Source organism: Meles meles, chromosome 1, assembly GCF_922984935.1.
Source record: "Meles meles chromosome 1, mMelMel3.1 paternal haplotype, whole genome shotgun sequence".
NCBI lineage: Eukaryota > Metazoa > Chordata > Mammalia > Carnivora > Mustelidae > Meles > Meles meles.
Window position 1 is genome coordinate 180,044,181 of NC_060066.1, and position 53,008 is coordinate 180,097,188.

Consider the following 53,008-nt stretch of genomic DNA (forward strand, 5'->3'; position numbering starts at 1 on the left):
ACAAGCATCTTCTCATTGTCTGTCCTGTGAGGCAGATGTTAATCCCATTTTGCGAGGGGAAAACTAAAAGCCAGAGAACGTAATAGCTTTCATGCTCACAGAGCTAGTACAGGAAGCATGATTTCATCCCACATCTCTTGATTCCAAAAATCTGCTGGTACCTCTACTTAATGCTGTCCACTTATGTACGCATTGCATATTTATTGGGATACCCAGATGAAGATAGATTTTAAAGATTTTTTTTTTATTTGATAGACAGAGATTGCAAGTAGGCAGAGAGGCAGGCAGGGAGAGAGGCGGAAGCAGGCTCCCCGCTGAGCAGAAAGCCCAATGTGGGGCTCGATCCCAGGACCCTGAGACTAAGACCTGAGCCGAAGGCAGAGGCTTAACCCACTGAGCCACCCAGGCGCCCCAAAGATAGATTTTATATTGTGGGTATAAAATGTGGATATAAAAATTATTTCAATAAATGTAGGTATAAAAATTACTTCAACTGACTTTTTCCCAAGTAGTTCAAAGCACTTTGCTTTTTTTTTTTTTAAGATTTTATTTATTTGACAGAGAGAGGCACAGCGAGAGAGGGAACACAAGCAGGGGGAGTGGGAGAGGGAAAGCAGGCTTCCCGCTGAGCAGGGAGCCTGGCGAGGGGCTTAATCCCAGGACTCTGGGATTATGACCTGAGCCGAAGGCAGACTCTTAATACTGAGCCACCCAGGTGCCCCATTTTGCTTTATTTTTTTTTAAAGATTTTTATTTACTTATTTGAGAGAGAGAGAGTGCGTGTACTAGTTTTGGGGGGAGGGGCAAAGGGAGAGGGGGAAGCAGGCTCCCCACTGAGCAGGGAGCCCAACGAGGGACTCAATCCCAGGACCCTGACATCCCGACCTGAGCCAAACTCAGACAGACGTTTAACCTACTGAGCCACCCCAGCACCCCAGGACTTTGCTTTAAATCACCTACATTTGATAGCGCTCAGATGTATACTTCAGGCCCCAGCCTCCACCCAGAACTCCAAATGACACAGGCATATCCCATTTTATTGTGCTTCATTTTATTAATTTCACAGGTAGTGTATTTTTTACAAACTGGGGTTTTGTGGCAACCCCAAGTTAAGCAAGTCTACCAGCGCCATTTTCCCAACAACATGTTCGCTTTGTGTCTCTCCATCACATTTGGTAAGTATCACAGTATTTCAGACTTTGTCATTATTATATTTGTTATGGTGATCGTGATCAGTGATCCCAAACACTGAAAGCTCAGATGAGGGGTAACATTTTTTTAGCAATAACGTATTTTTATTTAAAGTATGTAGACTGTTTTTTAGACATGCTATTGCACACTTAGGAGATGACAGTATAGTGTAAACATAACTTTTATATGCACTGGGAAACCAAAAAATTCATTTAAGTCACTTTATTGAGAAATTCACTTTATTGTGGCGGTCTGGAACCAAGCCCACAATATCTCCAAGGTATGCCTATATACCGCAGCTCATTTGAATGTTGAATTGGCTTCTCAAGTTAACCCCAAACTGCTCTTCACCATCTCAGTAAACAGCAATTTCCTTCTTCCATTTGTTCCACGCTAAGCCTCTGGAGTCATCTAGTATTCCTTTCTAGTATTCCTTTCATCTAGTATTTCCTTTCTAGTATTCCATTCTAGTATTCCTTCCTTTTATGTAATCTCTCAGCAAATATTGTTAGTTCTGTCTTCAAAAAGCCAGAGTGCTCTTTTTCAAAATCTAAGCCAGAGCATGACTCCTCTTAGTTTTTGGAATCAAAAACAACTAGAGACCAGCCTTGAAAATTCCCTGAGCAGACAAAATTAGTTTAATCATACAAACAAAGCTTCATTTAGCTTTAAGTTAGCGAGGTTAACTTGACCTGGGTTATTTCTTGCTTGTGTGTCTGGAAATCATAAGCAAAACTAAAACTAAAAGCCAATTCCCTATCATTTAAGGAAACTCTAATATTATAACCAGTCACAGTGAAGAAGAAACAGTCACTGCCTTCTTACTATATAAGCTGCCTTATGATCACATAACCCTGAGCCTCATTCCAAGTTTTGGTCTGAGTGCTCCCAGTTTGCAAACGGTCTTCTTGGTGTGTGCACCATACATTTTTACTAATCACTGCTTCAGTGATCCATTGGTTTTACTTCTATTATTCCTGAACTTCTGACATTTCAGGTCATCAGAAGTGGGTCCCAAATAAGACCTCCAACACTTTCAAAGCTGGTGAAGCAACAGGTGTTTGTACCCACAGAGTCCCCTGAGCTCAGTGCTTTCTCACCCACCCTGGAGCTTGTCGGGGAGTCTGTCTTGGATCCGAGCTCCACTGTCTGTGTTTTGAGCTCTCCAACTTTATTGTACTGGCATTTTGTTGAAGCTTCTTGGTAAGTCATCCTATTGTGTTCAAAAGTTGGAGGGGGCGGAATACATGATTCCTTGTGTTTTGGAAGAACTGTTGGAAAAAATGGCACCTTGTAGTTAGGACGTCTTAGAGAATCTAAAGCAAAGACGATTTCCACCTTATCTATGGACCATGATCTTGTGCTGTTTCAAAAAAATGGGTGAACTTTTGGAATCATTGTGAAAACTTTCACTTAGGTAAGTCCACCTTTTGGGGGTACCCTTAAAAAAGATGATTCCAAACCTCTCAGTGACAGTAGGCATTCTTTAATTGATAATACAGAAGCTTCTAAAAGGCAAAGACTCCAAAAACAGCTCTTAAAGGATTCTTATAGCATGCAAATAAAAAATCTTAAGTAAAAATTCTTTGGTCATCTGAGCAGATGGCCTTAATTTAGTCTATCTACCAGAAACAGAGTTTGGATCCAACTGTTCTTTTGAGTTTTGTATCTGAAAAATGGCTAAAATATTTAAAACAAAAGTGTTAAGATCTCTGTTTGTGTCTGTCTGTGTATTCATGTATGTCCACACATGTATGTGATATTAATTTGTATAATTTATTTTGTGAAAAAAATTTGTATTGCACAAAATACATTTGTATTATATATAATAAATTTTGTAAAAAAATTTTTATACTAATCTGTAAAAATTAATTTGTAGACAGCTCTATTTAATTGGCTTAAAGAAGATTAAGCATTTAGGGGTGCCTATGTGGTTCAGTCAGTTAAGTGTCTGACCTTTAGCTCTGATCATGATCCCAGGGTCCAGGGATTAAGCCCCACATTGGGCTCTCTGCTCCTCAGGGATCCTGCTTCTCCCTTTCCCTCAGCAGGGAGTTTTCTCCCTCTCCCTCTGTAGCTCCCCCTGCTTGTGCTCTTTTGCTCTCTCTCTCTCTCTCTCCCTGTCAAATAAATAAATAAAACCTTTAAAAAAATAAAATAAAATATAAGACTGAAGGACACATACGGAGCAAGATTTTTTTAAAAAGAAAACTAAGAATTTAGACAAATAAATTTGCTCTCAGAGATATAGAAACAAATCCAAATGTTTTTCAAGTTCATGTGATTTGAGATAATCTTTGATAAATAAAAGCTAGTTTAAATTTGTTGGTTTAATAAAAGTAGGCTTGTCCTCAAAATTTGTCAACAAGAAAAATAAAAGGATGATCAGTTGTTTAATGTCTAATCCAAGCATAACTGTTAAAAGCAAGTAATTCAACTAAATATAACTAAAAGTTTATACAAAATTAAGCTAAATAATGGATATTCAATTGAATATATAAATCATCTCCAAATAAACATTAAATGATATACATAAGTTTATCTACTTCTGACTTTTCAATTTTTCACAGAGAGGTAAAAGGTATTTATTAACCATGTTTTGTGCCACATTTAAAAATTTATCATGAGGAAAAATATACTTCTAGAAATTTATGAAATGTGCTTATAAATTCGCTAGTCCAACAATTGACTTTTTAGTTTTCACTAGGAATTAAGGATTCTAAGGGTTAAGAATTTTAACTAATATATGTAATGAAAACTGCTAGAAATATTAAGGGTTAAAAAACACAACTGGCTATGGAAAGCAGGTAAGGAAAGTGGAAGGTGTTTTTGGGTAGGGGAAGGAAAGAAGAACATGGGGCGTTTTTTGGTTTGGATTTTGGTTGTTTTCTTAAGAGAAAAAAGAAAGTAATTTTGTCCTAAAGTAAAACCATTATCTCTGATTAAGAAAGGAAAAAGTAAGACAAAACCTGAATGGATACAGAAAGCTGTATAAGGTTTTGGAAAAGGAATCTTGAGAATTTCGGTCAAGCTGATTAAGATTGAAGTGGATTTATTTATGTTCCCCAAAAAGGAGAGGCTTAATATCAAAAGTACACTAATACAAAATTAGAATTTAGTTTTCTCTCTGTTTAAAGGACAAAGTTTTGGGGATGCCTCTGTGGCTCAGCCAGTTAAGCATCTGTCTTTGGTTTGGGTCATGATTCCAAGGTCCTGGGATCAAGACCCATGTGGGGCTCCCTGCTAAGCAGAGAGCCTGCTTCTCCCTCTCCCTCTGTCTGCTGTTCTGTCTACTTGTGCTCTTTCTCTAGCTTTCTGTTATATAAATAAATAAAATATTTTAAAAAATAAAATGAATAAAAAGGACAAAGTTTTCTTAAATTATTAATCTGCTCTTAATAAAAAATTATAAACAAGGTTTTTCTTTACCTTTAATATAATCTGCCTAGAAAAGATTCTGTGCTTTGTCTTCACCAACTCTTCGATTATTAAAAAATAAAAAACAGAAAACCCAAGCCTTCTTTATTAAAAGAGCTACAGTTTTGTTTTTTTTTACAACTGTGTAACTTTCTGTATTTGCTTTTTTAATCTTTTAACTGTCACTTTGGTTTAATGGATAACTAAGTATTGTCTCACAGGGATCTATGATTGTATTTTATCAAATGCTTTAAGTCTTTTGACATTTTTAACAAACTTCCCTAAATGAAATTCTTAAGAAGGTAATAAGAGAAAGGTTAATTTGTTTAGGGTCATTTCAGGTGTTAAATTACGTGGGAAGCATTGTCAAATAAGAAGTAATGTTAAACTTTCTTTAGCTTCTACTTATATATGTTAACACAAGTATTCCAGAGATGGTATGAAATCTAGAGTGTTCTGGTATAATGTTATCAGTAATGATTTTAAAGTGTATGTCACAAAAATAACCAAATTTAGTTGTCAATTTCATCACTCTCTTTGTATGTGTATGTGAACTCTCACCAGATCTTCTAAGGTCTTTTGTCACTTACAGATGGCTACTACTTTACTCCGATGATTTTGCAAAAGTATTCCTGCAAAACTGCTTGATCTTCAAAGAGATTTATGGAAAAGACCCTGACAAGTATTCTAAAATTCAGGTTTCTGACATCTTTAAGATCATAACACAATGTAAGGTAAGAATTTCTAAAGCTCCAGTGGAAAACTGATTGGTTCATAAAGAATCAATCTGCTAACTCAAGATGAAGCAAAATAAAGATTATTACACAATACTGAATGAACTGATGAGATGATTATAATTTTTATGATATCATTTAAAACATTGCTAGTTCTATAATGTTTTATTTTCCAGATTAAAGGGTCCCCTTTTCTCCTTCTTTTTATGCTATCACTTACAGCAATTTGGTAAAACGTCTTTGTGACAAAGGTTAAAACATTTTTCTTCCTACCTGATCCCTCCAGGATACAGAAACTCTTATTAGATATTCTTATTTTTATGAAAAATATATATTTGCATAAGTTCAATAAGATTCTATCCTCCTTGTAACAGGACACAACTGGATACTTTCTTGACTTGGCTTCCTAGTTTCCAGAGGCTTTAGAAAGTCCACTCTGATAGTCCTTGTGACAAGTTCTAGCAAAGCAGATTTATTTATTTTATCTTTTTTAAAGATTTTATTTATTTGTTTGACAGAAAGAGGGGGGAAACAAGCAGGGGGAAGGGGAGAGGAAGAAGCGGGCTTCCCACTGCACAGGGAGCCCTAAGAGGGGCTAGATCCCAGGACCCTGGGATCATGACCTGAGCCAGGGGAAGCCACTTAATGACTGGGCCGCCCAGGCACCCCTAGCAAAACAGATTTAAAAGAGCCTATATGGTCAATCACTATTCTTGTTGAACTTGTTTTGTTTTGTTTTTTAAGATGTTATTTATTTATCTGAGAGAGAGAACAGGAGCTGAGGGGAGGGGCAGAAGGAGAGGGAGAGGAAGAAGTAGACTCCCTGCTGAGCAGGGAGGTTGGATGCAGGGCTCCATCAATGGACCCTGAGCTGAAGGCAGACGCCTAAGTTTGGTTATGCATCCAGATGCTGAATTCTTCCGTTTTCCTTCAATATTTGGCCAGAACTCTCCAAACGAACATTTTCAATTTTCTCCTACTCTTTTTGACTCAGAATCACTATGAAACAAAAGCTGTCCTTTTCCCAAAGCCATGCCAACTAAAGCAGGACAACTTGATATAAACTTCAGACAAATCATGCCAACAGCTCATGAGTGGACAAACTTTGTGCCTGTTTCTATGTAGCCACTCAGAAAAATCAGACATTCATACTGCAAACCACGAAAATCTGTCAAATCGCCATGCTTGCCTCATTCCACCTGAAGATATTCCAAACCTGACATCTAGGAAATTTTCTCAACTGGCTGCTCTCCAAACTCAGAAACAGTACTTATAATTTGCTTGAGCTATTAACCTTTGTTTCCATAGAAATCTCTCTCATTAAATTACTCACCTGCAACATCACCTTCTGAAATACAACATCCTCATGTTCAACTTCTTAACTAATCATGAGGGTATGTGTTTACTAATATGTCGCATTGTGCCTATGTAAATAAATAACTCAGAAAAAATTGAAACCCAATTGCATGTTATTCAAAAAAATGTAGATTGGCTTAAGTAAAACATGGATCAGATTATAACCCATTTGAGTTATTTAGTTGGTTAAATCTTCGCTCCTGGGAATCTCTGCTCTGGGAAGTTTCTCCGTCCTTGGTTATTGTTTTCCTTACAGTCATCATACTAACCTCCCTAGTGTGTTGTAAACTCTAGAGGGTTTTAAATGCCTGTCAGCAGCCACTCATATGCCAAATGGTAACCATCAGGATCAGACAAATGGATGAAATCAGCAATAAGCACATAAATGATGAAGATGGGAACTACATGGCCCTCTAGCCTGATGACTCAACTAGTGGAAACATAGTATGTGTGATTCTTCAGCCTGACTATATCAGTGGTGGTAACTGAGAATAATGCTGTACTGGTTGGTCATACTCTCAGGGTGCTGAGACAATGACCAAGGGAGGCAGATTATTCAAATAAAAAAACAAATGGAGACCAGCCTTGAAAATTCCCTGGGCAGACAAAACCAGCCTAATCATTCAAACAAAGCTTAATTTAGCTTTAAGTTAGCAAGGCTAACTTGATCTGGGTGATTTCTTGCTTGTGCCTCTGAAAATCATAAGCAAAACTAAAACTGTTTCCCCAGATTGGTAGAGGTAACCACTGGTCAATTCCCTATCACTTAAGAAAATTCTAATATTTATAATCAATCACTGTGAAGAATAAACAGCCACTATTTTATCACTATATAAGCTTCTCTGTAACGATACACTCCTGAACCTAATTCTAAGTTTTGGTTTGAGTGCTTCTAGTTTGCAAACTAGCTTTTTGGTGTGTGCACAATACACTTTTACTAATTACTACTTCTATGATCCATTGGTTTTACTTCTGTTATTTCTGAAATTTTGACTTAGCTTTAAGCACCAATGGTTTCCCAAAGTATTGGCCTATGATCTATGGTCCATCAAGTCCTACAAGATCTGGCCCTTGATGCTTTTCTCATTTCCTACCTCTCTCCTCTCCGGCCACACCAGATCTTCCAGGTCCCTTCTTCCTCAAGGCCATTGCACAACTGCCTCCCTCCTTTCCTCCTGGTATCTGACCAAATGTCCCCTTATCATGAGCCACTCCCTATCCCCTTATCATATTTCAATTTTCCTCATAACATTCATCACCTCCTGACATTTAATGTATTTGCCTATTGTCGTTCTCCTCCCACTAAAGTATAAGCTGCAGAAATGGGGTTGACAGATAAAATATAGGACACCCAGTAAAATTTGAATTTTAGTTTAAAAAAAGAATTCGCTTTTGGGGGGCCTGGGTGGCTCAGTCGTTAAGCGTCTGCCTGCCTTCAGCTCAGGTCATGATCCCAGGGTCCTGGGATGGAGCCACGCATCAGGCTCCCTGCTCCTTGCAGGAAGCCTGCTTCTCCCTCTCCCAATCCCACTGCTTGTGTTCCCCCTCTCACTGTGTCTCTCTCTGTCAAATAAAAATCTTTTAGAAAAATTTAAAAAATGAAAAAAGAATTAACTTTTCATTATGAAGATGTCCCAGATGTTGCATAGAATATACTTATACTTTGAAAAAAAATTCGTTGTTGATCTGAAATTCATGTTTTCCTGGTGTCCTGTGTGTGTGTGTGTGTGTGTGTGTGTGTGTTTAAACCTGGCAATCCTACACAGGAAGTCATGTGGTTATTTAGTTCATTGCTGTGTCCCCAGTGCCAGAGCTGCCCCTGACAAGTAGTAGCTCTCAATAAATATTTATGGAATGAATGAGTGTGTTCAACTGGGTCATTAATCTATAACACGCCTATTCACAAACAGCAAGTGAGTCAGAAGGGCAGAGCCTCTGGACTGTGTCAGACTAGATCACAACTGGGGTCTGGCGGCTTCTGAACTTTTCCAAGCAGGTCAAGCAGCTGAGTGTTTTGCCAGGAGCAGGACAAATTCCGCCCCCAGACAGGTGAGCGGCAGGGCCCAGGCAGCCTTCCTGGGGGCGGGGCCTCCTCAACCGGTAGGCGGGACCCAGCCCTCGCCAGAGCCACGGCCCCTTTAACGCCCCGCCTCCCACCAACTCGAGCGCCCCCCGGTGTGACGTCACCAGCGGAGAGCCAATGGAAGCGTGGCTTACTGGCAGGCGGTGCCGGCGGCTGCTGCCAAAGGGGAAGTGAGCTAGGGCTGGAGCGATGGCCCGGGTTTGGAGCCCGCGGCCGCCGCCGCCCCTACCACCACCAGCAAGTTGGGAGCAGCTGCGGCTGCAGCCGGAGTGGGGGCCGGAGTCGCGGCTGGAGTGGAGGCGGCGCGTGTGAGTTGCCGAGAGTCGCCAGAACACCTCAAACTCGGCGGGAGCGCTTCAGGTGGGCTGAGCTGCCGTCGCCCCTCCGCACCGCACTACCCTCCCGGCCCAGACAGCAGGGCTGGGGTCTCCCAGGTGCGGGACTGGCAGTTGGCAAGCCGAGCCCTCCGAGCCGTGTTCTAGGCCTTCCCCAGTCTCGGGCCCCTTCAAACTCAAGGTGGAGGCCGGAGAACGGTGATCACCCCAAGACCCGGTCCTTTTCTTTGGCGCCCAAGCTGTGTCAGGTTGTAGCGGCTTCGAGCCCTCTTTTGCTGCCATCTCTTCAGCTAGGGAGCGACTAGCGCGTTCTCACTGTTCAGCTTTGCACCTCCCCTTCTTCTCCCATCAAAAACAAGTTTCTTTTCGCTCTCTGCTGAAACCCCTGCCCCGGAAGGCCAAAACACCCATCTGCGTGTCCTTCCCCAGCTCCCGGAACACACTTAGAAATATAACCTACTTATTGGGAGATAAAGATTGCTTCCCTTGCCACCCGCTTATCTGAGACTCCATGCCCAGAGCCTTACCCATTTTTATCACCAGCTCCTTGGCCATCTCTATGTGACCTCCCCCACCCATCTGAGTACCACTTTCCTCTGGACTCCAGGCTCTAGCCCCCAGCGGATCTGGTCAGTCCCACCCCTGGGTGGGAGTGACCCAGGGCTCTAGCCCAGATTCCCCACCCTGGAAGGCAGCTCCAAGGCAGCGAGAGAATTGGGCGTCGGGTACGAACCTGGCAACTCAGGAGTGGGTGCACCACTCACCCCACACAAAAAGATGAAGAAGCGCAAAGAGCTCAATGCATTGATCGGCCTGGCTGGGGACAGTCGGAGAAAGAAGCCCAAGAAAGGCTCAGGTCACCGCCTCCTTCGCACTGAGCCTCCTGATTCAGACTCTGAATCCAGCTCCGAAGAGGAAGAGGAATTCGGCTTAGTTGGAAATCGCTCTCGCTTTGTGAAGTGAGTGATGCAGTGGTGAGGGGTGGGTGGGAAAAAGGCATTTCCTTATACTACCAATGGGGAAAATTGAAAGGAAGAAGGGTGTTCTTAGAAAAGAAAAAGGGTGTAGACCTTGGACGGCAAACAGGAAGATGTTAAGGTGATGAGCTCAGGTTCTGAATGAAGGGTAAGTTAGAGATCTGTCTCTAAGTGTATGAAGAACTCTGAATCCAGGGTAGCGATATTGACTTGGGGAATGTGCCAAGAGCCCAGAAAGAGCAAGTTGGGAGTGGCAGGAAAGCTGAGAATAGGTACCTGGGAGCAAAGAAGCTTTGGGGACTAGAACTTTTTAAAACGTGTAGTAGAGACAGGAACTTTAAGACTTCAGATTATTCTTTGCGCTCTTGATGAGTCCAGATCTTGAAAGTGAGGTGAAATGGTGAGGAACTTACAAAGTATGAGCCTCGAGAGTATGTGGAAAGTAGGAAACAAAAAGAAGAGGCAAGTTCTTCCCAAACCACTTTTAGATGGTGCAGCCCCCCAGGCAAATCCAGTAGTGAGCTTTGAGGACATTGAGAATTGGGTCCCAGGGTGGGAAAAGGCTGAAGGGAATCTTGACGGTGTCCTTGGACCCTCTCGGGGAAGCACACTGAAAGGAAAGAATATTAGCCTGAGGATGTGAAAGCAAGAGCTAGGCAGAAGATTGGGGTGCTGAAAGAGATTAAATCCTTTGAGGTTTTTTGTTTAGAATGTCTTTGTCCTTTTATTTTGTTAAAGGAAGAGTTTGGTTTCTAATGAGCTTCATCAGATTAAGTAGTTAAGGGTGATCTTAGATTTGGGATATGAAGGTCTGATGAAATGGTACAGTTCCACTGGAATAGTTGCCTTGTTGAGTTTGTTTACTCTTTACTGTTTAGTGCCCTGTTGAGTTTGAGTGCTGTTTGAAGTTTGGTGTGAAATCTAACACCTTTCCATGCTTCCTGCCTTCTAGGCCAATAAGCTAGAGTATACCAGGTGTCCACTTAAACCTGCAGTGCCGATTTCTTTCATGCATTTGCAATAAAACTTGCTCAAAAGTTTATGAAGTTTCAGTAATTTGAAACAGGCTCCCCTGGAGAGGATACATGTTAGAAATCAAGAAATAGATAGGTAAATTACAGTGCTGTGATTTATTTCAGAGACGCTCTGATCTTGACACTTCCCTAACCTGAACTTGTTGGGAAAGTGACACTTCCCTAACCTGAACTTCTTCCTGAACTTGCGGGAAATCTGTGATGACGGTTGTGGGCTGCAGTGCCCACAGGATCTCTTTCTGTGTCATGTGAAGTTTAAACCTTTGTGTACAAAAGATGAACTCTTCATAGGTCATCTTACTTAGTCACTTTCAACCTGCTGTTCAGATTTAAGAATGTGGTACCCAGTGTTCCCTGGTAAATAGCCATATGGTGAAACATGTATGCTATTTCTAATGCAACTGTACTCATAATCACTCTTGTACTCCTGGTTGAATTTGTTCTTATGATCAGGGGAGACTATTTACGATGCTGCAAGATCTGTTATCCCCTCTGTGCTTTTGTCATCCTTGCCGCCTGTGTTGTGGCCTGCGTTGGCTTGGTGTGGATGCAAGTTGCCCTCAAGGAAGATCTGGATGCCCTCAAGGAAAAATTTAGAACAAGTAAGTGGTTGCCCTTTTCAGAATGTTATCTTGCTTCCAGGTTCACACAAAGTGAACCATGCCGAATTAAGAGTTTTGCCCATTCTGATGAAACAATTATATATTCCTTCCAGCCTTCTTATATTCTTTCTTAGCTATCAGCTTGAATGTGGGAACAGTTGTTTGTTTGCTTCTTTTTAAACCCACAAACAAAAATGGTGCTTACGCACCATCAGGACAAATAGTATCTGAAATACTGGCATTGCAGTCAACACCTAAAGTGCAGAAAGGAAGTGCTAAGGTCCAGGAGTCTAGAACCTTAGTCAACCTCCACCTGTTGCCACTTTATACTTCCCCAAGTATACTTCCCCAAGTATGAAGTGGCAATACCAACATCAGGCTATTTCCTTCCTCCTTGTAGGGCCATGTGGGAGTATTTGTCAGACAATTTCCTCCTTAAGAAAAACTGTATGGAACGGACAGTAATAATAGCTAGCATTTATGGAGTGCTTACTGTGTACCAAATCACAAATAAATATTTTTCTCATGAGTTTTAAAGCTTAAGAGACTTTATGTTGAAGAGTTTCATACATTCTAAATTAGAAAGTTGTATTTTGCCACATCTAAGGTACTTTATCCGAAAGGTGTGTTTGCATAGTAGCTTCAACCACATTTGACCTATCTTCCTTTAGCAACACAGATCTTTGGTTTGAGGTTTCAGGGTTTTAGCTTTTCTAAGCTAAAGAACCAGTTTCAAGTCATCACAGATGCCTTAATGTTAGCAGCATTAGCATATGGGGAAACTGACCGCTAGGCTTTCTCAATGTCATAGCAAAATCTGGCCCCAGAACTGGAATCAGAGTTGTGTCCTCATTTCCCATTTTAAGTCTTAGGAGATCACAACTTCCAGGCTGTCCTTCACCCCAGCTTCGCCTTGCTGCCTGCAGTTATTCAAGTTCCAAACCTGACCTAGGGACAGCTCACCTTTAGTTACTGTGTTAATGATGTTCTTACTGATGTTGCTTGAAAAAAATGTTGAAATACTAATTTTGGTTTTCTTCTGATTCAAGAAAAGGAATTAGGTAAACCAGAATTCTCTGCCAGAATCATCTTGACCTATATGTTTAATCAACTGGTAGAATCAGTATAAGAAAGAATGAGATTTTGTATTCTAGTTAATTTCCTTCTTTAATGATTGTCCATACCAGAATTGCAAAATTTTTTTAAAGCCAGTGTTTTCTTTGTAAGTGATAATCGTAACTTGGAAGTGAGATTCTCAGAAAGAGTGTTTAACTATGAAAAATCGCTAAAGACCCTTGTCAATGCCCTCATCTCTCTGTAATTAATTGGGCCTACTAGGTTTGTGCTACAGCTTGTTTTGATCACATATAGCAATCGGTTTTTTATACATTTCAAAACATTGCTCACTTCTACCCTCCAGGGACTCCTTTCCCTGACTGCTCTATGGCTGTGTTTACAGGACACCCGTGTAACTTATACCTTAGCTGAGCTTTTCAGGGAATTTCTTTTTTTAGAAATGTATATTTGAAGTGCACACAGGTCATAGAGCTGGCAGTCAGTCAACAAATATTTGTCGATCATTTGCTAATATCAATCCCTGGAAACACTATATTCAGTAGATGCCAGGACGTGTACCCTGAACTGTGAGACCTGCTTTCTACCACTGAGCAACAGTCCCCTGGGACCCTGACTACATTTGTTAGCCAGCTGAATGAAGCAGATTTGGAATTGTCAGTCCAGCTGCTTTGTTGTCTTTCGTTTGCTGCAGTAGAAATGCCAGCCTTGTAATTTCTGGGGGTGGAGCCTGGGGCATAATCAGTCCATTGTCTAAACCATTGTGGACCACTTGCCCAAGAGTTTTTTGTGAAAACCATCATCTTGAGTAAATGAGGTTAGTCTGGTTAAGTTTAAATAGTCTTTCTTTGAATTATATTTCTACTTTAGATATATTTCAGTAAGTTTATTTTTATTTCTTGTTTTTCAAGAGGACAGTGGAAGTCACAGATTCAAAGAAGACCACCTACTGGTCTGGCTTTCATACCTTTTTGAGAAATTCAGAGCCATTGTTCTTTATTTCAATAAATTTTCAAAGACATTTGTCAGGAAGGGAGGCAGGATTGCTAAAATACCTGAAATAGAAAGCAAAGCAGAGAGAGTTGGTATTTTTCCTTGTGGTCAAGGAGCAACTTGATCCTTAAGCTGAAGGTACTCATTGGTCTTGAAACTTAGTTCATTATTCTTTCCGGAACCAAGAAAACCTCCACAATTATTCTAAGGAAGATTCTGTTCTCAACCATCTCTCCCTGTCACTCAACAATGGAATGCTAGACTGGAGGAAAAGAATTCAGAAGAGAAGGAAAGAATAAATCAGGCCATTTCCTTTTCGGCCACACGGGCAGGGTAGCAGTTTGGTCATTTAGTACAGAACTTAAAAATGGTCTTGTGGTAAGGAGGGCATTAGGGTGTAAGTGTCTGACAGCTGGAGTATACTAGAGAGAGTGCTGGTCCTAAGAACAGAAGGTTTGACTGTCGAATCCTGGGTTGCTCATTACTAGCTATAAAGTGTGGATAAGTCCCTTATTCTTTCTGAGCCTACATTTTCCCATCCATAAAACCCAAAGACATATTTATGCCACCAGAACACTTTGGGCATCTCTCTGTCCATGGTAATCCATCCCACTGTGTAGTTATTCTGTAATGACTCCTTGCCTCACCCTCGCCCCCCAGACTGAGAGCTTCAGGGTCTTTCGCATGCACTAGTGCTGAGTGCAGGGCTGGGCACATGATAGGGAATCAATAACAAGTCGAATGATTGCATAAAAGTTTATTGCAAACTAAAGGCGTTTAAGTATAAAATATTGCTGTTAGCATTATATGTGTTCTGTCTAAAGAGTGTGTGCAAAAATCTCTACTTCCTGATCTTAGAGATCAGGAAAAGAGGTGGTAAGTTCTTTTGAGTATTAATGTACTAGATTTTAAATGAGTTGCTTTCCATGTTGGAAGAACATAAATTATTATCATAAGTTGTTTGTTATACTTCCTCCCATTTATGTAGCCAAAGTGCCTTGACTCGGCTACTGTCTCCTTAAAAGCCCTAAGTCATATAATGAAAATGATCCTCTCTTGGCTCATAGAATTCTAAGTTATCCAGAGAGTTTTCAGGGCTTGTCAGCTTAATATGTTTGTTGGTTAATAACTGTAACCCACGTTATTTATGTTTTGTCTAATTTCCTCTAAGACTTCCACATTCTACTTCTACTTCTACTCCCACCTTCACCCCCGCTCTTGGGACATTTGACCCCCTGAGAAGTATAGTTTTACTTATGGCAGACAAAGTTTTACTTTACAACCTCACTGAAAATGTAGAAGAAAATCGTTGAAATGCTGTGTTAATTTGGACTAACAGAATGTTCTTACTCTGTAAGATGCACGTACGCCTGCAAACTGACGTAAATCAAACGTGACAGTAAAAGCACTGAGGGAAATCTTTTACTTATACAGAAATCCTTTCATGCATGTTTTTGAAAAATAAAAATATCTAATTTTCTTTTTTAATAATTCTGAATTTTGAGAGAGTGGGCTTGTTTCTGGCAGGGATACCTCCACCATCCCGCCCCCGATTTTGTGGGGATTTTTTGTTGAGTTTGGTTGAATTTTCTTTGTTTAACTTAATAGGACAACACTAACTCCATTTCATACCCTACTGTCACTTCCCTGGATAAGCACTAGAGTGCTTTTGTGTACCTGGCACTGTGCTGGGCCCTGGAAATACATCATAAATAAGTCCTGGTCCCTGTCCTTAACCAACTCTCTGTCTCTCTTAGTCTGGTAAAGGAGACACGAGAGTAAATAGTTACAGCACAGTGTGTTAAGTGCTTGATAGAGTTTGCAGCGGTGAAGTGGTGGTGGGCATCCAAGATGGGAGCCCAGCTATTTGTGGTGAATCTTAAAAGGAAATAGGCTAAGGTAATAAAAATGGAGAAGGGCCAAGCCAAGGGCATCTAGGCAGAAAGAATAGTGTGTACAGAGTCACTGAGACTTAAAGAGGTTGGTATGTCTGAAAAATCCACTTCACCAGAAAATAGATTGAAGAGGAAGGTAAAGTGATGCAAAAAGTGGTTGGGAGGTAAGCAAAGGCCAGATTTATGCAGTTAGTGATGCTTAACAAGTGCCTAAAATGTGCCAGGTGTATTCCAAATGCTGTCCCTACAGAGAGGAACAAAAAAAAAAAAAAAAAAAAAAAAAATCCTGGCACTTAAATTTTAGTAAATTGTTTTATATCTTTCCTGTATGCCAGGTTTTTTTGGTTTTAAAGAAAGTATGTAACAACTAATTGGGCAATCTGTGGCTTTAAAAAAAATGATGTGCGTTTTATTCTGAAGGATCAGCCATGATCAGTATTTTATTTTCATGAAAAGGAAAAATATCTTTAAAGACAGAAGAGAAAGCACTCTTTGAGGCCTCTGCCTTTAGGCTGGCAAATCTCTAAACCAATCAGGAGATAGTGTTTCCCAAAGGAAAAGCCAAATATCACCCTACACTACACCTAACATGTTCGTTTATCTTCTGTTTCACTTTGGGCTTTTGGGTTGATTTAAGATTTAAGAAAACATTATTTGCTGTTTATGGAAAAATTTAAAATCATAATCCTCATAACAGCACTTGAAAGGTGGTTAAGAACCCATCTTGCATTTGACCAGTTTGAGAGAGAAAAAAAAGTTAGATTTAAGCATTTAGAGATATAATTTTTGACATCACCTTAAGAATTAATGGAGTAAGGTTTATAAATCTCCACTTATCTAATCACAAAGCTCCTTAATTGCTCTGGTAAATACTTAGAATTTATTTATGACCTGTTGTATGCCTGCTCAGCCCTGTTTAGTACTTCACAACCATTCTTTCACTTAATTCTAAAAATCCTGTAAAGTATATTTTATCTCTGTATTACAGATGAGGAAACTGAGCTCAAAGAATTTGAGTAATTAACTCAGGATCACAGTAAGTTACAGAGTCCAGCTGTTTCTGCTGATACTTTGTTATCATTTTTAGCCATCTGACTTTTAAAAGTTGTACCCCAGTAGTGAAGTAGCCCCAGTTAAAATAGTGCTTTCATATTAAAAATATACGTTTACATAAATTTTAAAAAACAGTGTAGCTGGTAGATAGGAATTCAGTCGTCCTACCAGGATTGACTTCCATTAATCTGTCTTCCTTCCTGTGTAAGATCATCTTTTCATCTTGGAGTAAAGAGAGTACTCTGTGGTTATTTATTATTATTCTTATTTTTGTTTTTAGTGGAATCTAATCAGAAAAGCTCATTCCAAGAAATTCCCAAACTTAATGAAGAACTGCTCAGCGAACAAAAGCAACTCGAAAAGATTGAATCTGGGGAGCTGGGCTTGAACAAAGTCTGGATAAACATCACAGAAATGAATAAGCAGGTAGCAAATGTGTGATTTTATTTCTGTGTAAGCTGTGAATGTTTAGTTTTGTTTAATACGAATTTGTAGGTATAAAGCAGCACTCACTTCTGATTGTTTTACTTTTTGAGATGACGTTTTACATACTGTGATCCCAGCACATTAAGGTCAGGTAAAATGGATAATAGTATGCATTACCAAATATATAAAATGTTAACCCTTTCTGCAAAGGAATGGTTTTATCAAGTAGAGTAGTTTGGAGGGAGTTGGAAATTCTTGAGTCAGTTTTTCCTAAGGAGCAGTGTAGGTATCAAATAGAATATCATTCTGATCTCAAAGAAAAATGGGTAGTCTGTTTATATTAGGTAATAAGAGCTTACTTGGTTTAATAGAGTTCACAAACTCACAGATGCAGCTTGGGCGTGGTGGTGTACACGTAGTAAAACAAGCCTGTAAACCATCTGCAGCTAATGATAGTTATTCTAGACTCACACAGGAGGAGGTAGCAGAGTTGGTTAAATACCTTGGCCAGGCAAGCAAGCCTAGAGCAAAACGTTTTCAGTCCCTAAGTTGACCAGATCTCAGTATGCATTGATTCCAAAAGAGAGATTCTGACAGAGGGAAGGGGCTAATGCAGAGGATATTAATTGAGCATCTCCTGTGTATCAGGTGCTAGAGTTGTCAATAGGTCCTGTAGCCTCTGTCCTCGGTTTTTGCAGTTTAGTTAGAAAAGATGTACACTGGCAAGAAGACTCAAGCACCAGAGGAATGGTACACCTGTGGAGTGCTTAGAAACAGATATACTGCGGCGCTCAGTCAGTTAAGTGTCTGCCTTCGGCTCAGGTTGTGAGCCCAGGGTCCTGGGACTGAGCCCGACAAAGGCACTGGACTCCCTGCTCAGCGCGGGGCCTACTCCTCCCTCTCCTTCTGCTGTTTGTCCTGCTTGTGCTCTCTCACTGTCTTTCTCTGGCAAATCAACCAGTCAGTCTTTAAAAAAATAAATAAATATACCATCTTCGTTGGGGCTAAGCAGATACTCTGTTCTTCAGAAGGGAGTCCCAAAGTTCAGAATCAGCCACTGGCAGGGAGCGCTGTGCTGGAATTAAGGGCTTACACACATTTCCGAAGCTACAGCCAGCTCTCAGCAGCAGAGGGGGAGTGTGGCAGGTCAGCACTTAAGGCCAGGGGTCAGTGGCCTGCAGCAGTGGCTTTCAGAATTCTCCCGGAATTCACAGAAAGAAATGTTTTATGTCATTACACAATAAACACATACCTACATACATATATGTGTAACTAAAATAAAAGTTTCTGAAAACAATAACTTACCCTTAGTATGCCTTGGCGATATTTTATTTCCTATTCAGTTCTGTTTCACTTTTTTAAATTACTGCTGAAATAACTGATGGGTTGTAGCACCCACTATTTGCTTGTTATCATTTATCTTTGGATTCTCAGTAATTAGGGAGAAGCCAGTATTCACTCCCTTTTGTAAAAAGAATAGGATAAATTGTGGCCTTGCTTTTATTGACAGAGCAAATTAGCAGTTTGGTCAGAGATGATATCAAGTGAAAATAGACCACGGTGAAGCACTGAGAGATAGTTCATTAGCATCTCTCACTGGGGCAAACCGTGGATTCCATTGAGAGAGTCCATCACAGAGATCACTCTTCTGAGGCAGGGATGAAATCTTTCAAGATGAAAAGTCTATGTCAACTCTTTCTCATCTCATTCATGTAAATCAGCATTGTAGGAAGAATCGAAAGGGGAAATTGGTACTCAGTGTGAGAGGACATAACAGGTTATCAAACCTTTGCTACATATTTTGGCTTTTTTTTTTCCCCTCCATATTTGGCTTTGAATTCTCTTTAACCAGGAATCTAGCAACAAAAGAATCATTCTGTTCTTGGGTTGGCTCTTAGTTTTAATGCAAGAAGTACCTGGGAATGCAGGTATGCAGGAAAAGTTTACTCCAGTCCCAGGGCTTCATATATAAAACGGGGAAAGACTGAACTGAAGCCCTTTCCATTTTAGTCCCCTAGACCTTCAGAGCTGAGGGGAGTGACTGCTGAGACCAGCCAGAAGCTGGCATGGGCACAGGAGGCTGGTGGTAGTGCAGTGAGCTTCATGTTTGTCCAAGGGGAGCTCATCGCTCTCTGAGTGATTTTCTAAAATTACTGTTACACATATCTGATGGTCTGTTCAAGTAAAAGGCATTTGTCCTAAATCAGAATAGGTATTAAAAATAAAATCCGGATTTAATTTCTGTGTTTCTGTGTCTAAGGGTAACTCTCAGTTAAGATGCTTTTATTGGCAAATTATTTTTTAAAAAGCAATTCAAAGTGGCTTAATAAGAAAATGGAGTACATCAGTTAACAAGAACTGTCCTTAGCCCAGTGTGAGCTGAAGTTAATGCCAACTGAAAAAAAAAAAAAAGCCATTAGTTTGAAATAAGTTAAAATCAAATTTTATATTGAAAACTTTTAAACTAATAGTTAAAAATCTTGCTTACTTTTCTGTTTTATTCATGAAACCTCTGATTTCATACCCATTGCCTTTCTTAGCCGGTACAGGGAGTGTCCTCCTCTTCCTTTGAAGACTGTTAATTCAACCAGTGCTTAATGAGCTGCTTTTTATAGAGTTAGGCCTTGGATTCAAAACCAAAAATGATGATTCCTGTCCCCAAGGCTCTCATAGCCAAATGGAGGAGACAGAAAAGTAAACAATTATAAAACAGCCTTATGGGCAATAAGAAGTAGGTCCAGATGAGTGCTAGAGGGACACTTTTAAGGATGTGTCTAACCAGAATGGCTGGGGCCAGGCAGGGTTCTCTCACATCATGAGCTGAGTCCTGAAGGGCACATAAGAGTTGGCCAGGGGAATTCTGCAGAAAGAGAGAAGGGTGTCATAGGTGAAAATGAGTAGAGTTGATCCTCATTTGAAGATTCCATATTTGTGAATTCGCCTACTTGCTAAAATTTGTAACCCCAAAATCTGTACTTGTGCTGCTTTTGTAATCCTTCACCGACAGGTGTACAGTGGCAGAATATTTGAGTCACCCAGCACAGACATTTCCAGTTGATGTCAAGCAAGGTGACACTCTGCTTTGTTTCAGCTGTCGTACTGTAAACAGATTTCCTTTTCAAACTATATTTACTGCCATGTTTTCACACTTCATGGGGTTTTTTTGGTGACTACACTGCTTGACAGGTCCCCCTAGCATATTGCTCAGGTACTGTCTAGTATGCCTAAGTGCAAGAAGGCTGTGATGTGTCTTTTTTTTTTGCCCCCTTTGGTCAAAGAAAGAGCACAGGGACACATATAGGCAGCGGGAAGCAGGCTCTCTGCTGAGCAAGGAGCCCGATGCAGGGCTCCATCCCAGGACCCCGGGATGAAGACAGAGGCTTAACCAACGAGCCACCCAGGCGTCCAAAGGCTGTGATGTGTCTCACAGAGAAAATACGTGTGTTAGATCAGCTTCAGGCATGTTCAGCAATGTATATTTAATTAAGATGTCTTTAAATAGAAACAGCTATAAAACAAGGTTATATATTATATTGACCAGTTGACAAAAATGTGACCAGACAGCTCTCAAGAACCTAACCCTATACTTCCCTTAGGAGCAGTGGTTCATTATTCACTAATGCGGTGTTTGCTGCAACTTTCTAGAGCATAACTATTGTAAACAGCGAGAATTTACTGCATGTCCAGAAGAAAAGACAAATGAAAAACAGCGTATTCGGGGAATTTTAGTAGTTCATCATAGCTAAGTTTGGTGCAAAGAGGCCAGAAGTAAGGATATGTCAGGAAGAGCCATATCAAGAAGGACCTTGAGTGCCCTTCTGTATGCTCTCTTTCTCTTGGCACTCAGTCCTGATACCTTATATGATAGTTATTTGTGTATGCCTCTAATTATACTAGAACTTGTGAGGTTTAAGCATGATGATGGCAATGATGAGAACAATTAAGATGATAACTGCCATTCATTAAATGTTTTCTTTGTGCAGGCCACAGTTAGATGCACTACATGTGAAATCTCCTTTTTTGCTTCAATAGCCCTATGAAGTAGGAGGTGGTATCTCCATTTTATAGATAAGAAAACTAGGCTCAAAGAAGTTAAATGGTTGGCTCAAGGTTGCACAGCTCTGTAGCAGTACTAATATTAAAATATTTAAGGCCTAGGAGCCTGTTTTCTTTCCAGTTTTTCATTTTGCATTACATCTTTATATTAAGGATGCAGTAGGTGCTCCGTAGATCGAGTTGAAAGGCTGTGATATTAGGTCCCTATTAGGGCTCATAATCATTCATCATTGATGATTATCTGTTTTAGTAACTCTTTTACTTACTATATAAAGAATCCTTAATTTTAATCCCAAAGTAAAAAAAAAGAAGAAGAAGAAGAAGAAGAAGAAGAAGAAGAAGTGTTTCAGACTCTATAGTATAAAATGGTCTAATAAGCAAATGGTCTACAGTAGTTATTTTTAATTCTGCTAATGAAAAGTCATGTAATATGCATAAAAGTCATGATTCATCTTTTGGCAGGAATGTGGGATTTTTTTCTTAATGGTTTCTACTTAATTCAACTTTTTAGACTCTTTGAACTATATTTTGTGACTTTTAGAGATAGAGTCTGTAGTGCTTGAATCTGATCTGACATTCTAGAATATCTATCAGAGACAAGAGCAGTAAAAGGAGAGTGCCCCTTGTCTCTCCATTCTAGTTACACATGTAGCTTTGCTGTACTTTTCCACAGATACTGACTTTTCTTCGCTCTCACGAGAGGAATGCTGAAAGATGGAATCCAGCTTTGCAGTTTGAGAATGTAGCTGAGTCTTAGTGACCAATGTGGGGTTCAGGTCTTGTAAATGAGTAAGAAGTCCTAAGTGATGTTTAGTATTTAGAGAGTTAATGGTCAGCTCTCCAGGGCATACTCTTTCAGGGAAGCATCTGATACCCTAGGCCTGGGGTGTTTGGGGGATGGGGAGAAGTAGAACAATACTTTACCTTATCCTACTTGCATTGACTTGCACCTGCTCCTCTGCTTTTGGGTGAAGTGGTAGCTGCCTCCAGCCACTACTGGCCATTTGGGAGGCCATTACCATTCTTGAGATGCTCTGATTAGCTTCAGGATCTATTCTTCGGAGAATAGTTTCTACCTAGATCACTCCACCCAAAACACAGCTTGTGTCTTTTAGGATCTGGCCAGTTGTCAGTGGAAGCAGTATGTTCCCTTAGGTCTCCAAAAGATAGCCACACAATTGATAGGGCATTTGGAATTACTGTATTCTAGCCCGTCGAGTTGGTATTGAGTCAATTGTATACATACTTTGGGGCACTGAGTAAAACATACTGGGGAAGGCCTCCTTCCTTGCACTTTATGACTAAGCACATTAAGATAGTCTTGGAAGACCTAGTGAAGGGCATGGAAGAAAGGGCCAGCCTAGGAAATCTGTTAAATGCTTCCAGAGTCATGGTGTCTTTTTTCTATGTGTGTATTTCTCTTCCATCTTTTGTCTTTAAAATTTTATGAGTAATATAGCCGTGTATTCTTACATAAGGTTTAAACAATAAAATACATAAGGAACTCCTTAATTTTTCTTTTTTTTCTTAATTTCTAATTAAAAATTTCTAATTTTTCTTAATTTTCCTTAAGAAAATTTCCCTTCAATGCACATCTCTGTGTGTTCCCCCATCACACACATTTCCAGGCCCCATAAGTGTCCACTGCCATTAGTCTGGGCTGCATTCTTCTAGCCTCCTTTCTGTGAAAATCTTAATAGCTTTTAATAAGAATTAGTTTATGCATTAGTGTGTGTGTATGTGTGTGTGAGAGACCAGATGGATGGAGTTATTCCCTGTATATTATTCCACAACTTCCTTTGTTCACTGAATATATCTCCTCATCCTTAGTAGACATTTGGGTGGTTTCTAGGGTTTACTATTACAAATAGGGAAGCAGTAGATTCTATTGTGCATACATCTATGTGTACATGAGCAAGTAATGTGTAGATAGAGTTCTAGAAATGAAATTGCTTAATTAAAGGGTATAAACACTCAAATTTTTACTTACTTATTTTTATTTGCCAGAGAGAGAGAAAGAGAGCAAGTGAGCAGAAGTTGGGGGGCAGAGGAAGCAGCAGACTCTCTGCTGAGCAAGGAACCCAATGGGGGACTCGATCCCAGGACTCTGGGATCATGACCTGAGTCAAAGGCAGACACTTAATCAACTGAGCCACCCAGGCTCCCTAACCACTCAAATTTTGACATGTACTCCTCGATAACCTTCTTACAGGTCTTCTCCAGTTCACGTTCCCATTAACAATACATAAGAATGCCTATTTCCTTTAAGTCCTTTTCAAACCTCAGTATTATTCATATCTTTTTAAAGGTGTGGATTAAAACAATCTCCGTGATGTAATCGCTACCCTTAAGAGGTTTATTGTTTGCTGAGAGGATCTCTCTGTGGGCTGAGGTTTCTCACCCATCTTGTTTTTAAATGGCTAGAGTTGGAATGTTGAAGATTAGTCTGAATATTTTAGCGCATTTATGGAGAATGACATGTTTTAAGTGCTTATTAAATTTCACTGTTAAAGAGCTAACACTAATTTGGTATTTTGTTTGTACTATGTACTGTGCTAAGAGCTTTAGTTATATATTTCATTTCATCCTCATGGCCTGTATTAGTCATCTGTCTCTGTGTTACCTTCATCCCAAAACTTAATGACTTAACAGAAGAAGCATTTATTGCCTCACAGTTTCTGTGGATCAGGAATTTGGGAGCTGCTTAGTTGAGTAGTTCTAAGATCTCTCTAAGATTGCTTTTAAGGTCTAGGCCAAGGCTACATCATCCGAAGGCTTCCCTACAACTGGAGGATCTTCACCCACATGGCTATTGGCCACAGTTCTTAGTTCCTCTCAACGTGGGCTTCTCCACTGGGCTGCTTGTGTGTTCTCACAACACAGCAGCTGGCTTCCATGAGTGAGTGATCCAAAAGGCAGCAAAGAAGCAGCCCTGGTGCTTTTAATGAACTGATTTCCAAAGTCGCCCATTTTCTCTTCCACTTTATTGGCTAAAAGTGAGTCAGTGGGGATGGGCCTCCTTCAAGGGAAGGGGATTACGTTCCACCTGTTGAAGAGAAGACTATCAAAGAATTTATAGATATATTTTAAAACATTCATACATCCCTATGAGATGATTGTTAAACAGTTTTTATTGTTCCAGCTATTTTACTGGTGAGAAGAATGAGTCAACTACTTATTTAGGCTTATCTCCTCCTTCCTGCCTCTATCCTCTACTCTGCTTAGACTAGTCTTCTCACTGTCCTCCTAGACAGAGTGTTCTTTCTCAGCCATACATTCATTCAGTGAATACTTAACTGATGCTTGTCTGTATGCCAGGCATATTTTGGAAAATGCTGAAATAGACATGGTCCGTATGTCATGGATCTTACAGTCTAGTGGAAGACAGAATCTTTAATCAAGTCTTCACACAAATAAATAAGTCATTGTCACTTTGAGAAAGACCGTGAAGAAAAGGTATTCTTGGGCCTATTCATGCTGTTGTTCCCTACCGATATCCTAATGCCACACTCACCTATTTAACCTAGAAAGGGAACCTGCTTTATTTTTATATATAAAAGTCTTACTTCTCCATCAGAGAATAATTTGAATCCCACTTCAGTGAAGCCTGTCCCTTTTGGCCTACACAAATATCTTTTTCTTTGAACTTTATTTGGTATCACATCTAGTACTTAATTATTTCTTTAATGTTACCTAACAGGGCACCTGGGTGGCTCAGTGGGTTAAAGCCTCTGCCTTGGGCTCAGGTCATGATCTCGGGGTCCTGGGATCTAGCCCCACATTGGGATCTCTGCTCAGCAGGGAGCCTGCTTCTCCTCTCTCTCTGCCTACTTGTGACTCCTCTCTCTGTGTGTCAAGTAAATAAAACCTCTAAAATAAAAAATGTTACCTACCTACCTCTACTCTTCTACCTCCCCCTCTTTGTGTCTCCCTTCTCCTCTCCCTTTCTTACTCACATTATGTGTTACTCCCACCAAGCCTTCTTTCTGTTCTTCAAATATGCCAAACTCTTCGCTGCACTGGGGCATTTGCCCTAGCAGTTCCCTCTGCCCTGAAATGCACTCATTCAGTCTTTGACTAAGTCCTTCTTGTTATTAAGATCTCAGTTCAATTTTCATCTCGTCTGACAATCTAATCTAAAGTCACCTTATTTAAATTTTTTCTAATGCACCCCACCATCCTGTGTTTTTCTTATATAAAATTGTCTGTCTCTTTGCACTAAAATGTAAATACTGCAAGATCACTGTATTTTCACCACTGGTATGGAATAGGGCTCATTTGTTGCAGTCATGAATGAATGAAAAATGGCCTGAAGCTCCTGAATATATCCCTCTTAAAAGGCAAGAGGGAAAGAGGCCTGAGATCCTGAACTTCTTACAATGAACTTCCTGGTTCTGAACATTGCTGCTGCTTGCTCCAGGAATCCTGTTGAAATTCCTTGCTCATCTGATACTTTTCCTCTTTATTTTTCTTTTACCTTCTACTAGACTGTAAGCTGCTTGAGAGTAAAACCTCGAGGTCTTGTTTGCCACTGTCTGCACAGTGCCTGCAGCAGTGCCTAACACAGAGACACCCAGCACTGGTTGAAGGAAAGAAGGGATCAGGTTCACTTTGTCTGCTCTCCATCTGCCACTGCCTACCACAGTGTTAGGCACATAACAGGTGCCCAGAAATTTCAGTGGTTACTCTGTGAGGCCATTCAGAATATAATTGCTATCAGTAGATCTGTGTCCTCATCCTAGAATTTGGGGCAGGAAAGCAGTTTGGAACTAAGACTCTTTCAAGAATGTTTTGAGCCACACTACAGGATGTGATCTCTGCTGCCTGAAATTATGTATTATACAGGTTCCCCCAGTCCTCCTTCAAGAGAGAAGTCTAGCCATTTAGAATTCTACCCCTACATAGCAGAAGGGAAGACACATTTTCTTTTTATTCAATTCCTATTTTAATACAAGTACTGCATCAGTCAGCGTGTCAGTGGGTATTTATGGAGCCCCTTTAGGTACAGAGTAGTACTTTGGTTGAGCTATTGAGTTTGAAATATTAATCACATTGTTAAACCAAAACTGAATCTCCAAGTAGTTTAAAGTGTTGCACAAGTTCCTGTAGACTGTATTTTGTGATGATGGGCTTTTACTTTATAATATATGTTCCCACTTGGTCAGGAACAAAAGTTCAGTAAATAACCAAGGTGTTATTTTTTACCAAATGAAATCTTTCAGGGGTTCTTGATCATTACTTTCTCCCTGTCCAATTGTTGAGGGATTGTGTTGTAATCACTGCAACTTTTCGGTAACAAGAGTTGGATCTTGTAGCTGCCAGGAGTAGGGTAAAGAATAATACTTGCCTTTCCCTCTTTGGCACTGGCGTTTAAATTGGGCAGGAAAAGTGTGCCTGGGTAGCACACTGATTAAGCGTCCAACTCTGGGTTTCCGCTCAGGTTGTCATCTCAGGGTCCTAAGATTGAGCCCTCAGTTGGGCTCCACACTCAGCATGGAATCTGGTTGGGTTTTTCTCTCTCCCCATTTCTCTCTCTCCCTCTCTCTCGAATAAATAAATAAATATTTTTTTTAAAAATGGGGGCAGGAATGGAAGAGGTATTACTGCTGCCTTCCAAATCTCAGTTCTATCCAAGGTATTACAGTTCCTCCACTCTTGTGAGGTGACATGGTATAATGTCTGGATCACAGAAATGCTTAAAAGTCAAGGGCGCCTTGGGGCGCCTGGGTGGCTCAGTGGGTTAAAGCCTCTGCCTTCAACTCAGGTCATGATCTCAGGGTCCTGGGATCAAGCCCCGCATCGGGCACTCTGCTCAGTGGAGAGCCTGTTTCCCCCTCTCTCTCTGCCTGCCTCTCTGCCTACCTGTGATCTCTGTCAAATAAACAAATAAAATATTAAAAAAAAAAAAAAAAAAGTCAAGGGCGCCTTGAGTCTGTGCAGCAAGTATTCATTCTCCAAATTCTCTTTTCATTGTTACTCTCTTCCTTTCAGATTTCTCTGTTGACTTCTGCAGTAAACCACCTCAAAGCCAACGTTAAGTCAGCTGCAGACTTAATTAGTCTGCCTACCACTGTAGAGGGACTTCAGAAGGTAAGTGCTACATGTGGGCACTGAGATTAACTTATTGCTACAGCTTCTAACAAATCTTCTTTGAAAGCATGGCATTTGAAATCAGCTATTCCCAGAGTGCAGTAATCGAGTATATCACTGTGTTCTAAACAGTTCAGAACTTCTCTGTTTTGGTTTGGTTAGTTGGGCATTTAATTTGCAACAGGTAAGTTTAGTTGTGTGTTGTTATTTTTTGTTTTTGTTTTTGTTTTTTAATGGATTTACACCTTTTTACTTGGCTCTCTGATACCCGAGATTGCTGTTCTGGGGCTCTTAGAGGTTAACATACATGGGTTTGCTTCTCATCACTTGCATTCTCAATTCATCAACCACAGTGTCTTCATGAAAGCAGACCAACTGTAGAAGAGAGTTGCTCTAGATGGCTATTTTTCTTTGTGGTTCACAAAGAAGTTTTTTTAAAACATAAGAATGATAATTGGGGAAAATGCAGAATTTCAAAGTTTAGGATATAGTAAGTATTGGCAAGGATATGGAGCAAAGGTAACTTTAAAAGAGTCCTGCTGGGAGTATAAATTAGTACAAAGCGTTTTGGAAAACATTAGATACTATTTTATAAAGGTAAAGGTGTACATCCTCTAAGTAATTCACTCTGATGTACCCTAAACTCTAGGGCCTAGGAAAAAATGATTTGGAATATCCATTTACCTGATCTCTAGGATTCAGGCACAGAGCAAGAGGCAGCAACCAACCAGACAAATAGTATACAGCAGTCGGGAGAACTGGATGGGGAGAGTGGGTAGGGGTAGGAAGGAAAGAAGGGTACCTAATTGGGACACAAACAACATCAACCCCTGCAGCAGGGAATGGAAGAAGGGATTCTGGCGTTAAGGGGACCTTAAAAAATGGGTGTCAAGGGCGCTTGTGTGGCTCAGAGGGTTAAGCCTCTGCCTTCAGCTCAGATCGAGCCTGGGATGGAGCCCCGTAACGGGCTCTCTGCTCAGCAGGGACCTGCTTCCCCCCACCACCCCCGCCTCTGTCTGCCTCTCTGCCTACTTGTGATCTCTAAAAAAATAAATCTTTAAAAAGATTTAAATAAAATCTTTAAAAAAATGGGTGTCAAATCTCAGATCTTTGACTTTTCAAAGTTAGCATATAGAAGTTTGATTTGACTATATGCTAGGCTCTATAAATAATAGGTTGTTTCCACATGCAGAAACAGAACTTGCTACTTTGTATTCATTCTACCTGTGTGTGCTCAGTCTTCATAGTTTGCTATTTATCCAAGATGGTCATCTGCTTATAAGTTAAAAATGGGGTGGGGGCGTTGGGGGGGACGATGGGAGCAGGGGAAGGCAGGGAAAGAACTGTGATGAGGCGAGTTCTTGCCATTATTCCCCAGGGTCAAATGGAAAAAAGGTAGGCTTCTGTGGTCTTTATTCAGAAGCAACTATGGCAGTCTTGCATTAGAAAATGATACTGGTTTATTGCATTAATTAATTCAGTAAACATTTGTGGAGCTTCCTCCAGTTTGTGCCAGACACTTTGCTACTGGTGAGAATACTAGTTCCAGGGTTTTGCTCTAGAGTTCACACGGCTCTGTCAACTGCTTCCTTAAAAAATCTTAAAACAAGAGCTTGCTATCCTGCATCCTAATGGGCTCATACATCCAGCAAGGCAGGATTGTCTAACAGTAGATGTCTTTGAATGCCCACAGCTTCTGTAACAACAGAGCTCTCATACATAACACCCCAGCTTAGAGACTTCTACCCAGTGTGTTTTCTCTTTGGGAATCTGTACACTTATAATGTCAGATACTACTTTTAATATTACAAGTGGCTCTATTTTGAAGTGGAAGATCTTCTCAAACACCTGACTTTAATGTAGCTCATGATTTTTTTTTTTAAATTTTGAAAATGTCATCTCTTGGTCTTTTGGGTTCTTGGCTGTCAGTATAATAAAAACAACCTTGGTTAAAAATACTAATGTATTTACCATAAAACTATAAAACTGTCAGTCAGTTAAGCATCTGCTTTTGGCTCAGGTCATGATCCTAGGGTCCTGGATCGAGCCCTACATCAGTCTCCCTCTTCTCCCTCTGCCCCTCACTCTGCTTTTGTGCGCACGCTCTTTCTCTCAAATAAAAAAACAAAAACTTTTAAAATAAAACTATGAAACTGTCAGTATATCTTAATAATAGGCCAACACCCACTAAATAGTAAGTCTTGTGGATATTCTCTTAGGACAGGTCTTTTTAAAATGATGGTTTCTGAATCATATTTTCCAAGTACCAGTCCACTTGGGCTCCTTAAGCCTAATGAAGACTTGCATCTCATTCCACTCAGCAGTTGCTGATGGGATTCTAAAGCAAAAGAGCAACAAATGCTGCCAAATGGAATTTTTCCTTCATCTCTGCAACACTGGGTTTCCCAAAGCCAAATATGGTTCTACCCATTGTCATTCAAAAGTCATCATTTGCTCCTGACACAGTAGCAGTATATAGTTAGCTGTGGCCTTCTGCCACCTACCACACGGCTTGGTAAGGGAGGTTTGTGGGAGACCCTTATCAGTAGGTCCCAGATTTATGAACTAATGTTTGTTTTTTAAGAAAAAGATATGGTTTTTCTCTAGGAAAAGTTCTTTAAATTGGGAAAACTATTTGTTTTATATATATATATAATATAATAAATTAAATATATATATTTATATGTATATATATTTTATATATTACATATATGTGTGTATTACATACATACATACATACATACATACATATGTTTTTTATATATATATATGTAATATATATATATTACATATACAGGTGACCCTGGAACTATGCAGTCCACTTCTGTGGATTTTTTTTTTTTTTTGGTAGATAGAGTACAATACCATAAATGTATTTTCTCTTATGATTTTCTTAACATTTTCTTTAGCTTTATGGTTAGAGTATAATGTATAATATATATAATATATACAGTATGTGTTAGCAATTTATGCTATTGGTAGGCATCCGGTCAAAAAGCTATTAGTAGTTAAGTTTTGGGGGTGTTAGAAGTTACATGTAAAAAAGAAGTTACATGTAGATTCTCAATTGCAAAATTGAACAACTGCATTGTTGAAGGGTCAACTGTATATAAACAAACATGTGTAGTTTCCTGTTAATTGTGTCTGCATAAGCTACATGAAATTCAGTTTGAAGAGACTTGAAATAATTAGAAACACTGAGCTTCATTAGGTCAGTGTTTGATGTAAAATAAAGTAACAGTGATAGACCACTGCATTCCTAAAAGAATGGCTTAAATGAAAAAGACTGAGAGTACCGGTATTGAGGCATATATGAAGAACTGGAATTCTCCTGCACTGCTGGTAGGAATGTAAAATGGTATAACCATTTTAGAGCACATCTTGGCAGCTTTTTAAAAAGTTAAGCATATATCTACCATATGATTGGCCATTCACGTTCTAGGCATTATGATGATGAAAAAGCATACAGCAGAGAGAAATGAAAACACATGCCCCCATAAAGACTTGCACATGAATGTTGATAGCAGCTCTCTATTTGTACTAGTCAAATACTGAAAGCAACTTAAATGTCCATCAACAGGTGAGTAGTTAAACTCTGTTGTATCCATATGATGGAATGCTTTCTCAGCAACAAGCTAAGTGGCTACAACATGGATAAATCTTAAAATGTGAAGTGGAGTGAAAGAAAAAACAAAACCAAAAACCCACATACTAACTCACTGGCCCTATTAAATCAGAATTCTAGAACATGCAAACTGATATGTGGTGGATCAGTGGCTGAGTGGAGGTGGGGGAGGGAAGAATCACAAAGGGATCTAAGGAAACTTGGGTGATGGATGTTCATTATCTTGATCATGCGAATGGTCTCCTAGGTGTATATATCAAAACTTTCCAACCTTTTTGAATATGTGCTGGTCATTGTGTACCAGTTACATCTTAGTAACACTGTTAGAAATTTCAAAAAGAAAAAGACACTGGCCTTACAACATATTTCTGTTCAGAGTGTAGCTACCATTGGCAACACTTTAAACAGCGTCCATCTTGCTGTGGAGGCAATACAGAAGACTGTGGATGAACACAAGAAAACCATGGAGTCACTGCAGAGTGACATGGTAAGGAAATCTACAAATGCTACAGGAAGTCAGCATTCTGCCTGCCCTCTTCTGTGTAATAAGAGTGATGCCATCTTCCCATTCATCTCAACAGCCCTTACTATGCACCTTTTTAAAAGATGTGATCTGTAAATTATGCAGTCAAGGAGGATAAAATTAAAAGTTGAGTCTTTTGTGAACATAGTGGAGAAAGTAACAGCAGTAAGATACAGCTTGAGATGGAATGGGTAGGAAGGAGAATGGAGTAGAAGGAAAGGGAAGTGTCACAGGTATTGATTGCTACATAACAAATCACCCTAAACTTAGTGGCTTAAAAGAACACATTATTTCTCACTGTTTTGTGAGTCGGGAATTTGGACAGAACTCTCAGACTATGAAATGATGAGAGGCCAAGTGAAAAGGACTCTATAAATGAAAGGCTATTTGGGATGTTCTGGCCCTAGCCAGACACTCAGTTGAATGCAGCCATGTGTGTGTGTGTGAGAGAGAGAGAGAGAGAAAGAGAGAGAGAGAGACTTGAGCCTGCACCATGTGAAACAGAAGAATGCCCCCACCCCCTGAGCCCAGTCAACCCACGAATCATGGCAAATAATAAATTGTTTTAAGCCACAAAGTTTGGGGATGATTTGTTACGCAGCAGCAGATAAGTGAGACAGAAGCAAACCCCTGCAGTGCTCAGGAATTGTTTTCAAATGTCTCTTCATGTTGTGTGGGTCTAAGTGGTCTATAGTCATTCAGAGGCCTTATCAATCATGGGGCAGAGTACTCTGCCCCATGAAAGATTTACAAAGGGAGAAAAGGATGGCATAGGCCTCGCCGTGCTGGGGAGATGAGTTATATGTACATGAAATCAGGACTGTTCAAGGCACACAAAATTTCCCCAGCTTTTCCACTAATTTCTAGGTCTAGCCCACATACTGTTTTCCAGCTTTGGAGTTTTGAGTTTAAACTAGGCAATTTGTACCAATGAGATCTGGGCTATATTAGAGCTCCAGAAGGTCTAGAAGGGGTTTTTCATTTCTTCAAAACAGGTACTCCTCACTGACGTTTAATGGGGCTGACCCAGAGGAACAGACATTGAGCTAGTTTCAGACCCTCTGGATTCCAGTTCCACCTCTGCTGCTGAATAACAGTGGGATACATAATAATCTCAATAATTTTTTCATTACTCTTATGTTAATATCTTGAGCATTTTCTCAAAGAAATAAATATTTTCCAAAATACATGTTTCCTAAGTCAAAAATTCATGCTCTAGACCATTGGGTTTTTTTCTCCCACCTCTCCTTTTTCTTTATTGTTGCCTTTTGTTTCTTATAAAAGCAGGGTTGATAAATGTCTAGGATTTCAAATTTCAGGGAAAACCGTTTATTTTCCCTAATTGCATTCTGGTATAATTAAATCTGCCTCTTTTAAACTTCCATGGTTGCCAATGGTAATCCTCGCCACTGGCACATTTTATACTGAGTAAGTCATAGATACGAGCTCTGATAGATTAAGCCATCCAAAGTTTTTCCACTAGAGGGAAAAAGTGTATATCAATGTGTTACACTTCAGTCTCTGCCAAGAGAGACTTTAGCAGTGGGAAGGGGATGGGAAGGGTAACACTCAGACATAAATTTTGGCATGTGCTATAAAAGCTGAAAAATGAATAATGTGCATGATTGGTTGTTGTACTTAGAGCCCAAGGCTAGTGGTTACATGACTGGCTATTCCTTGAGTGCACAAACCTCTTTAGTCCTGGGGAAGTGATGACACTAGCCAGGTTCAGACTGAGTTGGCCCCTGGGAGGTTCTAGTGATTCTGTAGTTTCTCTGGGAGTATAGGTAATAGAGGAGAGAAGGACTGGTTCTGGGGAGTTCATTCCATTCAGAGACAAGAAACAGACTGGGTGGATCTCAGTTCCCTGATGTGTCTGGGTGCTGCTGGTCCAGTCCATGCTTCAGGCTGGCATTCCCAAAAGTATCTGCTGCGCTTGGGGCCTAGCACAAGACTGGTCACACTGTAGACTCCTGGGAAATAATTGTTGATTAATCTGTGAATGCCCCCTCTGGGAAACTAGAACGTCCTAGGACCATCCCAGATGGTAAAGTAGGCCTGGTAATTAGTTGTTGCCTATACTAACCTCCATTTCTGTTAACAGAATCAGCACTTCTTGAAAGAGACCAGTGGAAGCAACCAACTCATTCCATCACCTTCAGCTACATCAGAATTTGACAATAAAACCTACAGTGAGAATTTGAAACAGGTACTTTCTGTTTCTGGCTTAACTCCCTGTGCCCACAGTGGACTCTGGGGGCTGCCTGAATAGTTGGGCTCAGTGTTGTCACACCTCATCCCAGGCATATATTTGCCTGCCTGAGAGCTGAGCAGACAGCAATGTGTTTTGCTATCTTAGGAATCCAGGATGCCATCCTGGCTCTTCTTTGGCACTCTGCTTTTTTCCCCTGCATGTCAATCAGTGGAGTAAATTCCTTTTCACATCTTGGAAGACATAGGATAGCCAAATTATCCTGAAACTGTTTATGAAAAGTAGCAATCTGGGCAAGTTAACATTTCTAAAATGTTGGAAAGCATATCCCTGGAAGTCAAGATTAGAATTCTAAAGACAAGAGGAGGGAAAGGGCTATTGAATTCAGAATCACATTTAAAGAGAATAAAGGAAATCTTCACTAAGAAGAATTCCTGTCCTGAGTTTAATGCCCTCTAAAACCTATAGTCATCATTCCTTTTTAAGTGGCAATCAGTACTAGAGGATGTCAATAAAAATAATTGAATCTTGTACTAAATAATGCACTACTTGTTATGGTTTTGCTACATGAGCCAATTCGGTAATTGGTATTGTTCCTAAGGTAGTTTTGTTCTGACAAATTAGCTTAATAGGCGTTTCAGTTAATAACCCAGCAAGCTTTCCTGCCAGCAGGTGAGGTAAACATTGGGAAATCAATTTCCAAGCTCTCAGCTTTCTGGGACCAGAGAGTGAATCATGTAGGTAGTCTCCTTTCCCCTCTTGTCTAGCTGAGGTCAAACAATTCCAGAGGGAGTAACTCGGAGCAATTTAGAGTGGGGGGACAAAGCCAAGACAGACAATCAATGGTCTAAACCAGGAAAAGGAGTTTACTTCAGTAATGTGACATAGTAATGGTTGTTTAGTGTTGCTGGCCTGCTTGTCGAGTATGTATCTTTAGCTGGATTCCACAATTTGATTTATTTCCACTCCAGGATATCCTGTACCTTCACAACTCTTTAGAGGAGGTAAACAGTGCCCTAGTTGGGTACCAGAGGCAGAATGATCTTAAACTCAAGGGGATGAATGAGACAGTCAGTAACCTTACCCAGAGAATCAACTTGATAGAAACAGATCTTGGTGCTGTGAGCAAGGTAGAAAAGCAAGCGAACCTGTCCCTCAGCATGGTAAGCCTTTTTGGATCCTTTGTGGTATGTTCTGTGTTGCAGTGTGTTTTGTCTGTACATGGATGACACTCCACAGACTTTTCAGATCAGTCCCCTGGCATGTTTGAGAGGCTACGTGTTCGTACCATGCTTCGCACTAGCTTTGTGATAAAGAGTGGCACAGGCAGAGTTAGCCCTGATCTGGAAGTGGAGGTGTGAAGGAGGAGTTGCATGGCTTGCCAGGGCCATACCACAAGTCATTGGCAGAAATGACAAGCCTCCTGTCATGTTTACCAGTGACCCGTCTGGTGGGGAAGCTCTGGCACATACTTCCAAGGGAGGTCTTGCTCTTTTTTAAGTTGGCAAGGGTGGGAGCATTGACAGTGACAATAACTGAAGAATCTTTTGCCGTTGCTTTAAGCCTGAACTTGACTTTCAGATTTATCCTGCTTGGTCTGCATGTTAGGGTAAACCTTTTGCATGTAACACAGGAAAGCCATTTAAAACAGACCAGACCAGACCAGACCAGCTCCTCCACTTGAGAGATCACTGAGTCCATCCTCTCATTTTACACAAGCGTACTAAGTGACCTAAGTCACTGATGCTGGCAGACCATGTGTTTTACTGGTTTTCATTTTATTGTCAATAAAATGTATGCTTTTTAATCCCCTTCATATGGACTTTGTGCTGGGATCCACAGGGATTTTTTTTTTTTTAAAGATTTATTTATTTGACAGAGAGAGATCACGAGTAAGCAGAGAGGCAGGCAGAGAGAGAGGAGGAAGCAGGCTCCCCGCTGAGCAGAGGGCCCGATGTGGGGCTCGATCCCAGGACCCTGAGATCATGACCTGAGCTGAAGGCAGAGGCTTAACCCACTGAGCCACCCAGGTGCCCCGGGGATTATATTTTAAATAGCTGCAAGCCCCACCCTTAAAGATGTCCTGCAGCAAAGACACAAGCATATATAAAGAAATGCAAACCTAAAACAAGAAATTGTACCATAAATGGAAGGAAAGTAGCAGAGCTAGAAGCAAGGCCACGAGGAAAATTGAAGCCCAGCACCCAGACATCAGGTTGTGAGCCGGCTCAGCCACAGTGGAGCCGTGGCAGCTTGCTGGACGTGGCTTGGAGGGTGGAATCAGAGGACCTGTTCCCCCTCCTGCTTTACAAAGGCGTGTCATATACTGCAAAGCTGGGAGGATTAAAGGAGCCTTATTTTATTTTATTTTATTTTATTTTATTTTATTTTATTTTATTTTATTTTATTTTTAAAGATTTTCTTTATTTGACAGAGAGAGACCGCAAGAGAGGGAACACAAGCAGGGGCAGAGGGAGAGGGAGAAGCAGGCTCCCCGCTGAGCAGGGAGCCTGATGCGGGGCTCTATCCCAGGACCCTGGGATCATGACCTGAACAGAAGGCAGGCGCTTAATGACTGAGCCACCCAGGCACCCCAAGGAGCCTTATTTTAAAAACACTTTTGAACTCGGCTAAGTCGGGGCTAGGAATTTGGGGTGATTTTATGAGTTAGTAGGCCTTGAAGGTTTTCAAGGCTCACAGTGAGAACTTTCTGCCCCAAACTGCCTGTCCTGTCCCTCTCTCCACTTTTTTTTCCTCCAGAGAGGAAATTGTTGGTAGTACCATTTGTCCTGCTGTGTCTTCCAGCAGCATCCTACCTAGCATGCTTCTGGGTGTAAATCCTCTCGCTGTTTATGCTTCAGAAGTTTTAAGGTTTGTGAAGCACCAGTTTCAGCTTTGTATCTAAGCAACATTTCTCCCTCCCCTCTCATTCACCTACTGGTATTTCTGTTGAAAGTGCTCTGAGAACCTTTAAAGAAGTTTGACCAGTTTGTTTTAAAGGTGCTAGATGTTGTTTAAGTTTTAATGTTTGCCTTTAATCTTGTTGTTTTTACCCTTTAAGATGGATGAAAGAGCCACCACTCTGAAAAGAGAGTCCTTGCATCAACTTGTGACCAACAAACCAGATACATTAAAAACCCAAAGCATCAAGGTATATAAGGGGGGCTTATTTTGAGGTAAAAATGATGCAGTAGTATCTCCATGCTTTTGAAGGGTGCCTGGCCGGCTCAGTTGGTAGAGCGGGCAGCTCTCAATCTCAGGATTGTGAGTTCAAGTCCCACATGGAGGATGGAGGTCACTTAAAAACAAACCACATCAGCATCTTTGTGCTTTTAAGCTACTGTTTCTTTCTCAAAATGAGCATTTTGGTTTCCCATTGGCTGCAACTTCAAGACAAAGTGATTAGTAAATTAGTGTATTAGTGAAAAAGGGAGTATTTTATCAGGCATCTGCCCTATGCCTGGCCATTGCAAGGAGTTGGGGTGACCACAGTGAGCAGGACAGACATGAGACCTTTATTTTGGTAGAACTTAAAGTCAGAAAATCATTAATACCTAATTGAACAGATAATTAGTTAAGCAAGAATATGATATGTGCTACAAAGGAAAAATACAGGGTATGATGAAGATGTTAGCAAGGACCAGGAAAGCTTCCCTAAGGAAATGAATTTTTTTTTTAAGATTTTTTTATTCATTTATTTGTTTGAGAGAGGGAGTGCACAAGCAGGAGAGGGAGAAGCAGGCTCCTTGCTGAGCTAGGAGCCCGATGTGGTTCTCCATCCCAGGACCCTAGGATCATGACCTGAGCAGAAGGCAGACACTTAACCAACTGAGACACCCAGGCATCCCAGGAAATGACTTTTAAGCTAAGAGAGTAAATTATCTGTACTCATGACAAAGAATAGAGGTGGAAATCATCGAAAACTGGTGTCTAATCAGCATTTATTTTTAGTTTGCCAACTCAGTACATACATAGTCCATTTAAGCCCCAGCCTGTTCCTTTCACCTCATCCCTTCCCCTGTTTTTTTAAGTTCTTCCCTGATATATTGTCAAGATAAGGCAATCTGTGATATGCTTTGATACCCCAGGAAAGAAAGTTTATTTGCAACATTCTCTGTGATTAGAGTATTAATAGTATAATAATATTAATATTATTATAATTATCAATATTATTAATTTATTGTTATTAATTATTATTTATTAATAATAATATTATATGGACTAGGATAAAGTGAAAGCCAGGAAGATTATGGCTGAGTGACTAAAATACCATCTGAGATGCGCATTGTATGTGAGGAGCTCAAGGATATGAGGTTCAGAGGAAATGCACTTGGATAGGAACCATAGTACAGGCAGTTTTGAATGTAATACTTTCCATCTATATTCGCTCTTCCTTAACTGTTTCATATAGTCTAGATATATTAAGATTTTAATGCTTTATGAGCTGGGCTTTGTTGAATTTTCTAACTGCTTCTGCACAAAAATAAGTAAAAATAATCCACCTGGGGAATGACAAGAAAAACCAAAGATCCATATGTAAATGTTGAGCACAAAAGGTAACAGGTGGTTATTGCTGGAGATTCATAATGATATCAGCAACCGTCCAGATTTTAATAGTAAGCCTCAGAATCAGATGCAGCTCTTGCACATTTTTTGCCTAAATTTCCTGGTTTTGTTTTCAGACCCTTTGTGTTTTAAGCTTTCATCCCAGTGTGTTGGTCCCTTTTTCCTAAGCATCCTTCATCTAGGCATCCTAACTGGATGTAATTCCTCTCTAATTTCTTTGTAATTCAAATATTTAGTACCCAGCTTTAGTCACCTGTGTCCATATATTAGCTCCTTAATAAACCAAGAGTGGTCTTCTATATAGTAATTAATGAGAATAGAAATAAAGATCAGAGAGAAATAATTAAATAAAAGAAACATGTAATAAGTCGGTGCTCTAATTGAATATAAGATCAGGACATTTCACACTAGACTGAGCAGTTTAAAAAGCCTAAGCCTCATAAAACCAGACTTCTTTTTAGTTGTTTTTTTTAACAATTAAATGTATTTTTTATATGACACTTGGATCATCCTGGGAATGAGAAAGGGCATAGAGAAGAAACTTTTTAAAAAGATATAAGTAAATCAGTGAGTTAGGAATTTTGCAGTTCCTTTTGCATGTTTTCAGCAGTTCCTGCCACCAGTTGAATCCTCACCATGGGGGAAGAGAAGGAAAAGCCAGGATTGGTTGTTTTTTTTCTTAAGGTGATAAGAGTGTAATGCTGTCCCTAAATTTGTCTAGTCACAAGGTGAAGTAAGATATCAGGAAAATTATTTAGTGTGAAATAGTTCCTAGAAAATAATATCTACTCATTTAGGAAATGGGTGTTGCATGACCACCTGAGCAAGGGCACATTTCCTTTACTGCTGACACATGCATGCCTTCCCCCATCAGCCAAATGTTCACGGTGAATCAGGTCATCTGTCGCATAATGTTCCCCTTAATGGTCTAGCATCAAATCCTGCTAGGCCCTTATCAACTCTGAGAACCAAAGGTAGCTCTAGTATTTGTTGATTCATTCTTTCATTACTTTTAGTAGGGAACATACTGGAAGTCAAGCGCTACATGCTAAATAAGCTCTGGGAATATAATGAAGAATCAGATAAGGTCTTATTTCCACCTTAAGCCTTTTGTGATCTTTGTTTTGGGCAGAAAGAAGATAGTTCAGATTCTCAAGTATCCAAGCTAAGAGAGAAACTGCAGCTGATCAGTGCTCTCACAAACAAACCTGAGAGCAACAGGCCTCCAGACACTGCTGACAAAGGTGAGATACTCAGGGCTGGCTCCTGAATATTTCACGCAGGCTTGGGCAGCTTGCCTCCCACACAGGGAGTAGGGAAAGGTGTTCTAGCAGGACCGATCAAACTGAGGGAATGATGCTTGAGTGCATCGACATGAAGCTGATACACTTTGGTTTCATTTAGAAAAAGCCCATTTTGTACATGATTTGTATTCCAGTCTATTAAGGAAAGAATGGGTAATGTTTAGCTTGAAATAGACTTCTCCATGCTGTCTGCATCCAATTATAGGCAAAAATGTAACTGTCATAGTGTATATTAAACCAGGCCTAAATGTTGTTTACGGAGTCTTTTCATTACTCTAAGTGCATAAAATTTACTTAAAAATGAATATTAGTTCTTCTGAAAAACCATTAACAAATAATGATAGGTAGGATCATAGTTGGAAAGGCCCTTGGCTTTAGGTAGGGACATACCTAATCAATATTAGCCCCAAGGACGTAACTGGTCTGGGTTGGCCTTGACCCCCACTCCCTGCAAATACTTTTTCATTTGAGGGAAAGCATTCAACCTCTCTTACTCTCTTTTGGATGGGGGACACTACAATGGCAGGTCTTGTCCTAACATCACACTGCATAATCGTATGAAAGCCCTCTTTCCACACCAGCTGATCTGGTGGCACCATACCCCAGATCAGGCTTATGGTATGGCTCCTGGGATATTAAATATCCAGTGCTGTTCTCATTTGCAGCTTAAACTCTTAGCACCTAAACCTGTATAATGCTAACTTGTACTGTAAGAATTTCCCATGGGCTTCCCACAGCTTTAGCCTAATGTTATATGATACTGATTGATCTTCACTTGTCCACACAACATATCTCAGTCCGTGCCTTGAACTTCATGTAGTCACTGTGCTACTTAATTCTCAACTTTTTCTCTTAAATTAAGTACATATGCAATTGCCCTAAAAAGTAACTTTCAGAACTCATTTAACATAGTGTCAGATTTGATGATACTACAGCGGTATGTGTTTGTTACAGAGCAAGTACAGAGTTTCACATCAAAGCCATCGGCATCGCCAAAATTTCCACAGTCTCTTGGAGATCAGACTGAGAAAGCTGCGCAGCTAAGACCTATTGCCCTACCAGGAATTTCTAGCATTGGAGGTAAATTTTTATACCATGGAGTAATAGGGAAAATGTTCAAAGCTAAAACTTCGTAATTTTTTTAACTTATAAGAAAAAGAATCCTATCTGACATTGACTGAGTACTTCCTGTGAGCCAGATATTTGATATACTGTGCATCACATCATATAATTCCGTTAACAGCCCTGGGAACATAAGTATTCATGTGTTATACCCATTTTTCTCAATAGAAAGACTGCCTAAATCCACAGAGCACACAATGGACTGAGGCAGAATTTACACGGAGACAGTCTGACACTGAAGTTTGCACTCTTAACCAGTGCATTAGAGAGCCTTCATTCCTTCAGTGAGTGCCTAATTAGACCCAGTGATAAGGACTGAAAATACAGTTTAAGATACGATGCCACTTTCCTCAAGGATGTGAGTTTAGTGGAGAAGGCAAACAAGCAACCACAACTCTGTGAGATTAGCGAAGTGGAAGATGACCCTGTTTGCGAAGGCCTTCCAAAAATGAGGGTCCTTTGGCTGAAAATCAGAAAGATAAATATTAGTAGGAAGGAGATGATTTGCAGTAAACGAGTCTACCTTGCCTCCAGCAGCATATATGCTGTCCTTCATTGTGCTGCTGAGTCTCCTGATCTTGCATTTGCCACCTGCCTATAAAATCACCCATTCCCACCCCCTACCTTTGCCGGGCTCTCCACCTTAACTTAGGTGTCGTTCCACCAGGAAACATTTTCTTACCTCCTAGGACTGGATTAGGTGCTTGCTGTGTATGCCCTTTTAGAATATTTTATTTTTGCCCCTGTTTAGCACATGTCACTCTGTTGTGATTTCCTGGGAAGATAGAAAATTAACTTTACTCCCAGCCTCTAGCATAGTGCCTGGTACACGTGAATATTTGTTAAGTGAATGAATTATCTACAGTCTATAATTAATGCTTAAAGCATAGAAGACTTTAATTTATATTGCCATATAAATGCAATTACTTTTTCCCCTTATCCCCAGTTTTTTTTCTTTATATTTTCTGGGGAGACAGGAGAGTGTTAGATTGTTTATTTTTCAATACAAGTATCTTCTCCCACTTGCTGTTTATTACATCAAGAATTGATGAGAATGGGCACCTGGGTGGCTCAGTGGGTTAAAGCCTCTGCCTTCGGCTCAGGTCATGATCTCAGGGTCCTGGGATCGAGTTCCGCATCGGGCTCTGCTCCGCGGGGAGCCTGCTTTCTCCTCTCTCTCTGCCTGCCTCTCTGCCTACTTGTGATCTCTCTCTCTGTCAAATAAATAAATAAAATCTTAAAAAAAAAAAGAAATAGCCATCTTAACACTTCAATCTCTAACATAGGCATCATGTACTTTGGATGACTATACTTTTGAAATGACCCAAAGCAGCAATACGATTTTTATTTGACTACTACTACCAATTTTATAAGCTCATACCCCATATACACAAAAAACATTTTCCAGCTAGCCACTTGGTGGCAGGCAGTCCCACCTGCTTTTTCTGGCTTTCGGAGTTTTTGAGATTTTCCTGCCACTTCTCTGGATCTGTCTCAGGACTGAAAGCAGAATCTTCTTCAAAAGTTCACAACCTCATCCCCCCAGGCCGTTTCCATTCTTCTGAAGTACCAAACTGGCAGGAGGCCTATAGAATCTAGGTGTGGGGTTGACTAAATGAAAAGAGAAGGGTTTAGGGAAGAATTCTAAAGAAACAAAAGCCTCATGACTATCTTCTAGTATTAGAGACTAAATCTATTAAGTCATTCTGTGGGGACACAATCAAGTCCTTTTAAAATATTATGTAAGTAATCAGCCTTCCCAAGTGTTCATTATGAGGCCTTGGAGAAAATACCAGAAGAGACTATTGATAGAAACTGTCCAGTCTTGTTTGTTGGCTCAAATAATATCTTCAAAATCTAAAAGAAGCTATAGATCAACGGGTCATACTTCTCTCTCTCAGCTGGGAGAGAGAAAGAGCACACAGGTGCCTGATGCTTTATATATACTGTATGTATCACTTCGAAGAGATCTGTAGTCCTCTGCCTTTTCTTTTTAATAGAGATAGAATTCACATACCATAGTAATCACCCTTTTAAATAATTCACAGTTTTTAGTATATTCACATGTTGTACAACCATCACCACCATCTAATTCCAGAACATTTTTTATCATCTTGGAAAGAAATCCTATACGCATTAAACATTAAATTGTCACTCCGTACTCTCCTACCCACTAGACCCTGGCAACCACTAATCCTTCAACCAAAATTTGGGTTTGCCTGTTCTGGGTATTTCATATAGTTGGAATCATATGATCCATAGCCTCATATCCATGCTTCTTTCCCTTAGCATAATGTTTTCAGGGTCCACCCATGTTGTGGCCTGTAGCAGTGTTTCATTCCATTATATGACTAAATAATATTCCATCATATGGATATGCTACATTTTATCCATTCATCGGTTGATGGACATGTGGATTGTTTCTACTTTCTGGCTAGTAGGAATAATGCAGCTATGAACATTCATGTACAAGTGTTGATGTGGGGATATGTTTTCATTTCTTTTGTGTATATACCTAGGAATGGAATTGCTGGGTCATACGGTAACCCTGTTTTGACTAACAGTATGCCATAGTTTGTTTTACAGGCTCAACTCCTATCATTAGCTTTTAAGGCTTCTCCAGTCCTTTTTACCCATTCAACAGAAGAATCTAAAAGGAAAGCCGTGGACAGAGAGAATGCCAGCCTATTCATTTCTCTGTGATTATCTGTCACTGCTTCTATTTTGGAAGGATAGTGCCAGTGTTCCTCTTGTTCTTTTTTTAAAGATTTTATTTACTTATTTGTCAGAGAGAGGGCTGAAGCATGGAGAGCAGCAGGCAGAGCAGGCAGAGGAAGAAGCAGGCTCCCTACTGAGCAAGGAGCCTGATGTGGGGCTCCATCCCAGGGACCTGAGCCGAAGGCAGACGCTTAACCGACTAAGCCACCCAGGTGTCCCTGTTCCTCTCATTCTTAAAGGGTCAAGAATTCATCTGATTCAGTGAGATAGTAAGCCTTACCTTTTGGAAACAAAGTCCGCAAAATAGCTTTTAGTGCTTTGCATTCAACTGAGACTACTTTTTAAACTGTTGAGTAAATTTAACTATATATATAGACATACACATTTTTTTGTAATTCCTTTTTAACAGATCTTCAGGATTTATTCCACAAGACTGGCCAGGACATGGATGGGAAGCTGACCTACCAGGAAATCAGGAGCTCCTTAGGTTCTGCTGTGCCGGAACTAGGGACTTTGAGAGCATTTGATTCTGATGGCGATGGAAGATACTCTTTTGTGGAGCTAAGGGTAGCTTTAGGTGTCTAGCCTCATCAGGCATATTTTAGAAATGGGTATATACCCAGGACTACCTAACATTTACTCACCTAACACAAACAACCCTTTTAGTTACCCATCGATCCTCTAGTCCTCCAGACTACTGTAGCAGACACAGTGCCACCTTTTAACTTGTTTGAAAAGCTATAAAGAAAAGTTATTTTTTTAAAAAAGGCCATTTTACCTATATGATATTCAGAAATCTATGATTTCCTAAAGCCAATAAGATCTTAATTTCAAAATTGCCAGGAAAAGTCAAGCCCTCTTTTTTTTTTCTCTTTCCTTTTTAAAAAAAATTTTTTAGGGAAGGAGACCTTCTCTTTTAAAACTGGAAAATGTGTATATAGAGAGACTAAGCCACCTTTTATATTTCACATAAATTTGCCTTAAATTAGCTGCACTTTATACAGACTCAGAAAATGTCTTTCTTTTGAAAGCTAGACCTTTTCTGTTTGTAAATATTTAAAATGAAAGAAAGAATTGTGCATATTTTGTGGGACGTCAGAAGAATGGCTTGAAACAGGCTGTGAATAAATGACTTGTTATTAAAAATCACTAATGTGGTAACAGCTAAAACTATGTCCATGTCTCCTTAAGGTACCTCCTTCAGGTGCTGCTGTGGGGTTTGGCCTGGAAGCTGGAGGACCAGATTTGGGGAGGTGACCCTGTCAGGACTGTGCTGCCTCCAGGCTCAGGAAAGTAAGAGTCTGGCTTTTTGTTGCTGTACTCTCAGCTGACCCCAACCTGTGAACCAGACAAGTCTTGTTGGGGGGTTTTCTCACTTTTAATCCTATTTCAGGGTTTATGAGCATAAACAGTTCTGCAGTGGGGAGCTGCATTTTCCCCACTGAGTGAGCTACATTGTCTTCCCTCACCCACCCACTCAGCCCTCTCTCAGCTGTAGCTGGCTGCCATCTCTGGCCCAGCCTCCATTCTGAATGGCAGGTCTGTGCTCCTCCACTCACTGTCTCTACCTGGCTACCCAGGAAGGGCTTTAGGGGATAGCTTTGCCCCTCATTGTAACCCAGGAAACCCCTTGACATTTCACCTGGAGGCTTACCAAGAAGAACTTCGTATATTCCTCTGTGGGCTCTGCTGTGAAATGCAGCACATGAAATCAGGTCAGGTTCCCTTACAGTTGTCAGCTCAAGGAGCTAGAGGCATTCTGTCCAGAGGATGCCGAACAGTATCAAGTAGGGGCATCACATGATGGTAGCAAGTTTTTTCAAATCTCATAACAAGCATGTGCAATACTCTTCCCTTTAAATACTTCCATGGGTCTGGTACGAAAGGTCCCCAGACTGGAAGGAACCACACCTCCGTGTCACCTGTGTGTGTGTGTGTGCTGTGCTGTTCTTAGAAACAGGCCTTGGGCAACACCAAAGGAAGAACTTTGTGGAACTTAACTGTTTTGTAGACCAAGTCAGGGAGAAACTAGAGCTTTCATGGCACAGACTTCTTTAGTAGAGCTCGTTTCCATTTTAACTTCATCCAAGTTGCCCTGTTACCCAGGGATGCCATTGAGCACCTTTAAACATTTAAGGGCTGGTTTTTTCTTTATGTGGTGTTCAGTTTAGTGTTGGCTAACTTTGATTTTTTTTTCTGAAAGGATGAACATTTAGTTAAAGCAAGATGAAGTCTTTTCCCATGAATGTGTCTGCTTACCTCACTATGGCTTGTGTTCTCTCTTTAAAAAAAAATTTTTTTTTATTTACTTATTTTTTTATTTTTTTTTTTTTTGCCTATTGAGCTCTTTGTCTTTCTTAGAAAGGTTAAAATATAACATAAAATTAGCCTGGCACTTTAGGTAACTTGAAGACAACTCTTTTTCTTCTGGCTGCCTTCCATGAACACCCCCCCCCTTTTAAATATATATATCTTTACAGATTTTGTAACAACCAAATAAAATTCTAGCAATAAATTGAATTATACTGCTATATTTGTATATACTGTACCATAAATAATATGTCTGTACCTGGAAGGTATTTTTTTGAGAACTGATTTATATGAAATATACTTGAGGGTAATGTAGCTTGTCCATTTTAGTTTCAAATTCTTATTCATAGGCAGATACTCTGAGGACCCCTTAACTCTTTATGGTCTGTACTTTTCTTTTGTATCAGATAGCTCCACCTGGAGAATTCAGTTTTGTTTTTCAGTTTCTCAGCTGTTCGCCTCACCTTGAGCTCATCTGGCTCCCGTGGTCCTGAAGCCTGCTGGACTTCCTGTAGCCTTTGGCAGAGGTGTTCCGGCCACACTCTCAGACTGTGAATATCCTTGCTGTGCTGCTGCCCTAGCTTCCAGGCAGAACGAGGGCATCTGGAACTCTTGTTCCAGGTTGAGGAGATTCATTGGCTTAAAGAGTTTAACGAACCTATTCTTCAGTGACAATTTGGGAGTTTTCTTTGGAAGTTGTCTTGAAAAACTTCCCCAACCTGTGACTTTTGAGCTGTACTCAAGCCTCTTTGCCTCATGTCTCAGCTCTGAGGCAAGATTGGGTTTTGGTGTTTGTTTTAAATACTTTTACCTTTTCACCTCCTGCTGCTGCTTTCCTAAGTGACCCAAAGCATGGCTTCTCGGTCCTTTTTTTTTTGCCTGTACTCTCTGGGACAATGTTTACTTCGAGAGCCTCCCTAGAAATCAGAGGACCAAAAAGGTCTTCTAGGAAGAGAAGAGTCAAAGGAGTAGAGAACCTGACTTAGGGGAAAAGGTAGCATCCTCTTAAGGGCAGAGAGGGACCTGGCACTTAGGACAGGACACCATACACCTGCGGCCGTTTCCTCACTTTAAGTTGCTTTGCTGGATGGAACTCCGTTGCTCCCACCTCCCACTGTTGGTCTTGCTGGTCACAGTTGAAGACTTTGACTGTGATGGTCTCATACTCATAATGGGCTGCTGTTGAGTTGTTTTTAGTGACAGCTTTTGTTTGCTACACACCTCATTGGCTTACTTACCAACACCAGCTAGATGTGGTCCCTTCTTTCGTATCCAAACCAGAACACATTTGGGTATTCCTGAGACTCTATAGTGTGTGTATTGTTTGTTATACGAACCTAACCTACCTTGTTGTTTTCTCATATTAAGAAATGTAAATCTACTTTGCTTTAGTGGAGCTATTTTAGTAATGTGTGAGCAATTTTGGTTCTTTGTGGAGAGTGAATTCAAGGTGTCTGTGACTTGAGCTTTGCTTATTTCATATCAGTAATACAGCTATTTTAATTTATCTAAATAAAACATTTCCTTTTTCTCCCACTGTGTCTGTGACTAATTGCTTGCCTCTCCCCCGCCATACCTTCAATTACGAAGAAAACAATCTACTTTGATCCCTATTTTTATAGACTCTCCTTTTGAAAGGAAGAACTAACAGATGGTGAAGAATCTGCCTTAAGAACTGCAGCATCTAGGGGCGCCTGGGTGGCTCAGTTGGTTAAGCCTCTGCCTTCAAGTCAGATCATGATTCCAGGGTCCTGGGATCAAGTCCCACATCAGGCTTCTTGCTCAGTGGCAAGCCTGCTTCCCCTATGCTGCTTCCTCCCTCTCGCACTTTCTCTGGCAAATAAAATCTTTAAAAACAAAACAAAACTGCAGCATCTAGCCTGAAGAAGAGAAGGCTGCTGCTTGGGCATCTTCAGGGTTGGAGGGGGTGGGTTAAGTGGGGAGGGAGTCCCTTCCCCTCTCTGTATCAGCCAAGCTCCACTTAGGTCTTCATTGGTGTTTTGTGTTTTGGGGCTTTTTTTTGGTTTGGTTGGCTGGTTGAGGGTTTGTTGGGTTTTTTTGTTTTGTTTTGTTTGCTTCTTGGAGGTGTTTTTGTTTTTTAAGATTCAGTAGAAGAGCGTGTTGACAAGGAATGTTCCATTGCCTTTTTATACCGGGTGGGGGTGGGTGTGTGAAACCCATTCCAAGAGAATGGTCATATAGGGGCTGGGGCTTTTTCACACACAGAAAAAAGAATGAGAAAAACTACAACTTTGCTGGTGTTCTAGGATCATACACACATAAGCAAACATACCCGGTCGGGGTGGCCTTTCCCTTCACGGAAGACAACATAAAGTTTAACTCATTTACAAATATGGTCAGATGACTTCCTCATTCCCAAAGTGAAGGGGAAAATTTATCTCCTGGGGATGGAGCTGGGCTTTTTTTTTTTTTTTAAGGTTCTATTTAATATTTGAGAGAGAGAGCACAAGTAGGGGGAGCAGCAGAGGGAAAGGAAGAAGCAGGCTTCCCACTGAGCAGGGAGCCTGATGAGGGGTCTCAAGCCCAGGACTCTGGGATAATGACCTAAGCTGAAGGGAAACACTTAACCAACTGAGCCACCCAGGTGCCCCTGGGCTTGCTTATCTTTAAAGTGGGACCAAATAACCAGTATTCTGTCTCTCCCTTTAGGATTGTTTCCAAAATGCACAAAAATATCTCCATATAGTGTGGATATTAACTTTCGGAGGGTCCATGGATCCCTTTGAGAAAGGTTTTTTTTTTTTTAAATACATTTTGTGTGTAATTTTGAAGGGTTCAATAACCAGCCCTCCCACTAAGCCAATCCATGGACCAAGTTCATTATGCCCTGCAGATGTGCATGTGCACACACACGAACACAATCATTTGCCAAGTGTTTTCTAACAGGACTTACCATCAGGGAAGGGACACTATGGTGTATGCTGAGAAGACCAAGAACTTGATGCTGGCAGATGTGAATTTGAGACCTAACTCTGCAACATGAAAACAATATGCCCTTGGAAACTGTCTCTTTTATAAGTGGAGGGTTGTGAGGTCCATTTGGCAGTTTTCTTGTATTAGACATAATGTGGAGACAACCGTAAAAGAACTCAGTGCATCATCAATATTAATAAAGAATGTGATTCAGCCAGCAACACAGCATGGCTCCTGAATGTCCCAGTGACTTGTTTTGCAGGTGACACGGCCACTGTGAATTGCCATCGCTCATGCACCCCCAGCAGCTCTCACTCGTGTGGCAGCTGTGCTTAATGTCCCACAGAACAGCAGTACCACTGGATACCTGGCCCACAGTCTGGCATACGTTTTTGATCTTAAATACTGAACAGAGGGATGGTGAACTCATGTGTACTGATTTGGTGTATCTCCCCACAGCCAACCCTCCAGTTCCCATTTATGACCTTCAGCTGTTTTGCAAAGTGCCCCCATCAAACAGGGGAAGGACATTGCCCTCCTAACGACGAATGAGACACAAGGGAGCCTTGGGCTTTTTTCAGTCTTTCATAATGTGACATCCAGATGGGCTCTGGCCTCTGTGTCAATACCACCTCCCTGGGGTTAGCCCCGCCCCCGATACCTCCTGCTCCCACCCTGGGGAGGAGGCTATAATTCTGAAGCGAGAGGCTTGGTACTGAAGCAGTGGTCTCCATGGGCCATAGTGGGGAGGGAATGGAAGTGGACATTCCTTTCAGGACAGGTGTCCAAAGGGTAGGAGACTGAGTGGTTCAGCATTGGGGGCAGGTTGCACAGGGAAGGAGCAAAGGGTACCTCCTGAAAGACGGGAATCGGAACTGGGTCACTGGTGTGGGACGGCAGCATGGGGGAAGGTAGGGGCTGCAGCGGAGGTTGTAGCAGGGCAGGGACCTCCACCTTGGGGCTGCTGTCTTGGGCAGCAGAGCTCCTGCTCTCGGGGATGTCCAGCTCCCACAGAGGATCTGCATTCTGGACCTCAGTCTCAGTCTTGGTGACAGTAGGGGGAGGGCCTGTGTTAATGGCTGTGTTCATGCCATAATGCCGACGCTTGTTGATCCAGTACAACAGCGGGCTGTAGGTGAATGTGGCAGCTCTCATCACCTCCACCCACTCCTGGGCACGCTCTTCCCGCCGCAAGTTCTTCCTCCAGTGCAGAAAGAGAATGCAGCCGCCGGTTACCACAGAACACAGCCCCAGGAAGCCGAAGTACAGTGAGACCCACACTAAGGCAAGAAAGAAAAAGAGGCAAGTGGGCTGATAACTCTAACTTGGAGCCTGAGCTATTTCTCATTCCTCTCCCTAACCCAGTCATCAGTTATCCCATCCACTCAACCACTCTCTCCATTCCTCCCTTCCCTCCTCATTGGCTTGTCTCATCATTCTCTTATTTGGTCAATGCTATGATTTCAGGCCACTGTTAGCCCTTTATGGATCAAGAAAGCTAGGTCTAGAGGGGGCATGACTTGCCCAGACTTGGTCAAGCCTCTTGTTCCCAACCCTGGACCCATCCAATCCATCTGATGTAGAAGACTTACTAAAGGCAAAGCCCATCAAGGAAGTAAGTCTAGAGGTGATGGGGAACACCCGTGTCCCATCCCATTCCACCATACCCCTTACCCATTCAACTGTGATGGTTCTAGTGTATTCATTTTATGCCCCCCCCCCCCCGCCCCGGTTCAGTAGAGAAACATGACCTCTGCCCTCAATCCCTAGTTTTCTAGAGGAAAGTATAGCTTAACTGCTTAACACTCCTCCATACAGGCTACCACCCATCCATGTAAAAGCTCTTCCCTGAGCGTCTGCCCCTTGCTAAGGGCACAAGGCAAGAGGCAAGGACTAGAAAGGCATTTACCACCAGGGAGGCTCAGGTCCTCCTGCTGGGAATCCATAAAGTCGAGCCTTGGTACCCAGCTGATAGCTCTGGGGAGAGGGAGCTCACCTACCCATCTGCCCTGCCAATAGAAGGCCCTGGAATACTTAGTCCCATTGTTCCCTAAAGGTGAGGTCACTGGATTCTGAGCAGTAAACATTCTAGGGGCAGTGCCTGTGGAGTCTTGGGTTAATGGAAGCAAGGGACTCTATCCAATGGTGTCTCATAGGCCTAGTGTGTCTCTACCACCGGGGAATGACCCACCCACTGAACTGTCTACCCTCTACCTCTTATGATGAACCCACAGAGAAGCCCCCAGGAAAGGGCCCCCAGGTATTTCAGGGGTCTATCCATGTTTCTGGGCTTTAAGAAACAGTTGATGGTTACCTGTCGCCAGTGGAGGAATGGGGCAGGGAGCACACACAGCTTTGGGCAGCCTTGCCTTCAAGACCTTTTTTTTTTTTTTTTTAAAGATTTTATTTGAGAGCACAAACGGGGAGTGGCAGGCAGAGGGAGAAACAACCTCCCCAACGAGCAAGGAGCCTGATGCAGGGCTTTATCCCGGGCCCCTGAGACATGACCTGAGCCAAAGGCAGATGCTTAACCAACTGAGCCAATTACACCCAGCCTTCAAGACTTCTATAACCAAGTTGCAGGAGAAAACCTGCTCAAGAGTACTAAGTGATCAGTGCCTCCATCCTTGACTCTTACACTCTCTCTTTTGTTTAGTTACCTTCCTTCAGCAAGTGTTAACAAGTGTTTCCTGGGCATCAGGCCCTGTAGGAGCTCCCCACCATCCAGCCCTACATCTCTTTCCAGCCTCATCATCCTCCCTATCTTTCACACATCTTGCCCTCTGACCAGGCCAGACTCTTGAGAAGACCCGGCCTCTTCACATCTCTGGAGTTCCGCTCGCACTGCTCCTCCACCCAGGAGTGCCCTTCCCACTTCCCCCAGACTGAATACTTACTTATCCTTCAAGGCCCAGCTCAGGCCCCCAACTCTGTCACTGTCATTTCTGTTGGCTTCCCCGAATCCCAACATCTCCAGTTCAAAGGGCAGCTCCCGTGAGATGCTTGAGCCCTGGAGGTAGATGTCCCCTACCCAGCAGTCAGCAGTGCAAGGACTCACCTGAGTTGGAGACTTGCCACACCTCCTGGGGCAGCTCAGTTAGAAAGCCTTGCCTTAATGAAGCCCAAGTCCCCCTCCCTGAGGTTGCACCCCTGGGCCTAGCCCAGCTAGTGGGACCACTTATTTACTTCCCCCTTTCTAGTCCCCCAGTATTATTCAGCTCTTATTGCCCTCCAGGTTCCGCTTAAACTCAGCTCTCTTAGCTCACTGGCTCCTGCTTTTCAGTCTCTTTGCTGACTTCTCTTTTCCCTGATTTCTAAATGCCAGCATGCCCCAGGACTTGATCCTTGGCCCTCTGTCTACATTCATTCTGTCAGTGATCACCTCCAGACTCATGGCTTTAAATATCACACAAGCACTGACAACTCACACTTTCTATCTCTAGCCCAAACTGCTCCTCCAGACTTTGGACTCCTTCACCTAACAGCCTGGCTGACAAGACTACCATTAAGAGGATTAAGTTTATTAAGTTATCTCAAAGGAACACACCCCAAACCAAACTCCCGATCAGTCATCCTCCAAAACCTATCTCAGCCTTCCTCCTGTCTGTAAATGGCAACTCTGTCCTTCCAGTTGTTCAGGCCAAAAGCCTGTGAGTCACCCTTAAATCCTTTCATTTCCTCATAGCCACATTCACTCCGTTCCACAATCATTAGGTCTTGCCTTCAACACACATCCAGAACGTGACCCCTTTCCCATCACTATCACTGCATTCTACCCACCACCTTCCACCACTTGGAGTACTGGTCTTCCCGTAGGGTGACCAGCCATCCCACTTTGCCTGGAACTGAGGAGGTTTCCAGGACATGGGATTTTCGATGCGAAAACCAGGGAAGTCAGGTAAACTAGGACAAATTGGTCACCTTTGGGAGAGCTTCTATCCTTGCCCCCCCACCACCACGTTCTGTATTTTGCCAGCAGCCAGAATGATCCTTTAAAAAAGCAGATTAAATTATACAGTAGATCCATCCATTCGCTATACTTTTCTGAGTTGTCCTACATGCAAGTACATGTTTTTAATGTTGTCTGTCTTCTGTGCTGTTCCTATAAGTTTGCTATTAAAATACATTAAACTATAAAAAAGTAGATTAAAAAAATAAAAGTAGAGCATGTTACTTCACTGCTTAAAGCCTACAGTGACTTTCCACCTTACTTAGAATAAAAACCAAAGTCTTTAACAAAGATCTACAGGGCCCAGAGTGCTCTAACTGCCCCTCCCCATACCTCTTCACGTAAGAACCTCCTTGCTATCCCACAAGCAGGATAAGCATGCTCCTGCATCAAGGCCTATGCACTTTCTGTGTCCTCAGTCTGGAAGGC

At 41.2% G+C, this 53,008-nt stretch overlaps 2 protein-coding genes across 5 annotated transcripts; one reads left to right on the top strand and one right to left on the bottom strand.

Moving 5' to 3' along the window:
- The first annotated feature begins 8,923 nt into the window (after positions 1-8,923).
- Positions 8,924-47,227, top strand: EFCAB14 (EF-hand calcium binding domain 14). Of its 4 annotated transcripts, XM_046014579.1 has the most exons (12): positions 8,924-9,141; positions 9,724-10,075; positions 11,581-11,729; positions 17,025-17,170; positions 27,218-27,316; positions 31,318-31,428; positions 33,569-33,673; positions 34,648-34,839; positions 36,738-36,827; positions 39,375-39,486; positions 40,501-40,626; positions 43,796-47,227. In XM_046014579.1, the coding sequence occupies exons 2-12, from the start codon at positions 9,894-9,896 to the stop codon at positions 43,969-43,971; spliced, it is 1,488 nt and encodes a 495-aa protein (XP_045870535.1). In that variant the 5' UTR covers positions 8,924-9,141; positions 9,724-9,893; the 3' UTR covers positions 43,972-47,227. The 4 variants fall into 4 exon arrangements, with proteins under 4 accessions (XP_045870535.1, XP_045870532.1, XP_045870546.1 ...); XM_046014576.1 differs by having other exon boundaries at positions 8,924-10,075; XM_046014582.1 differs by lacking the exon at positions 34,648-34,839 and having other exon boundaries at positions 8,926-10,075.
- A 2,090-nt stretch (positions 47,228-49,317) lies between these two features.
- TEX38 (testis expressed 38) lies at positions 49,318-50,576 on the bottom strand. The gene is made up of 2 exons (XM_045998614.1): positions 50,540-50,576; positions 49,318-49,910 (listed from the first exon to the last, which is right to left on the bottom strand). The coding sequence occupies exons 1-2, from the start codon at positions 50,574-50,576 to the stop codon at positions 49,318-49,320; spliced, it is 630 nt and encodes a 209-aa protein (XP_045854570.1).
- Between the last annotated feature and the right edge of the window lie 2,432 nt (positions 50,577-53,008).

Bases quoted from the DNA above. Each gene is read 5' to 3' on its own strand.
- TEX38 (XM_045998614.1), bottom strand. From the start codon at position 50,576: ATGGATTCCCAGCAGGAGGACCTGAGCCTCCCTGGTG. The intron at 49,911-50,539 runs GTAAATGCCTTT...TTCTTGCCTTAG, and splicing joins GGACCTGAGCCTCCCTGGTG to TGTGGGTCTCACTGTACTTC.
- EFCAB14 (XM_046014576.1), top strand. From the start codon at position 9,894: ATGAAGAAGCGCAAAGAGCTCAATGCATTGATCGGCCTGGCTGGGGAC. The intron at 11,730-17,024 runs GTAAGTGGTTGC...TTTTGTTTTTAG, and splicing joins CAAGGAAAAATTTAGAACAA to TGGAATCTAATCAGAAAAGC. The intron at 40,627-43,795 runs GTAAATTTTTAT...CCTTTTTAACAG, and splicing joins AGGAATTTCTAGCATTGGAG to ATCTTCAGGATTTATTCCAC.